Here is a 72,089-nt window from a genome sequence, read left to right on the forward strand (position 1 = left end):
TTGCAAACAAGTTTTTCGAAACGATCTACAACACAATGTATAGGTACTCAGCATGCGAAGCATAATAAAAAAAAAAGTTCTTACTAAATTCCAGTCAACGTTTGAAGAACTTATCCAGTGTGATCTGACGCGTTCTCTTGACGGACTGCACTTGAACAAAATCACCACAAACATCTAACGCAGCAATGGGACTGCCTTCATTTCCCTCCTGCATGAAAAAGCGGCGCAAAGTTTCAAAACTTTTCGGATTTCCTGACCTTTAATAAAAGCATAAATTCTCCCGGGGAGCCCAGGAATCCTCCCATATCTCGCTGACCCGCTTTGCATCCGCTCTAAGTGGCGACTTGTGGCTTCTTTTTCTTATTCGCTCTCACGTTCTTTGGTCCGATTAAACGGAATTTTGGTCCAAATAAGCGAATAACATTACACGTATATAATAGGATTTGTTTCGGTACTTTAGGATTCGGTCCGAATAAGCGGCTGGTCCGAATAACCGGTGGTCCAATTAACCGTATTCGACTGTATTTGAAACACCATATTAAAAGGAGCTTGACAAGCACTGCTACATACACAGATAAACCTTACAGTGCAGCCTGGTGCCAAATGATGCATCTTGGAGAAAACAAGATTAAGGATTATTCAACTTAATTTTTCTTTACTTATGTCCAGTTCCAATGCCTGCATGCCTGTTGTGCTTGTGATGGTGGACAGGCATTAGCATGGGTACTTTGACTATGCAACTCCATACACAGAAGTGTATAATGCACTGTGTGTTGTGACAAATTTACCTCATCACCAGTCTTAAAATTATATGTAATTTGAGCCATAGTAGCATAGCGCCTTTTGGGGGTTCATCACTTCCACCTGCACCAACTAGGTGGACTCACCACTCTGCCTGTGAGCAACGCTTGCTGTTTCAGAGATAATGTTAATGTGCACAAAAAGGAGTATGATCATGTGTTCCATGAACATTAATACTGAGCTGCCCCATCCCCTTTTCCACTATTCCATGGAGGCTTTTCACAGCATTTTTAAGTGTGTCTGTTGGAACCTGTACTTGTTCATGCAAAACAGGATTTTATACGTCAGCCACCATTCCAGTTGACCCCACTGGTGTTCAGTAATGGTAGAAATCTTAACCAAATTTGACAAACCATGTATTATAAACCTCTCTTTCTGCCCAAGGACACAGTTATGCTACAACAGGAAAGGTAACAGTTCTCAAACTGTTGCCATTAAATTAAACCCATTTAGTTTATTTTATGTCATTGATTTTATACCTGTGTCTTCAGCAATTGGTTTGTATAAAACACATGAACTTGAATTAGGAGGGGTTTTCACATACTTTTGGCCATAAAGTGTATGTACTGGGGTTTGATGTTTTGCATTTAAGCCCCCTAATCTCCTCTTCCCCACCCCGTATGTATTCTTGCCTTGTTTTTAGCAGGAAAGGCTGAACCTAATGCTTCATGATCTGTACAGAGAAGTTACTAAAGACTAAAAATAAATGAAAAAAGTGTTTCAGTTCTCATGTAAAAGAACAATAAAAGTTACATCACCTCTTCTTTATTAGATAAAAATGGAAGCAGGACTGGGACTCAACTATTCCTTGGTGGATGATGAAAACTGGACTTTGCCCAATGTGTCTAGAGAAACCACCATAACCCGGAGCAACATCACATACGTTGGATTTTACCTGCATCAGCCTTCAGTAGCTGCTATCTTCATCATGTCTTACCTGCTTATATTTCTGGTCTGCATGGTTGGCAATGGAGTGGTGTGCTTCATCGTTTTAAGGAGCAAAAACATGCGGACCGTCACCAACTTGTTTATTTTAAACCTGGCTGTTAGCGACCTACTTGTTGGAATTTTTTGCATGCCAACAACTCTTCTTGACAACATCATTACAGGTCAGTGCAATTCACATTTGACAGGTTTTATTTATTTAAGTGTTTTCTGATCATTGCGCTAGATGTTTACACTACATGATCATAGGTATGTAAACACCCCTCTACTTATTGCCTTTAGATGTTTCAGCCACACCCATGTCACACCAATGCTTAATCTAAATAATTTAAAATGTGTTATATGCTTTTGCCAGCAATTTGGAAAAGACTCCTTTCTGTTCCAGCATTAATAAACCCTTGTACATAAAGCGAGGTCTATAAAGACATGGTTTGAGAGTTTTGGTGTGGAGGAACAAGTCCATTGCAAGCCAAGACTTCCTGTTTAACAGCAGTGACTGACTTTATAAAATTATTTTTGTCTAAATAGGAACATTCTTTTAAAAATCTTCCACAAAATTGAAAATGTTTATTTTATATAACTGAACTCAGTAATTAGAAGGAATGTCCACCTACTTTTGGCCATATACTGTGGGTGTTGTAATAAAGTAGATTTTTTATTTTTTATAGTTTTTAGCAGAGGTTGTGTTTAGCTCTTTTTAATTGAAGTTAATGAGAGGTGCAACAATTTGTTCAAATGCTGTGCTCCACTTCAAACACTAACTGAGAATGAAATATTAAACATTACCACATGCATTACCAACAAAAATTTACAAATAAAATCAATTGTACTCATGTAGGAAAAATCTACTTAAACAAGACAACCGTTATGTAAGATATTGTATGTTTGAAGTATTGGGACAGTTTGTGAATCTTATTAAAAATAGCATCATTTTATATTTTAATACCTGCAACAAGTTCAAAAGTTAATGAGAGGTGCAACAGTTTGTTCAAATGTTGAGCTCCACTTCAAACACTAACTGAGAATGAAATATTGAACATTACCAGATGCATTACCAACAAAAATTAACAAATTAAATAAATTTTACTCATGTAGGAAAAACCTACTTAAACAAGACAGGGTTCTTTTATTGAAGGGGACACATTGAATTTTAAAATAGAGGGCTATCATCTCCTCCCCCTTTAATCTGAACAAAACTTAAGATCTGCAGAAAGATTAGCAAAAACTAGGTTAAATGATCTTTTTATTAATCAGTGTGTATAATTTAATATATTTTAATTTAATATACTCACTCTCACTCACTCACTTTCTTAAACACTTATCCAATTATGGTCGCGGGGGTTGGGATGCCTATCCCAGCTTTTCAATGGGTGCAAGGCACATAGTAACACCCTGGACGGGGCTCCAGTCCATCGCAGGGCAGACACACATACACACACATACACACACCCATTCACCTGTAGGGCAATTCAGTGTCTCCAATTAACCTGACTGCATGTTTTTGGACTGTGGGAGGAAACCGGAGCTCCCGGAGGAAACCCACACAGACATGAGGAGAACATGCAAACTCCGCACAGAAAGGACCCAGACCGCCCCGCCTGGGAATCAAACCCAGGACCTTCTTGCTGTGAGGCGACAGTGCTACCCACCAAGCCATCGTGCTGCCCTTAATTTAATTAGTTATGCTATGACTTTACTTTAACCAAAATGTTTAAACTTATTAAAGTTATTTTACTTTAACAGAATATTTCCAGTGAGGTCGAAAGCTTATTGCTCTTGCTATCTGTTTTGTTTTTATAAACAGAAAAATATAACATTCAATATATCTCAAAAACTCTAAATATATCTTAAAAACAATAATCAGGATTTTAGTGCAATGCAGGTGTAGAAAGGTGAGGTTGCGATGGTTCAGTCAATGTTATGTTAAAGGCATTTTATTTATAATGCTATATGTTAAAAGATTAGGAGGCTTGGTGGTGCAGCAGGTAATGTGGCTGCCATTAGGGTTTTTGGGACCTGGCTTTAATTCCTGCCTCTTGTTGGTGTTATAGTGTATGGAGACCTTTGAACATAATATTAAGTCAAACCTTTTGTCAGTGTCTAAGATTTGGCATCTTTTGTAAGATGTTGTATGTTTGAAGTATTGGGACAGTATGTGAAATCTTTTTAAAAAATAGCATAATTATATATTTTAATACCTGCAACAAGTTCAAAACAAGTTGGGAAAGGTGCATTTTTACCATTGCAGTGACTATGAAAAGAAACCACATATGACTTTTCCATGGCAAATTCTTTTTGTTGGACGCCTAACCAGTTGGCCTTTTTGTTGGATCAACCAGAAATCATGATGTTTACTCCAACATACTTCACAGTACCACACAAAATGGAGTTTAGTTGTTAGTGTTCAAACCCCTTTTTCCTACTAATGTAACATGGGACATTTTGAGTCAATTAACTTTTGCTTTATTTGGAAAACAGAGGTTTTGCACTAAATGACAAGTTATATTTTCTAATCCATTTTTATTTGTGGTTACTTATCGGATACAGTTTTTAACTAATCAAGCAGCAGGCTGTGGTACTAACGCTGAGTATGTTGACATTTCTGAGGTTAATCAGGACTGATTATGCAGAGATCGTTTGGCTGCATTTTTACTGAAATAGACGGACATTTTTTTTTTTTTTACAGTACTTTGGGTAATTACTGTAGAAACCTGACTAAATGTGTCAATCTAACTAAAGCTGACATTTGAGGTTATTCATTCTGTTTTTAGTATTTAGTATGCCTATAACAATACATTACATTACTGTGGAGAGATTTTGTCTCTTTTTGCCGAACTTCATTAATTTAGCTATATTACAATGCTTTCAAGCACGAATTGGAGCAACTTAAGTGCATGAAGAGCAAGGGCACTGCATATTCATTAATATGAATACGACTGTAGAAGAAGAAGGTATGGGTACTGGACTGTCCTGCCTGTAGTCCTAACCTGTTTCCAATAGAGAATGTGTGGAGAATTTTGAAATGAAAGCGACAATGACAACCTAGTACTGTTGAAGGAAGTATGGGACAAAATAATAACTGAACCACCTCATCGCCTGAAGCCAAAATGTTCTTCAAGTGTAAGAAACTTTTTTTTTTTTTTTTGATTTAGGTTTGTTTTACAACTATTTTATAGCCTCCATATGTTTGTCATGCGCAAAGTGCAGATGCGTTTAATGGATGCCAGTGCATTTACAATGGATTGCAAAAGTATTTAGACCCATTGACCTTTTGCATACTTTGTTTCGTGAAATTAATTTTTATATAAATATAAATATATATATATACTGTATATATACGTATATATATATATATATATATATATATATATATATATATATATATATATATTAGAGATGGAACGATCGATCGGCTATGAATCGGTATCGGCCGATTTTTTATCAAAATATGCTATCGGCGATCGGCCGATATTTCCTAAATGTAGCCGATCCGATCGTGTGATATATATAAAAGATCACGTTAAGTTAACAGCTCAGTGGATTGATCCAGACTTTGAGCTACAAAGCACCAACCATCACATCACCATTCATCAACCATCGTACAGAAACCATCGTGAAAGCTCTTCATGACCTAAAATAACATCATTAACGTTGTGCATCATACATACGATGTAATTTTGCTGATTGTAATATTTACTTTAAAAAGATAATTCAACCCGGTCACATCTGAGTCGATTCTATCAGCACGTTATATAAACTCCTGGTTCACTTTGGTAAATCGTAAGCTGTTCTTGCTTGTGATGTAGATGAGAACAGAAAACGTTACAGAGCCAATCGGAGGCAAAAGTTTATTCATTACCAAATTCGTTAGTTGAACTTTTAGGATCATCAGAAAACTTTTGTCTGACTCGGTTACAGATCTGTGGTAATAGCAGTTTAATTGAGCTTTTTAATGTAAGAGAGTCAAACAAAATGTTCTGTATTAGTTGGTGTTTATTTAAAACCACGACATTAATTAATAACAGTAAACACGGAGAGATAACTGAGAAGAGAAACTTACGCGTCGCGAAAAATGAATCGACTCGTGAATCACTTTAAGCGATACAGTGAACAGATCTTAAAGGCACAAACACACACACACACACGCACGCACACACGCACACACACGCGCTGCTCCGGTTTATCTTCACTGTGAGGCTCTTTTTAAGTTTTTTTTAGACTGAACTGGATAACATTAAACCTGCGTGTGTGTGTGTGGTCAGTTAGACTAATGAAATATGTCTCCTGTGGGTAAAAAAAATAATAGTTTGATGTACTTAATAGTTTGATGTACTTAGTTGCCATGGTGATGGTGGACGCTGGCGCATTTGGCTGCCGCTACCGTTACCGTATTTTACCGTATTTTACCGTATTTTATTGTATTTTTATCGTTTTTCGTTTTCATCTTTTTACACACCTTGTGGATCTATTTCTTTTATGTTACTTTTGATACTTTTATTTGTGCTTTTGATACTTTTTGTTCTTTCTACTGTACATCGCGTCTGCGGCCGGTGGCGAACGGTGGATGAGTTTTCCTGGGATCGGCACGATGTTGAACTATTCCGTTGACCAGCTGAGGAAGTTCAACAACTGCACTACTCCATCGTGTATTTCAGTCATCAAACAGCTTGGACTCCTTCGCCGGCCTCGTTATATTCACAGGGGCTCCCGGAGAAAGCTTGTTTATCTTCGAAACGGTAACGCTATTCCATCCTTCTGGTCAGCCGTGCGCACTGTCGCTCCGCAAACACGTCATCAGAGCGCTGCTGCCTTGCACACCAGTAGCGGTGTAGTCTCCATGACAACGCTGTCCACGGAGTGGGATGGGAAACGCGGAGTGGACTTAGCAAATCTCCGTTCTCTTCCTCGTTCCTCACAGCCAACTACACAACAATACCACTTGAAAATGGCATTGCTTAATGTTCGTTCACTCAACACAAAAAGTACTGTACTCAGTGAATTTATATCTGACAGTGAACTAGACTTTTTCTGTCTCACTGAAACTTGGCATAAACCCTTGGATTATTTTACGTTAAATCAGACCACGCCAATGGGATACTCGTATATTGATGAACCTCGTATGGAAGGGCGAGGTGGTGGTGTTGCTGCAGTCTATAGGGATGATATTAAAATAACCACTTTGTCTTTTCCTGCTGCTCTTTCTTTTGAACACCTGGCTTTCAAGTTGTCAGGGCCTACTCCTCTGGTCACTGCTGTAGTTTATCGTCCGCCAAAGCCAAACGCTTCCTTTCTCTCTGATTTTTCAGATTTTTTAACCCAGCTTAGTGCCCTCTCATCCTCTGTACTGCTTATGGGTGATTTTAACATCCATATTGATGACAACAACTGTAAATTTGCCAGGGAATTTTTGGAATTGTTACAGTGTTTTAATTTCACACAACATATACATTTTCCAACTCATAAAAAAGGTCATACTCTTGACCTTGTCTGCTCTACTGGTGTCCTAGTTCATCAGCCGTCCAGCCATGACCTTACTGTCTCTGATCATTTGACAATCATCATGGACATTGAGGTCACTAGGCCCATCACTAGAGCTAAACGTAAAATATCCTTCAGGAATCTTCAATATATCTCTCCCTCTGCTTTCTCAGATTCTCTTGTTAAAAAGATGTCTGTCTGTCCTGTACTGTCTAGTAATTCATCTGACCTTGTCGATTACTATAATGATATACTCGCCTCATGTCTTGATGAGCTGGCTCCTTTGAGAACCAAATTTGTTTCATTTAGTCATTCCGCACCATGGTACACAATTGAGCTTCACCAAATGAAATCCCGTAAACGCCAGCTTGAAAGACTTTATAAGAAAACCGGTCTAACAGTACATTATCAGATTTATTCTGATTATCTTCAACATTACAAAGACGCTCTTACGAAATCCTAAGACTCTCTTTTCCACAATAAATAAACTTCTCAAACCAGTTGACAATACTACCAATTCCTTTACAGTTGACAAGTGTAACTCTTACCTCTCATTTTTTCAAACAAAAGTTGAGAATATCCACAATTTTCTGACAGTTTCCCCTGTCATCTCTGTTTCTCCGCCTATCTCATCTCAATTTATTACCCAGCCTCTGTCTCAGTTCTCACCTGTGTCTCTTTTGGACCTATCTGAGATCTTAACAGGGATGCGAAGCTCCACTTGTGTTTTGGATCCTGCTCCATCAAAACTTGTTAAGGGTTGTTTTCCAGTTATCTCATCACTTATCACAGAGATAATCAATTCCTCTCTTAGTTCTGGCTCAGTCCCTCAATCACTCAAATTGGCTGCTGTTACTCCCATACTTAAAAAACCTGGACTTGACTCTAACATTATGAGTAACTTTCGGCCCATTTCCAATCTTCCATTTCTGTCGAAAATACTGGAACGTGTTGTTGCCTCACAGCTCAAAGATCACCTAAATTCCAATAATCTATTTGAATCATTTCAGTCTGGTTTCCGCCCCCAGCACAGCACTGAGTCAGCCCTCCTCAAAGTCACAAATGACCTTCTTCTTTCCTCAGACTCTGGACAAATTAATATTCTCGTCCTCCTTGATCTTACTGCAGCTTTTGACACCATTAATCACTCCATTCTTCTGTCCCGCCTTGAATCCTCTGTCAACATCACTGGTACTGCCCTTTTGTGGTTAAGGTCATATCTCATAAACAGACAACAGTTTGTTAATATCAACAATTGTAGTTCTGCCATTGCTCCACTGTCCCAAGGCGTTCCCCAAGGCTCAGTGTTAGGTCCCCTTTTGTTTATTCTTTATATGCTCCCCCTTGGTGACATCATACGTCGGCATGGTTTACATTTCCACTGCTATGCTGATGATATTCAGCTTTACATCTCCTCCAAATCCATTAATACTGAACTTCACTCCACTCTGACAAATTGCATCACTGAAATGAAATTGTGGATGAAAGCTAATTTCCTCAAATTAAACTGTGAAAAATCAGATATGATCATCGTAGGTCCTACAACCCTGGCAAAAACCACAAAAAAATTTCAAATTACCATTGATAATGACACTTTGTCTCCGTCTTCTAACATCCGAAATCTTGGTGTAATTTTTGATAGCAACCTCTCTTTTGACCGCCATGTAAATCACATCACCAAAACTGCTTTCTTTCATCTAAAAAACATAGCACGTCTACGTCCATCACTCTCCTTTTCTGCCGCCGAAACCTTGATTCATGCTTTTATTACATCCAGAATTGATTATTGCAATAGCATCCTTTATGGTACATCTAACAAAATCCTAAAAAAACTTCAGTATATCCAGAATTCAGCTGCTCGCCTCCTTACTCATACTCGCTCCCGTGATCATATTACACCTGTTCTACAAAAACTTCATTGGCTTCCCGTTGCTCAACGCATTCAATTCAAAATTCTTCTATTCACTCACAAAGCTCTCCATAATCAGGCCCCATCCTACCTCACCGACCTGCTCCATCAGCACATTCCCTCCCGTAGCCTTCGCTCTTCTGAGGCTAACCTACTGTCCATACCCTCTAGGACCAAGCACCGGACCTGGGGTGACAGGGCCTTTTCCATAGCTGCTCCATCTTTATGGAATGCTCTCCCCAAACACCTACGAGATTGTCCTGACCTGTCCAAATTCAAGTCACTTCTCAAAACTCATCTATTCAGAGTGGCATTTAACTTGTAACAACACAAAATAAATGCTTTTATTTTTGCTATTCTTTTTAATAGTTTTTATACTTAGATCACGACAGAAATGTGAAGTCCTAGATCCTAAAACTTGTAAAGTTTTCAGTTTCCTGATTGCATGTAAATCTGTCCTGCTTCTGTCTAATTTTAAGAAATTGTTCTATATTTGTTGTTCTCTCTCATAATTTAGCTAATTTTTAATGAACTGTCTTATGCTGCTCTCTTTGTTTTTATCTTAATTATTCTTGATGTTGATGTACTATTTTGATTTTGTACTATGATTTGTATGGTGTATGTACGTATTTGTTTTGATTATTTGTCTTATGTAAAGCGTCTTTGAGTATCTTGAAAAGCGCTATATAAATAAAATGTATTATTATTATTATTACTTTATTTACTGCAATACGGCAGGATTTACTACGGCTATTGGCCGATATCCCTGAAAGGAGATCGGAGATCGGAATCTGTGGCAAAAAACCCGATCGGTACATCTCTAATATATACAGTGTATCACAAAAGTGAGTACACCCCTCACATTTCTGCAGATATTTAAGTATATCTTTTCATGGGACAACACTGACAAAATGACACTTTGACACAATGAAAAGTAGTCTGTGTGCAGCTTATATAATAGTGTAAATTTATTCTTCCCTCAAAATAACTCAATATACAGCCATTAATGTCTAAACCACCGGCAACAAAAGTGAGTACACCCCTAAGAGACTACACCCCTAAATGTCCAAATTGAGCACTGCTTGTCATTTTCCCTCCAAAATGTCATGTGACTCGTTAGTGTTACTAGGTCTCAGGTGTGCATAGGGAGCAGGTGTGTTCAATTTAGTAGTACAGCTCTCACACTCTCTCATACTGGTCACTGAAAGTTCCAACATGGCACCTCATGGCAAAGAACTCTCTGAGGATCTTAAAAGACGAATTGTTGCGCTACATGAAGATGGCCAAGGCTACAAGAAGATTGCCAACACCCTGAAACTGAGCTGCAGCACAGTGGCCAAGATCATCCAGCGTTTTAAAAGAGCAGGGTCCACTCAGAACAGACCTCGCGTTGGTCGTCCAAAGAAGCTGAGTGCACGTGCTCAGCGTCACATCCAACTGCTGTCTTTGAAAGATAGGCGCAGGAGTGCTGTCAGCATTGCTGCAGAGATTGAAAAGGTGGGGGGTCAGCCTGTCAGTGCTCAGACCATACGCCGCACACTACATCAAATTGGTCTGCATGGTTGTCACCCCAGAAGGAAGCCTCTTCTGAAGTCTCTACACAAGAAAGCCCGCAAACAGTTTGCTGAAGACATGTCATCAAAGGACATGGATTACTGGAACCATGTCCTATGGTCTGATGAGACCAAGATTAATTTGTTTGGTTCAGATGGTCTCAAGCATGTGTGGCGGCAATCAGGTGAGGAGTACAAAGATAAGTGTGTCATGCCTACAGTCAAGCATGGTGGTGGGAATGCCATGGTCTGGGGCTGCATGAGTGCAGCAGGTGTTGGGGAGTTACATTTCATTGAGGGACACATGAACTCCAATATGTACTGTGAAATACTGAAGCAGAGCATGATCCCCTCCCTCCGGAAACTGGGTCGCAGGGCAGTGTTCCAGCATGATAATGACCCCAAACACACCTCTAAGACGACCACTGCTTTATTGAAGAGGCTGAGGGTAAAGGTGATGGACTGGCCAAGCATGTCTCCAGACCTAAACCCAATAGAACATCTTTGGGGCATTCTCAAGCGGAAGGTGGAGGAGCGCAAAGTCTCGAATATCCGCCAGCTCCGTGATGTCGTCATGGAGGAGTGGAAAAGCATTCCAGTGGCAACCTGTGAAGCTCTGGTAAACTCCATGCCCAGGAGAGTTAAGGCAGTTCTGGGAAATAATGGTGGCCACACAAAATATTGACACTTCAGGAACTTTCACTAAGGGGTGTACTCACTTTTGTTGCCGGTGGTTTAGACATTAATGGCTGTATATTGAGTTATTTTGAGGGAAGAATAAATTTACACTGTTATATAAGCTGCACACAGACTACTTTTCATTGTGTCAAAGTGTCATTTTGTCAGTGTTGTCCCATGAAAAGATATACTTAAATATCTGCAGAAATGTGAGGGGTGTACTCACTTTTGTGATACACTGTATATATATATAAATTTGATTTGATATACGAGCAAACTGAGTTACGAGCTTGGTCACAGAATGAATTAAACTCAAGTCAAGGTTCCACTGTATATATACTATATGTATATATACAGTATATATTTATACACACACACACACATATATACTGTATATATATATATATATATATATATATATACTGTATATATAGTATATATACAGTGGAACCTTGATTTACGAGTTTAATTCATTCTGTGACCAAGCTCGTAACTCAGTTTGCTCGTATATCAAATCAAATTTCCCCATTAAAATAAACTGAAACGCTATTAATCCGTTCCAGCCCCCCAAAAACCACACCGATTTTTTTGTTACGTGTTTTTAAATAAGAAAAATGTACTTTATAAATAACAAATAATGTATAAAAAAATTATAATACATAATAAAAGAGAATGTAAAGAAATAAACTGGTTTTATTAAGTGTATTTACCTTGAAAATCAGACGAAGATGCTGGCGGAGCTGGAGATTGGCGGAGAAAGTTGGGGGAGTGTTTTTTTTTTTATTTCGTGCTCTATCACTTAACTTACTCGCTACACACTTAATGCTACAATATATTGCTAAATTGAACTTACACACTATGCTACACTTTATCGCTTAACTTAATTGCTACTTTAAAAAAAAAAAAATATTTTTTCACTTCACATAATCTTCTTCTTCACTGACTTTTGGCTTTTTCGCCACACTTTCCTCGCTTTCACTTGCTTGTACGGCAAGATAACCAGGTGAACTGAATGCTCGCTGGGCTACCTAGTGGCGGGTGGCGTAAGCTCGCTCGCTCATAACTCAGATCTCGGCTCCTATCACAAAGCAAAAAATCGACCAAGTGACAGCTCGTATCTCGGAAAATTCGTAAATTATACACCGATCAGCCATAACATTAAAACCACCTCTATGTTGATTACTGTCAACTGTCAATTTTATCAGCTCCACTTACCATATAGAAGCACTTGGTAGTTCTACAATTACTGACTGTAGTCCATCTTTCTCTACATACTTTTGTAGCCTGATTCACCCTGTTCTTCAATGCTCAGGACCACCACAGAGGAGGTATTATTTGGGTTGTGGATCATTCTCAGCACTGCAGTGACAATGACATGGTGGTGGTGTGTTAGTGTGTTGTGCTGGTATGAGTGGATCAGACGCAGCAGCGCGGCTGAAGTTTTTAAATACAGTGTCCACTCACTGTCCACTCTATTAGACACTTCTACCTAGTTGGTCCACCTTGTAGATGTAAAGTCAGAGATGATCGCTCATCTGTTGCTTCTATTTGAGTGCTGAGAATGATCCACCACCTAAATAATAACCACTCTGTAGTGGTCCTGACCATTGAAGAACAGCATAAAAGGGTTGCACAAAGCATGCAGAGAAACAGATGGACTACAGTCAGTAATTGTAGAACTACAACAAAGGGTTGTCAGAGGTTGTTCTGTCGATGTCCCTTTCCGGGGGGAACAGACAAATTAAATTAAAAAAAACCAAATGGGCCCCTTGAACAGTGGTGGTTATTCTGTCCCTCTGTGTGTTTGTGTTGATGAGTAATGTTGTGTGTTGTGTTTGTGGCAGATTTTGATGCGTTGATGACCGATATTGGGGGCTCCCATTTAAAGCACTGTGGTTCAGTGTCAGCCATTTTCACGGTCATGATGGATGACAGAGTTCCATCCAGTGCCAACGCGTTCCTGGTTTTGGTTTTATTAAGCCCCACCATGGAAAAAACCCTCTTTGCATCTGCATTTGAGTGTGGCAGAACTAATACCAGTTTGGCAATCGTAGACAGCCTCGGAAATCTGCTCATACCAGTCACCTTTGAAAAAAATGAACCAAGGAAGCCTAATTACACTCCTACATATTTTTGCAGTTATTAAGTTGCTCATGTCAATGGGTGTGTACTGAATATTTCTTACCCTATTCTTCAGTGAGGTCATATTCCCCCAGAAAGCCTCAATGTCAAACATGGCTGTGTCTTGTGGCATAAGGATGTCCATCAACTGGTAGTCCAGGAATTCCTCACCCAGCAACAAGAAATTCTATTTTCTGATTGGCTGGGAAATTCAATTTTTTCTGATTGGCCGATAGGTCGCTAATTCAAGACAGCTGTATGAGCGCAAAGTAGTCTGCCTTTGACTCGTTTGTAGGATAGGCTATAGTAATTTCTGTGCGGCGAAGTTAATCATTTCTCAGAGTGAGAAATGCCATGTGTGGCGTGTGAGCGTGTGAGCTCGTTGAAATGCGTGTGTCTCACGCTCAATGCGTGAGACTTGAGAGCCCTGCTTCACTCTGTGTACTGCAGCTAATGCTGGAGAGTAGAGTCATCACCTTTTAACCAGATCTTTACAGACTTTGTTGCTGGTTTCAGACACACTGGTGTAAACATGGTCAAACGTTTGTCCCAGATGCCATTTTGACAATATTTACAGATGGAAATCTTTTTGGATATGTCTTTATGAAATTTGCACATCTACATTTGTGTAAGCTCTGTTTGAATGGACAGCAAGCATTGGCGAACTGTCACCTTTAGGTTTCTCCAGAGATGTTTAAAAGAGTTTAAGTTTGGATTTTGTCTAGACCACTAAAGGTCATTCAAAAACGTACCCTGTCAATGTTGTGTTGAAAGTCATTCCAGTCCAGAGTTTCCTTTTGCTTCAAAGGAAGTTTTCTTAAAAAATGCTCCTGTACCTGGTTTCATTTATTTGTTTTTACAGTTTTCCTGTCCTTGCTGCTGACAGGTACCCCATGTTTCACTGTAGAGCCTTAGCCAGGTAATATGCAGTGCTAGTTTTTCACCAGACCTACTGCCTGACTTAGAGATCATCAAACCAGATGATATTTTTCCTTACATATCTTTTAGCAAACTTCAAATAAACTGACACGTCTTCTATTTATCAGTGGCCACTCTTGGTGCTCTAAAAAAGGCCTGATTTATGAAGCGCTGCAGACAACCAGTCCTTGCATCACTTCATGGGACATTTAAATATGGTGATTGATCAAGGCTTTTCTTGTGCCCTTCTGGCCAATTTTACAAAGTTTTAAGGTTATGTGAAGCTTCTTTCATTTCAGTTATGGGACCCACTGTGTTTCTAAGAACACTTTAAGCTTTAGATGTTTTATGTCCTTGCCCAGATCTCTGCCTTGAAACCTAGTGAGCTCTTTACATATTTTACATCATCCTATGCTTCTAAATTCGTAGATACCTTAAAATGTTACCTAATGAGGTGCCTTCATTTTAAGCACCTTTAAGTGAAGGCAATCCCAGCATTAAGTGCGGCACAACTTTTCTCACCAAAAATACAAATATGGTGAATGAATGCGGAGCAACGAAACAAGTTATTTTTAAATGTAAATCAATTCTCATTGTTTTTTGTTTTTTTTGTATAAAGGTGTACGAGTGTCATTTATTTACAAATTCAGGGTTGTCAGTGACTATGTCCTATTAATCTACATTGCATGGACACATCTAAATACAACCCCAAATCAGAAAAAGTTGGGCCAGCATGGAAAATGCAAATAATAAAAAAACACAGTTTCTTACATTTACTTTGACTTTTATTTGATTGCAGACAGGATGAACCTGAGATATTTCATGTTTTGTCTGCTCAACTTCATTTCATTTATTAATAAACATCCATTCCTGCATTTCAGGCCTGCAACACCAAAAAGTTGGGATAGTAAAGCATTTACCACTTTGTAATGTTGCCATTCCTTTTCACCACACTTAAAAGACATTTTGGCACCAAGGATACCAAGTGGTTTAGTGTTTCAGCTTTTATTTTGTCCCATTCTTCCTGCAAACACGTCTAAAGATGTGCAACAGTACAAGCTCGTCATTGTCGCATTTTTTGTTTCAAAATTCTCTATTGGGTACAGGTCAGGAGTGCAGGCAGGCCAGTCCAGTACCCATGGACGTCCCTGGAAAAGATGACGTCTTGAAGGCTTATGTTGCTCTAAGATCTCAATGTATTTTTTTACATTAATGCTGCCATCACAGAAGTGTAAATTACCTTTGCACTGACACAGCCCCACACCATGACAGACCCTGGCTTTAGAACTTGTTGCTGATAACAGTCTGGATTGGGCTTTTCGTCTTTGGTCCGGAGGACACGGCATCCATTTTTTTCAAAAAAGACCTGGAATGCTGATTCATCTGACCACAATACATGTTTCCACTGTGTTTATTTGCATTTTCCATTCTCTCCCAACTTTTTCTGATTTGGGGTTGTAGATAATTTTAAAAAAAGCTGCACGTGACCACAATTTAAAGTGCCACAGCAAAGGGTCTAAATATTTTTGTGAATAAGAAACTTTAGTTTTTAATATATATTTTTTTATTTTATTTTTCCAATCTGTTGCAATTACTGATTGTTAACTTATCTGCCACTTGGGCCACCCCTTACCATGGAGACCCACAGACTAGCATGTGCCCCCTCTGACATGTGCATTTGCTGGCTTCTTTTTTTCACCTGCCAGAGGTGAAGTCTTGTGCAGGTGCCTTGACCAACCAGCAGTAAGGGCATTTATGGCAGCAATAAGGCCAGAACATGGCCAGAACACCTGGCAAGAACACAATTGAGACTTTAACTTGAGTTAACAGAGTTACATTGAGTGACCCTGAATTAAATTCCTTTACTTGAGTGACTGTAAATTGGGTTGAGGTAAGGGTTTTATGCAAGTTACTGGAGTTTTTACAAACCAAAATCATCAAATCCTTATGGAGCTTGCCTTTTGCTTAGAGGCATAGACATGCTGGAACAGAACAGGACCTTTTCCAAGCTGTTGCTACAGGGTTTATTATTTATTTATTTTTTTTAAATAGTTTTCATATACCTAAAATGTGACAAATATTTTAAAGCATGGCACACAGTCTGGTGAAAGAGAAACAAAAAAAGTGTATTATTTCTCTCTTATATTTATGAGGCAAAAGCCAGAAAAAGTAAATTTTTCAAATATATAAAGTAAATGGAGTGTGGTTCCAGTGTTTCCAGTGAAGGTTAAACAGCTGCCGGCCACATGTGGTTGATTCGAGAGGTGAGCATCACTTGTCGCAACTGGTATCGCAGCAATGACATGCCACAGTAGAACAGTTCACCAAATACTACAACAATGGGCAACCACAACCAATTTCAGCCATGATCATGCAATGTACCCTGTGTCCGCAATGGTACAACAGTCGTAGACCAACGCCTGTGCTGCTGTTGACCACCCGTCATCACAACCAATGCCTTGCATGGGCCAAAGAAAGGTGTCAATGAACATTAGATACAGTTGTGGAGTGACCAGTCCCATTTCCTGTTGAGACATGCCGATAGACGGGTCCACATCTGGCAGAATTTTTTAATTATTGGGAACTGATGATGCAAAGTGCATTTCTCGATGCAGCGACAAACTTGGTTAAGTGACAATGGTTTTCTAAAGTACTCCAGAGTCCATGTGGTTATATTTTTTACAACAGCATGATTTTTTTTTTTCATCTGAGGGTCTAAGGGTCACACACATTAAACACTGGGTTATGACCTTGCCCTGGTCTGAGATTTTTCTGAATTCCATAAATCTTTTTACAAGATTATGTTTGGTAGATTGTGAAAGAATTATTTGCTATGTAAAACTGAGAAAGTTTGGGAAAGCGTGTTGCACTTGGAAAAAAGAACCTTACGTCCAGCCCCAATCATCAGTGTCAGAGAAGTTTGAATGAATGTCTATTTAGAGTGTGGTAAGGTTCGACTTCACATGGCGAGTTCACTTTTTACATCTACTATCAGACTGTTTGTGTGAAGAAATTTATCAGTCGTTATACCATCTCTTAGTCATTTGCCCTAAAGCTTTATTTTCCAATTATTTCCTTTATTTTCATTTCGTCATTGACTACTAGTATATATATATACTGTGGCATCGTTTCCACAAGCTTCTGCAATGTCACAACATTTATTTCTGTCCAGAGTTGCATTAATTTTTCCCCAAGATCTTGTATTGATGATGGGAGATTTGAACCACTGCGCAAAGTCTTCTCCAGCACATCCCAAAGATTCTCAATGTGGTTCAGGTCTGGACTCTGTGGTGGCCAATCCATGTGTGAAAATGATATCTCATGCTCCCTGAACCCCTCTTTCACAATTTGAGCCCGATGAATCCTGGCATTGTCATCTTGGAATATGCCCGTGCCATCAGGGAAGAAAAAATCCATTGATGGAATAACCTTGTCGTTCAGTATATTCAGGTAGTCAGCTGACCTCATTCTTTGGGCACATAACGTTGCTGAACCTAGACCTGACTGCAGCAACCGCAGATCATATCACTACCCCCACAGGCTTGTACGGTAGGCAGTAGGCATGATGGATGCATCACTTCAGCCGCCTCTCTTCTTACCCTGATGCGCCCATCACTCTGGAACAGTGTAAATCTGGACTCATCAAACCACATGACCTTCTTCCATTGCTCCAGAGTCCAATCTTTATGCTCCCTAGCAAATTGAAGCCGTTTTTGCTGGTTAGCCTCACTGACAAGTGGTTTTCACTAGGCTACACAGCTGTTTAGTCCCAATCCCTTGAGTTCCCTTCGCATTGTGCGTGTGGAAATGCTCTTACTGTCACTATTAAACATATCCCTACTTCTACTGTAGTTTTTCTACCATCTGATTTCACCAAACGTTTAAGTGATCGCCGATCACGATCATTCAAGATTTTTTTCTGACCACATTCCTTCCTCGAAGATGATGTTTCCCCACTGTCCTTCCACTTTTTAATAATGTGTTGGACAGTTCTTAACCCGATTTTAGTAGTATCAGCAATCTCCTTAGATGTTTTCTCTGCTTGATGCATGCCAATAATTTGACCCTTCTGAAACAGATTAACATCTTTTCCAAATATTTCATTATATCTTTTCATGGAACAACACTATAGATATGAGACTTGGATATAACTTAGAGTAGTCAGTGTTCAGCTTGTATAGCAGTGTAGATTTACTACTAGTCTTCTGAAAATAACTCAACACACAGCCATTAATGTTTAAATGGCTGGCAACATAAGTGAGTACACCCCACAGTGAACATGTCCAAATTGTGCCCAAAGTGTCAATATTTTGTGTGACCACCATTATTATCTAGCACTGCCTTAACCCTCCAGGGCATGGAATTCACCAGAGCTGCACAGGTTGCTACTGGAATCCTTTTCCACTCCTCCATGATGACATCACGGAGCTGGTGGATGTTAGACACCTTGAACTCCTCCACCTTCCACTTGAGGATGCCCCACAGTTGCTCAATTGGGTTTAGTCCATCACCTTTACCTTTAGTCCAGCACTCATGTGTCTATTTTTTAAAGCCAACATCTGGATATGACGCTGAACACGTGGACTCAACTTCTTTGGTCAACCCTGGCGAAGTCTGTTCCGAGTGGAACCTGTCCTGGATAACCGCTGTATGACCTTGGCCACTGTGCTGTAGCTCAGTTTCAGGGTGTTAGCAATCTTCTTATAGCCTAGGCCATCTTTGTGGAGAGCAACAATTCTATTTCTCACATCCTCCAAGAGTTCTTTGCCATGAGGTGCCATGTTGAATATCCAGTGGCCAGTATGGGAGAATTGTACCCAAAACACCAAATTTAACAGCCCTGCTCCCCATTCACACCTGGGACCTTGACACATGACACCAGGGAGGGACAACAACACATTTGGGCACAATTTGGACATGTTCACTGTGGGGTGTACTCACTTATGTTGCCAGCCATTTAGACATTAATGGCTGTGTCTTGAAGACAGTAAATCTACACTTTCATTTCTATAGTGTTGTCCCATGAAAAGATATAATAAAATATTTGCAAAAATGGCAGGGGTGTACTCACTTTTGTGAGATACTGTATATATACAGTGTATCACAAAAGTGAGTACACCCCTCACATTTCTGCAAATATTTCATTATATCTTTTCATGGGACAACACTATAGAAATAAAACTTGGATATAACTTAGAGTAGTTAGTGTACAGCTTGTATAGCAGTGTAGATTTACTGTCTTCTGAAAATAACTCAACACACAGCCATTAATGTCTAAATGGCTGGCAACATAAGTGAGTACACCCCACAGTGAACATGTCCAAATTGTGCCCAAAGTGTCAATATTTTGTGTGACCACCATTATTATCCAGCACTGCCTTAACCCTCCTAGGCATGGAATTCACCAGAGCTGCACAGGTTGCTACTGGAATCCTCTTCCACTCCTCTATGATGACATCACGGAGCTGGTGGATGTTAGACACCTTGAACTCCTCCACCTTCCACTTGAGGATGCGCCACAGGTCCTCAATTGGGTTTAGTCCATCACCTTTACTATCAGCTTCCTCAGCAAGGCAGTTGTCATCTTGGAGGTTGTGTTTGGGGTCGTTATCCTGTTGGAAAACTGCCATGAGGCCCAGTTTTCGAAGGGAGGGGATCATGCTCTGTTTCAGAATGTCACAGTACATGTTGGAATTCATGTTTCCCTCAATGAACTGCAGCTCCCCAGTGCCAGCAACACTCATGCAGCCCAAGACCATGATGCTACCACCACCATGCTAGGCAAGATACAGTTGTCTTGGTACTTCTCACCAGGGCGCCGCCACACATGCTGGACACCATCTGAGCCAAACAAGTTTATCTTGGTCTCGTCAGACCACAGGGCATTCCAGTAATCCATGTTCTTGGACTGCTTGTCTTCAGCAAACTGTTTGCGGGCTTTCTTGTGCGTCAGCTTCCTTCTGGGATGACGACCATGCAGACCGAGTTGATGCAGTGTGCGGCGTATGGTCTGAGCACTGACAGGCTGACCTCCCACGTCTTCAACCTCTGCAGCAATGCTGGCAGCACTCATGTGTCTATTTTTTAAAGCCAACCTCTGGATATGACGCCGAACACGTGGACTCAACTTCTTTGGTCGACCCTGGCGAAGCCTGTTCCGAGTGGAACCTGTCCTGGAAAACCGCTGTATGACCTTGGCCACCATGCTGTAGCTCAGTTTCAGGGTGTTAGCAATCTTCTTATAGCCCAGGCCATCTGAGAGCAACAATTCTATTTCTCACATCCTCAGAGAGTTCTTTGCCATGAGGTGCCATGTTGAATATCCAGTGGCCAGTATGAGAGAATTGTACCCAAAACACCAAATTTAACAGCCCTGCTCCCCATTTACACCTGGGACCTTGACACATGACACCAGGGAGGGACAACGACACATATGGGCACAATTTGGACATGTTCACTGTGGGGTGTACTCACTTATGTTGCCAGCTATTTAGACATTAATGGCTGTGTGTTGAGTTATTTTCAGAAGACAGTAAATCTACACTGCTATACAAGTTGTACACTGACTAATCTACTACTGACTATCCAAGTTTCATGTCTATAGTGTTGTCCCATGAAAAGATATAATAAAATACTTGCAGAAATGTGAGGGGTGTACTCACTTTTGTGATACACTGTATATATATATATATATATATATATATATATATATATATATATTCATCCTCTACCCAAAGATCATTCTTTTTGTGGCTCTTTTTAAATGTAAAAGCTGGACAATAAAAAATAGTGATGCCTTTGAACTTTGGTGCTGGAGAAGACAAATAACCAAACAGAAGATTTTGATATGACAGCACTTAATACTTTCACTATTTTAAGGTCTTATTGCTATAGTGTGGGCAAAAATCAGATTTCAGCACCACAGACTTAAGTGGCATAAATGGGAATTATTCATGTCAGATTTTGTGTAATTGATCTTAATCTCCATTTCAGCAATTAAATCCATTTGTATGTCAACTTGCCTTATTCCAACTTGCTCTAGGGCTGTTAATTAATGCGTAAAAATTTTAAGTGCGATTAAAAAAAAAAAATCGAGATTAAAATTTTTAAGGCAGATGCTAGTTGCACCCTGGTGTAAGCAGCAAAGTGTAAAATTTGCACCCTGGTGTAAACAGCAATTTATACTATTTACACCCAGGTGTAAATATCACAAGATTACAAATAATTTCACTATTTTTTATATTATTTTCAGATTGTATAATACTTTCAGATTGTATTATTTACATTATACATTATCTACACCCAGGTGTAAAATAGCAATATATACTGACATGCCCAAAGTCTTGGTACAGGAACTAGTATCATGTTAGGTACCCCTTTAGCCTGGCTAAGTGCAGCAGGCATTGGTTCCACAAGTGGACAGAAATATCTGGAGGGGTGTTGACCCGTGCCATCTGGATAGCCACCCACAGGTCAGTGGTATTTGTAGGTGCAGGATCTCTGGTCCCTCTATGACATATTCCCAGTACATGTGACACTGGATTAAGGAATGTTAAATGTTCCACCCGTCTGGTACCCACAATCTTGCCTCACTCAAACTCCATTAATTCGCATCGCCTTGCCATGAGCACACTGGCCAGTGGTCAGCCTTACTCACAAGATAATACCTCACAACTTATACAGATATGGGCATTCCCAAGTCGTCCCCAGGTAACGCCACTTCATGATCAATTTACTGCTATCCCTTGACCTTTAGCATGTCCATGTATAGTGTTTATATACTGGTGTGAAACTGAAAAATATACAACCTGAAGAAAACAGCAATTTATACATCCATGTGTGATGTATTTTTTTTGGTCCCAAATATAAAGAGAAATATATACCATTCACACCTTTGGGTAACTGTCTAATAATTAGACAAAGCTTTTTAGCTATCCTTTTGCTTGGACCCTTATTTCTGTTAAGCTGCTTTGGGACAATAAGACTTGTCACACATAAAAAAGTAAATTTAAATTAGCAGTGGTGACACTGATAACTCCAAAGAGTTGGAAGTGTTCAAACTTCGAAGTGGCGCCTTTTCTGCAACTCCGCCCTACAGCAGAGCAGTCGTTGGTAGACATGCGCAGTTGAGTTTGTTTGCTCTTTTTCTTTTTGGGGTACGAATAGCTGTACTGTGTGGGGAATGCTATGTGTACCCGGGTGCAAATAGACACTCCGAATTTTTTAATCAAACAATTTTTATTGTGCTATGTTTGTGCCACGTAAATATGTGTATCTGTGGTCATTTGCGCTGCTTTAACACAGCAACATTGTGTTTATACTGTAGTGATAAAACGGGTCTTTCTCCAGTCTGCGTCGTGAGTTACAAATTACTCGAGCTGCTGCTGCTACATATTGTTAAATATAGGGTATTTTAAATAATCATTTTCCAAAAGTGTGAGAAATCATCACTAGACAAAAACTTCTCCACGACATGAACTCAACCACTCACCTCACTGCCTCCCATTGGCTGCACTCGCCAGGTCATTATTATTATATTACATTATTTTCGTTAAGTAAAATTAAAATAACTAAAACTGTGCATTAAAAATACCAGAGCCAGAAATTTGGACTTAAAGTCTAACTTCTGAGTCAGTACTTTTCATTCATTCTGATCAGCTATCAGCATATGTAATTTGTTAAGGGGGCCCAATTTTTTTTTTTTTGCACTGGGGCCCATGAGCTCCTACCACTGGTGTTGCATCTAGAAATGGTTCATATTATGAGCGCCTGTATTCAGTGTCAGGGTTATGAACAGGAAAAGATCCTCACTTTTGTCAGATAATGTGAACAGTCATTAAATAACTGACTGAAAGATGACTGACTGAAAGACTGAAAGCCAGGGACTGGCTTGGGCGCGTCTGACTGGTAGAACCAGCGTTTTAACGTCGGACTTGCCACCGTTTGTTTTATTTGCGGTTTGTTAACATAATGTAACTGAGCGTCGTACCGATGCACTTTCTTAATAAAGAAATAAATACACGGTATATTCACAAATTGTCTGGAGCATAACACTTTATTACTTTTTCTGTTACGGTACCGTATAGCGGACAGCTAGAGTCAAGCACGCTATTCCATGAACTATGGAAGCCCCAAAGGGTCAAAACACACTCACTTCGTGTAGAAACGTCCATCAAACCATTGTCACGATACAACCACAGAAAAGTCGTTACAGTAACTATGCCTTATCCCACCTAAAGCACCGCTGATCTACAATGTTTGCTGATGGAGAAATTTTAACCTACAATCTGACATATATACGAAGTCAAGGGTCTCTGCTGGATAGTATTACTGCCTAGTATGTGAGTGAATAAAACTCCCTTACAGTTTTCTCTTGTCCCAGCAGTTTTTAACATAAGTACATTTAGCATAAAATGTGTTTACCATTTTAATAGTAACATTTCACTTAAAAATCCTTGTTGTCTATAACATTTACACAGATACATTTTTTTTTTAATGCGATTAATCACGATTAACTATATGAAATTCTGAGATTAATCGCGATTAAAATTTTTAATCCTTTGACAGCCCTAATATATATATATATATATATATATATATATATATATATATATATACAGTGTATCACAAAAGTGAGTACACCCCTCACATTTCTGCAAATATTTCATTATATCTTTTCATGGGACAACACTATAGACATGAAACTTGGATATAACTTAGAGTAGTCAGGGTACAGCTTGTATAGCAGTGTAGATTTACTGTCTTCTGAAAATAACTCAACACACAGCCATTAATGTCTAAATAGCTGGCAACATAAGTGAGTACACCCCACAGTGAACATGTCCAAATTGTGCCCAAATGTGTTGTTGTCCCTCCCTGGTGTCATGTGTCAAGGTCCCAGGTGTAAATGGGGAGCAGGGCTGTTAAATTTGGTGTTTTGGGTACAATTCTCTCATACTGGCCACTGGATATTCAACATGGCACCTCATGGCAAAGAACTCTCTGAGGATGTGAGAAATAGAATTGTTGCTCTCCACAAAGATGGCCTGGGCTATAAGAAGATTGCTAACACCCTGAAACTGAGCTACAGCATGGTGGCCAAGGTCATACAGCGGTTTTCCAGGACAGGTTCCACTCGAAACAGGCTTCGCCAGGGTCGACCAAAGAAGTTGAGTCCACGTGTTCGGCGTCATATCCAGAGGTTGGCTTTAAAAAAGAGGTTGAAGACGTGGGAGGTCAGCCTGTCAGTGCTCAGACCATACGCCGCACACTGCATCAACTCGGTCTGCATGGTCGTCATCCCAGAAGGAAGCTGACGCACAAGAAAGCCCGCAAACAGTTTGCTGAAGACAAGCAGTACAAGAACATGGATTACTGGAATGCCCTGTGGTCTGACGAGACCAAGATAAACTTGTTTGGCTCAGATGGTGTCCAGCATGTGTGGCGGCGCCCTGGTGAGAAGTACCAAGACAACTGTATCTTGCCTACAGTCAAGCATGGTGGTGGTAGCATCATGGTCTTGGGCTGCATGAGTGTTGCTGGCACTGGGGAGCTGCAGTTCATTGAGGGAAACATGAATTCCAACATGTACTGTGACATTCTGAAACAGAGCATGATCCCCTCCCTTCCAAAACTGGGCCTCATGGCAGTTTTCCAACAGGATAACGACCCCAAACACAACCTCCAAGATGACAACTGCCTTGCTGAGGAAGCTGAAGGTAAAGGTGATGGACTAAACCCAATTGAGCACCTGTGGCGCATCCTCAAGTGGAAGGTGGAGGAGTTCAAGGTGTCTAACATCCACCAGCTCCGTGATGTCATCATGGAGGAGTGGAAGAGGATTCCAGTAGCTACCTGTGCAGCTCTGGTGAATTCCATGCCCTGGAGGGTTAAGGCAGTGCTGGATAATAATGGTGGTCACACAAAACATTGACACTTTGGGCACAATTTGGACATGTTCACTGTGGGGTGTACTCACTTATGTTGCCAGCCATTTAGACATTAATGGCTGTGTGTTGAGTTATTTTCAGAAGACAGTAAATCTACACTGCTATACAAGTTGTACACTGACTACTCTATATCCAAGTTTTATTTCTATAGTATTGTCCCATGAAAAGATATAATGAAATATTTGCAGAAATGTGAGGGGTGTACTCACTTTTGTGATACACTGTATATATATATATATAAATATATATATATATATATATATATAAATATATACAGTATATATATATATATATATATATATATATATACAGTATATACTGTATATATATATATATATATATATATATATATATAGTGTGTGTGTGTGTGTGTGTGTGTGTGTGTGTGTGTGTGTGTGTGTGTGTGTGTGCGTGTGTGTATGTGTGTGTTAATTGCTTGACCTGCCAAACTCACAGAATGCCGGAAAAAAAAAGTATGCTACCACCAGCAGGTAAGTATCCCACCAGGATTTTTGTTACATCCCTGATAACAATTTTGGCTCACTGTTCTATGAAGATTTGCTTTAATTCTTGACAGTGAACATTTTATCATATTGTTCCTCTTTGCTGCTGCCTTTTATCCATGTATTAGTCAGTGCTATGACTTTTCTTCTTATTATTCCCCTTGATACATTAAAACTAGGGCTGTTGTTAAACTGCATTAATTAACGTGATTAACGCGTAAAAAATTTTAATCACGATAAAAAAAATCGAGAATACAATTTTTAATCAAACAATTTTTATTGGGCTATGTTTGTGCCACTTTAAACATACGTCACTGTGGTAATTTGTGCTGCTTTAACTCAGCAACATTGTGTTTATACTGTATAGCGATAACACGGCTCTTTTTCCAGTTTGCGGTCGTGAGTTACAAATTACTCGAGCTGCTGGTACTTATTGCGAAATGTAGGGTGTTTAGAATAATAATTTTTGTTTTTAGAAAGTGTGAGATCATCACTAGACAAAATTACAGTTATTAATTGATGCTTCAATATCATCATTGGTCAGAGCACGCCTTTGTCTCCTCAGGCATCTGCGCGCACGGATACGCATTACAGGCAAAATGAGTTCAGTCAACTTTATTTGGGAGGAATTTGGATGGAAAGCCCATGGAAAGTACACGTCATGGGAACATTACAAACACTGGTGTTTGATCGCAATGGACTGCAGATGCTTTAACATAGTTAACGATGTGGGTCTACATGACGTTATACGTGTTGCGTCTAGAAATGATTAATTGTAGTACCCTGAGCACCTGTTTTCAGTGGCAGGGTTATGAACAGGAAAAGATCCTCACTTTTGCCAGATAAAGTGAACAGACTTGTCATTTTAAATAACTGGCTGAAAGATGGGTAGCTGTTACAACTCTAGGCGTTGGCTGGCTTTCTAAAGATAATTTGGATTTAATAATTTTATCATAATTTTATTTTTTTTATTGGTAAACATTTTCTTGCAATAAAAATGTGCATAACTATTCAAACTTTGCTTAGTTATTTTTGCAGGCGATTAATCGCGATTTAAAATTTTAATCGTGTGACAGCCCTAATTAAAACATTTTCCAGGTGTAACAATTAATTAAACAAGTATTTGTGAAACCCACTATCTCTCTGGAACTCAGCAAATGCCTTATATTGCTGTAATCTCAGATAAATAAAAGCTCTTTTATAATATTTTTATTGTTGTTGTTATGTCCACATTTTTCAATCAGAAATAACAATTAATATTTACTGTGTTTATGGTAGTTTAAGTAATTTAGTAAGGGTGTATAAATTTGTATATAGACTTAATTTTCTTTTTTCACATGGTGCCTCACAAACCTGGCTTACTTACTTACTTACTGGTATGGACCGACTCTGTCAGGAGCTGACAAAGAAATGTGGGTTTCCACTTATACAAATGTTTGCTGATGCAAGCTTTTACTGATACTAAAAATGTTTACTTATCTATGTACAATATAATCACTACACTAGTATATACTGTAGTTAATTAACTTTCAAAGCAGATGTACGTATGAATCCATGTATGCCATAAGAGGGCAAATTTAAAAAATTGTCAATATTTTAAAATAAAAAGAAAAATATTTAATATAGGGTAGCTTTAAGTGTTGCGTGGGTTTCCTCCGGGTGCTCCTCCCACAATAAGATTAATTGGAAATACTAAAATTGCCCTAATATTAAACGGCAAGATGAGTAAAAGGCATACGAGAGCCTGTTTAAAGTTTGCTAAAATGCTATGTAAAGGATTCTGTCAACAAAGGAAAAAAGATTCTCTGGTTTGATTAGATGAAAACTGCAGTCTTGAGACAGAACGGCAAGCCTTTTGTCTGGCAAAAATCAAGCATTGCACATTGCCTGTCTAATAATATCCCTGTGATGAAATGGCAGTATCACCCTATAGTGTTCTTCTCAGTGGAAGAGACAGGGAGACTGGTAGGAGTTTAGGAATGAATAAATGCAACCACATACATTGTCATTATCAGTGATTAATTGATTAATTGTAGATTGATACATGACAATTATTTATTTATTGTCTTTTTTACCACTGCTTTATCCTATTTAGCGTCACGGTAGATCTAATTCACTGGGTGAAAGGTAGGAAGCACCCTGGACAGGTCACCACTCCATGACAGGGCAAACACACACACCAGGCACGTGCACAGACATTTTTGGGGGCAGGTGCTCAAGCCAAAATAAAGGGCACCCATCACCAAAATTATTAATAAAATTAAAAAAAACACACAGTAGGATATTTAACTTATATATTTATTTTTGTTAACACAATCAATGCACATCTAATTAAATAACTCAAATTATCAAATTGCATAAATAAATGAAAAACAGGCAAAAATAAGGCCATATTGTGCACGCTTTTTAATAACCAAACAACTGATACTGATACATCTCCCTCATTTGCTTTACTGGTAGATGGCCTAATCCAGGATAAAAGAGAGCTGCTACCCTGAGCTGCTTGCAGTAGTTCCTTTTCTTTTTGCTTTTGTAACCTTTTCTTTCTGTTATGATTCGGGGAGGAAGGACCCAAGGATGCAGAGGAAGTTGGATTAACGGGTTTATTTACAAAATAATAAACATAATATACAATAAAATAAAAGGAATAACACCAACAAAAAACACTTCGGGGAATCCCGAAGGCAGCCGGACGTCGGGGCTGAAAATAAACAGAAAAACACAAATAACAAAAAGGGGAAGCGCGAGGCGCGAACCCTGGTCGCTCACCTCCTGGCTGGGAGCTTACGCAGCCTGCCACAGCAGCGCTGAAAGAAAAACCGCTCCCAGCACTAAAGAGGTGAAGCGACCGGGTTCGCGAGGTGGAAAACCTCGCGCTGTTGGCCGAAGAAGGGGGAAAAAACACGGGCTTTTTACAAGCCCGGGTGTTACGGTCGGCAGCAAGGATTGCTGGAACGCAACCGCGTCATTACGCTAAAGAACACAGCGGCGCTGTCACCAGCCAAGTTGGCTGGGAAGTGGCCGTTGTAATAGCGCTCCAGACAGCGGAACGCGACGCTGTCACCAGCGGTTTACGCTGGGAGGGGGTCGCGTTCCTCTGGGCGCGATAACAGGATCTCATGGTGGCGGCGGCACGGCGGCTCGACGGCTCGGCGGCAGCGGCCCGACGGCGACCTGAAGGCAGCGACCAGGCGGCGGCGGCGGCACGACAGCGGCGGCCCAAATGGCGGCAGCTTGGCGGCGGCGGCGGCCTGGTGGCGCCCCAATACCGGTGGCCCGGCGGCAGCGGCACAGCGGCGGCGGCACAGTGCGGCGGCACAATCTAGAGATAAAACAAATAAACAAACATAAAAGGGCACCGCAGTGCCAAACAAACTGAAAGAAAGAAAAAGGCCAACAAACGCAGAAGATGCGACGGCTGCAGCTCTGCGCCTATCCCTTAAATAGGGGAAGGCACAGGACACAGCTGCAGCGCATTCGCCCTAACGAGCTGGCCAGGTATTTCAGCCAGCTCGTTCACTGCTCTGTAAGGCCTGTGGCGTCAGGGAGAGATGGCACATTCCCCTGACGCCACAGAACCTAACACTTTCTTGGCATTATGCTGCAAATTTTGTAAATAAGATAAATCAATGTTGTGCATAATAATCAAGAGTGACTTACTGAATCTCCATAAAGGGGAGAACACAGTATACATCATTTTACTGTTTTCTGACAGAGTTGAAGCATTACACTAGTAATATACCATTACTAGTATCAATTTACCTCACCAGACTGTCATGTAGCTCAACTTAAGACCTACCTTTGATTTCAAATCAGAAACCAACTTTGGGTAGTTAATGTTAACAATGGGCCTATTATTATGCCAATAAAATCAAATAGACAGCTAAATAACATTTTCCTATTTATTCATCATTTTTTGTATCATAGAGCATTATATTTAGCCTTCTACATATATTAGTTTGTAATGTTAATTAACTAGCAAAATTATTCCTCATTTGTAAACCTCAACTGTTGAAGTATGAATGCTTGCATGAAAATAACTCCTTGACTAAAGGTGACTTTTCCTACACAGCGTTTTGGCCAGGATGCTGTAATTATAAAATATTGTATGTTTGTATCTATTTTCAACACTTCACTGTGAGAGCTACTTGACATTCTTCTGCAAAATGTTTGTGCTCATGCGTTTTTCTTTTCAGGCTTTACATCAAAATAAGTAAAATTTTAAATGAAACAAAACTAGTGAACTTGTCTAATTTGTAAAACAGTAAAACTGTCTTTAAATTCTCTGTCTGTCTGTCTGCTGCAGTTTGTCCCCCTTCCCCTTCATTAAACATGACAAACGTCAGTAAACAGCTGGACAAGGCTTTGAAATCATGTATTTCATGACTCATGAGGACAAAACGTGTAGGCTATGCGTTATGCATGGATGCTCTTTGTATGAAACACTGTCGTTACCTGTCTGTCTGATGCTGCAGGTCAGAGGAGAAGTGTGTAGCAGCGGTTTGGCCTGGCGCTCAGCACTGCATGAGTGCTAACCGGAGGAGGAGGAGGGAGGGGCAAGGTGGGAGCTTGTGCGAGCCGCGGATCAGATCGGGGCAGAATTCTCACAAGAACTCATATAAATGCCCGTCAGATATCAAAACACTTTTGGGGGGATTTGATGACAGAGAGGGTAATTTTTATTTTTAAATATTGATGAAAAAAATTGGGCTCCAGCAGAAAGGGCACTTTTCTCATCCAGGGCAAAAGGGCAGGTGCTTGAGCATCACTAGGGGTCTATCTGTGCACGTGCCTGACACACACACACACACACACACACACACAGACAGACACATATCTGGGGGGACTTTAATATCTCCAATTAGCCTGCCTGCTTGTGTTTGGACTGTGGAAGGAAACTGGAGCACCCCGAGGAAATCCACACAGGTACAGGGAGTTTGCTTTGTGCAAACTCCACAAAGAAAGGACCCGGATGACTTCACCTAAGAATTAAACCCTCGACCTTCTTGGTGTGAGGCGACGATGGTATACACTGCGCCACTGTGCTGCTACATGGCAATTATATATACAGTGTTTCACAAAAGTGAGTACACGCCTCACATTTCTGCAGATATTTAAGTATATCTTTTCATGGGACAACACTGACAAAATGACACTTTGACACAATGAAAAGTAGTCTGTGTGCAGCTTATATAACAGTGTAAATTTATTCTTCCCTCAAAATAACTCAATATACAGCCATTAATGTCTAAACCACCGGCAACAAAAGTGAGTACACCCCTAAGAGACTACAACCCTAAATGTCCAAATTGAGCACTGCTTGTCATTTTCCCTCCAAAATGTCATGTGACTCATTAGTGTTACTAGGTCTCAGGTGTGCATAGGGAGCAGGTGTGTTTAATTTAGTAGTACAGCTCTCACACTCTCTCATACTGGTCACTGAAAGTTCCAACATGGCACCTCATGGCAAAGAACTCTCTGAGGATCTTAAAAGACGAATTGTTGCGCTACATGAAGATGGCCAAGGCTACAAGAAGATTGCCAACACCCTGAAACTGAGCTGCAGCACAGTGGCCAAGATCATCCAGCGTTTTAAAAGAGCAGGGTCCACTCAGAACAGACCTCACGTTGGTCGTCCAAAGAAGCTGAGTGCACGTGCTCAGCGTCACATCCAACTGCTGTCTTTAAAAGATAGGCGCAGGAGTGCTGTCAGCATTGCTGCAGAGATTGAAAAGGTGGGGGGTCAGCCTGTCAGTGCTCAGACCATACGCCGCACACTACATCAAATTGGTCTGCATGGCTGTCACCCCAGAAGGAAGCCTCTTCTGAAGTCTCTACACAAGAAAGCCCGCAAACAGTTTGCTGAAGACATTTCAACAAAGGACATGGATTACTGGAACCAGACCATAGTCTGATGAGACCAAGATTAATTTGTTTGGTTCAGATGGTCTCAAGCATGTGTGGCGGCAATCAGGTGAGGAGTAGTGATTGGCCCTCACCAATCAGGTGAGGGCCAGTGATAGCTCAGTGGTTAAGGTACTGGACTAGTAAACAGAAGGTTGCCGGTTCAAGCCCCGCCACCACCAAGTTGCCACTGTTGGGTCCCTGAGCAAGGCCCTTAACCCTCAATTGCTCATTGTGTAAGTCGCTTTGGATAAAAGCGTCTGCAAAATGCTGAAAATGTAAATGTAAATGAGTACAAAGATAAGTGTGTCATGCCTACAGTCAAGCATGGTGGTGGGAATGCCATGGTCTGGGGCTGCATGAGTGCAGCAGGTGTTGGGGAGTTACATTTCATTGAGGGACACATGAACTCCAATATGTACTGTGAAATACTGAAGCAGAGCATGATCCCCTCCCTCCGGAAACTGGGTCGCAGGGCAGTGTTCCAGCATGATAATGACCCCAAACACACCTCTAAGACGACCACTGCTTTATTGAAGAGGCTGAGGGTAAAGGTGATGGACTGGCCAAGCATGTCTCCAGACCTAAACCCAATAGAACATCTTTGGGACATCCTCAAGCGGAAGGTGGAGGAGCGCAAAGTCTCGAATATCCGCCAGCTCCGTGATGTCGTCACGGAGGAGTGGAAAAGCATTCCAGTGGCAACCTTTGAAGCTCTGGTAAACTCCATGCCCAGGAGAGTTAAGGCAGTTCTGGGAAATAATGGTGGCCACACAAAATATTGACACTTCAGGAACTTTCACTAAGGGGTGTACTCACTTTTGTTGCCGGTGGTTTAGACATTAATGGCTGTATATTGAGTTATTTTGAGGGAAGAATAAATTTACACTGTTATATAAGCTGCACACAGACTACTTTTCATTGTGTCAAAGTGTCATTTTGTCAGTGTTGTCCCATGAAAAGATATACTTAAATATCTGCAGAAATGTGAGGGGTGTACTCACTTTTGTGATACACTGTATATTTAACAGCACAATTAAATGTGCAAAAAATCATGATCTGAATAAAGCAGTGTAATATAATTTTTTAGGTATAAAGTAAATGTGGACTGCACCATGTTTAAGAAACTTACACTTAAAAAATGCAATAGTAATGAAAGAGTTTTCCTTCTTAATTTGAATTATTTTTATTTATTTATAAATTTTTTGAATATATATTTCCGCTGCTCTGGAACTCAAACAAACCACAGCGAGAGCTAAATAAATAAAAAATAAAAAATGAATTTCAGTAAGAAATTGGAACCTTTTGAAAGATGTGGGTCCCATTGCATCTTGCGTGCATTACACAATTAGAACAGCATACCAGTAGTCAAATGTGGGGGTGATGGTGTGATACTATGCTGCTTTTAACGTTGCAGCTGTGACAGATTTTACTGTTCTGGAAAGCCTTGCCACAAGGTTTTGCAGAGTGTATATGTGTATTACCCATTATGTCATGCTCTAATGTTGGACAAAAAGACCTGGTTTGCAGTCAATAATCCAAATTATTATAAAGTGCTCCTCTAAGTTAAGGTCAAATTTAAAGTAAATTTGTGCACTGTAAGTACACAGTATTATATGACAAAAACACAAGTGTTTGAATACTTATTTTTCCTCACTGTATCTTAAATCAAAACTATTTCTTAGAAAATTTACATTTACATACATATTGGAGTCCATCTACATTGTACGTGTAACAATTAGGGCTAGGACGAGACAAGAGGGGGGCAGACACACACGCAGAGATATTATCACAATAGTTTATTAATAACAAAAGACACGACAAGGTTACACAAGACAGGTTTAAACAAGACACACACAACCTATGCTACATCCTAAGCTCACAATGCTAAAGCTAATCTTAACACACATTAACATGACCCTAAATCCTATGCTAAGGATTTAGGGTCACATACACATACAACCAGACTAAACTACACTAGACCCAAAGCTAAGAATGCTAAAGCTAACTAGAAACTTAAACTAACACAAACAGGAACAAGACTAAACAAGACTTCTAATGGACAGAAGCAAACAAACAAAAGCAAACAAACCGGAGCAAACGGACAGGAGCATACAGACAAGGGCAAATGGACAAGGGCAAACAGAACAAACACAGCCAAGTCAAAATCAAACCAAAATACCATGTTCTAGGAAGCAAACACATGGCAAAGGCAAAGTTAATCAAAATAGTCCACACTGCCGAACCCACAGCTGCCCTCTTATATACCTGTGGGTGAATAGCAGGGGACCAATCACAACGAGGGGCGTTGGCTTCGGCTTTTATCGGTGAGAGAGAAATGCTGCAGATTAGATTGAGACAGGGCGATGTGTATGTAACAGAAGAAAGCGTTTGGTTATTATTTTAAGTAGTATTCACTTGTAGTGTTAGTAACGCCGTGTGTGCACAGGTATATCAGCATAACAACCTGCTTATTACCGTGTTGTTTGAGTAGTGCAGTGGGCAGAGCACATCTCGCATATTTTTCCGCCCTAGGTTCGAATCCGGCATAGGGCAAAACTAAAGTAACACAAGCAGGGCCAGGGGGTGGGCATTGCCCCCCCAGATTTTCTCACTGACCACCTAAGCAACGCAGTGCGGAACCAGGGCTGCATGTCAGTGTGAAGATGGATTATGTTAAAATGTAAACCCCCGCCAACCCACCCCCCACCTATGCCTTCCGCCAACCCAGGGTGTTCCTTATTTCCAGCTCTGAAAGTTGGCAACCCTAGTTAGGGTGCCTGCGGCGTCTGGTGAACGCACCACCAGTTCCCAGCATCGCAGGCGTTACAGAACACCAAACAGCAAGGCCTCAAATAGGAGGCTGTCTAATTAGTGCAAACGACCTGCAGCTGCGCTCGCCTTATTTAAGCGAGCGTTGCATGGCTGCAGGCGTCGCACCTTCTCCTTTTGTTTCCATGCATGGCTGTGCAGTCGCATCCCTTAGCAGGGTCAGTAAGGTATCCCCGGGCATCGTTAGGATGGTCGGGTGTGTAAGGTGAAAGGCTGAGGTAGATAGGGTTTTTCTTTACCTGTTAGGGAAAGATCGGTGCGACTTCGCGCAGCCCTCGCGCTGCTGTTTATTTTGGCGTCTTCAGCTAGACCTTCCCTGTAAACGTTAGCAAGAGGCTAGCATTAGCTCAGCCGCCGATACAGCGGACGCTGTACATCAGATGGGTTTGCCACCATTGGCTTAGCCTACTGGGTTAAGCGCCCGCTTGTTTCGCTTCCCACGCCAGTTCGAGTCCACGCAAAATAATATTATATTTTTCTTCCACAGATAGGCTCCCTCCCAGCTCATCGGTGCGAGGCTGGTGACATCGCTGATCCGGGGTTTCCGAAACTGCGGCCAGTTTTGGTTTCTTTATCCCGGCTCCGTTTCCCGGGACATTGATCCTCTGAGCCTTTTCAGCGTGAGGCTCCTCTTCTCCTTTCGCTACTAAATAGCGCAGCGAGTAACGCGAACTCCTCGCACACAGGCGATCCAGGTCCGCCCCTCGTGGTTTTTGTGTTTTTCTTTTTTTTTTTTTCTTTTTCCTATTTTACCCGATTTATTTTTTGTTCTTCCATTTACCTTTTGTGTTTAATTATTATATATGGTTTATAAATAAAATCATTATTATTCTCTGCATCCTTGGGTCCTATGCCTCTCTTTATAACAAGTTGAAAGGGTTTAATAATAAAACATAGGAGCACCTGCCAGGAGGGAGTTGCAGTAGTCCAGCCATGAGATTACAAGTGACTGGACAAGAATCTGATAGCGCTTTTCCTCCAAAAGAACTCTGGTTCTTGAACCGGTTCTGTTCGGGTTTCTTCGAACCTTGGTGTTTTGTAGAGAACTGACCCGCGTTTCCACCAGTTTTTGGGAACCAAGCATGCGTCATCAATGGTGGGCGTTACACAACAAAAGTTAAGAGTAGTACCATGATGGCACAGCGTGTAGGTTACCTGAGCGCATTTGTGCTGTTACAGATGTTTGTTTTTATTCAAAAAGCATCGCTCAACTATTGGTGATAAGAAGACGTAGACTTGTTTGTCGCAGTTGTTTTCTTTAGTTCACTGACGTGAGAAGCGATTTGCACTTCGCTTTCTCTGCGACCCTCGGTGCAAATAGCCGATTTGCTCAGCGCATGATGTCACGGTTCACGCTGAAAAACCAAGTATTCTGTGGTGCCAGAATAGAATGCTAGTTCGCTATCTGGAACCTCTTTTTTTCAGTGGAAACACGCGGAACCGGTTCAAAATCAAGTTTGCTTCCATGGAGAGAAATGGCCGGATCTTCCTGAGGAGGAACTGGCACGCTCTCGTCATGTTACATGAGGAGAGAAGGTCAGCTGGTTATCCAGGACGACACCAAGGCTCCTTGCATTATCAGACGGTCTGATTTGGGAGTCATCAAGAGAGATGACTAGGTCCTGGGTTGGAGATTGATCTCCAGGAATAAGTAACAGCTCGGTCTTACTGGAAATAAGTTTTAGATAATGAGCTGACATCCATTGTGAGATATCTCACAGGCATGCTGAGATGCGAGCTGAGACTTGTGTGTCTGAAGGAGGAAATGACAGAATGAGTTGAGTGTCATCTGCATAGGAGTGGTAAGTAAAGCCATTGGTCACTATGACCTTACCAAGAGAGCGGGTTTAGATAGAGAATAGAGGTGGGCCAAGTACAGATCCCTCAGGAACACCGGTTGAGAGAGTGCATGGAAGGGATATAGATCCCCTCCATGACACCTAATAGGAATGCCCTTCCAGGTAGGAAGCCATCCATTGCCATGCTGAACCAGTTACTCCAAGGTTGGAGAGAGTAGACAAGAGAATGCTGTGATTCACTGTGTCAGAGACTGCAGAAAGGTCAAGAAGAATGAGGTTTGGATGCTTTGGCCACATGAAGCTTCTCAGTAACAGCCACAAGAGTTGTTTCTGTAGAGCGTGCTGCCTTAAAGCCAGACTGGTACGGATCCTGGAGGTCATTCTGAGTGAGAAAGAAAGTAGTAGACTTTGTAGACAGGTGAGGTTGTATACAGCGTGTTCAAGAATTTTGGATAAAAAAGAGGGGAGTGAGATTGGTCTGTAGTTGTTAATGTTTGTGGTGTCTAGTGTAGGTTTCTTAAGAAGGGGAATGACCTGAGGCATTATGAAAGCTGTAAGGACAACACCTGATCTCAGGGAGTTGTTCATCATGGGTGTGATGAAGGGGATTATTAGGTCCTGTGAGATGTTTTTGAGGATAGTAGATGGTATAGAGTCTAGTGTGCATGTAGTGGGATTGCTGGATGAGAGAAGCTGTGCAACCTCATCCGTGGTGAGTGGAGTGAAGGTGGTGAGTGTGTTAGTGGGTTGAGGCTCAATTGAAAGTGTGTCAGTTGAAAGTGTGTCAGTCAGAGAAAAGGATTGATTGATTTTGTCAATCTTTTCCTGAAAGAAAGTTGCAAAGTTGGTAGCAGTGAGGGAAGCAGATGGGGGAGGAGGAGGGGGGTTTAGAAGTGAGGAAAAGATAGCATGAAGTTTGCATGGATCAGCAGCAGATTGTTCGAGCTTGGCTTTGTAAAAAGATGTTTTTGCAGCAGTCACATCAGATGGGAACCTGGACAATAATGAGTGGTAGGAGAGGAGATCAGCATTAAGCTTGGATTTCCTCCACTTTCTCTCAGCTGCCCTTAATTCTCTTCTATTGTTGTGCAATGCATCTGAAAGCCAAGGAGCAGGGTGGGATGGTTTTCCTTGTTTGAGGGAGAGAGGACAGACCTGATCAAGAGATGTTAAAAGAGAGGAGAGTAAAGTGTTAGTAGCAGAGTTGAGAGAAAGGGCATCAAGCACATCAGGGTTTGGTAAAGATGTTAGAGATTAGTGAGGGACAGAGAGTGAAGGTTTGGGCAAGTTGGAAGAGTGTAAGTGGGGTTGAAGGTAAAAAGCGTAGGCAGATAGAGAGAGAAGGACACAAAGTGATGGTCAGAGAGGTGAAGTGGGGTGACAGTGAGGTCAAGAGCAGACGATGGATGGCTGAAGACCAGGTCCAAAAGATTGCCTCCGTTGTGTCGAAGGGCTGTGATTAAAGAGGAGGTCGAAAGATGAAAGGAGAGGAAGAAGACAAGAGGATTGAAGTTTGTCAGTAAAGAGGTTAAAGTCTCCAGGAAGAGTAAAAAAAGTCCCATCTGAAGGGAAGAAACTTAGAAGAATGTCCAGCTCTTCTATGAAGTCACCCAGTGAGCCAGGTGGCCTATAGACAATAATAATATGAAGGGTTATTGGGAAGGTCACAGTAACAGCATGAAATTCAAAGAATAAAATGTTAATATGAGAAAGGTTAACAGGAGTAAAGTGCCATTTCTTGGTCAAGAGCAAGCCTGTACTGCCACCCCTACAAGATTATTTTGGTGTATGAGAGAAGGTGTAGGTAGAGGATAAGGCTGCTGGTGTAGCCGAGTTTTTAGTGATGATCCATGTCTGTGCCAGGAAGTCGATGCTGTGAGATAATGCAAAAGCTGAGATGAAGTCAGCTTTTTGGACTGCTGATTGACATTTCCAGAGCCTACCTACCACCACTGTTTGAGATTGCTGCTGCAGCTGGGGGTAGATGAGGCTACTGGCATGACTGTGCCTATGATGTGACTTGTGATGTCTGTAAGGCCTGTGAGATATGAGCACAGGAATAAGTGAGTAGCACATGCTGAGGTGCGTAAGACAAGCGAAACAGATGTGAGAGAAAACTGCTAAAGAACTTGCCCAAAAGTACTTTCCCAAAACCTAACAGATGTTAGAAACTGCTGAAGTTTGTTTGTTTGTTGTTTATTAGGATTTTAACGTCATGTTTTACGCTTTTGTTTACATTCATGACAGACGGTAGTTACTTATTGCACAAGGTTCATCAGTTCATGCAAACTCCACACAGAAAGGACCCAACCGCCCACCTGGGGATCGAACCCAGGACCTTTTTTCTGTGAGGCAACAGTGCTACCCACCTAACTGCTGAATTACTTACCCAAAAGTTACAGAGAGTTGTGTTGTAAGAAAATAACAAATTAATCAAAAGTGACATTAAAATACCTAGCAATGGTAAAGTCAGCCTGTAGTGAATAATCAATTTATACTGAGCTTAGCCCCGTCCCCAACTGACACCTTGGGATCAGAAACTAGTTCTAACAATAGACACCTGAAACTACTAATCAGCAAACCACACAAATTACTACAGCAAGAGGTCTAACTTGAGCTAGCTTTAGTTTCTTACGTCTTCTTAAGTTCTAGCACAAGTCAAAACAGAGTTATATATGATTGATATGATAACATTATATTATGTATTATCTCATCTTGGAGCTTCTCTGTATGTCTTGCTGTAAACATGTTATAATAACGCAATTAACTATTAGAGCTCTTTTTGAATGTGATCTTTCTAAAACATGATACATTTATTTTTAATGTATTTATTTTTACTTTCCAAATAACCTGTATGGCTCTTTACACTGTGGATCAAACATTCATGAGAGCCATAAAATAATTAAAACAGCATCAATGTAAAAACTTTTGTAGAGAACATTCCTGACCTTGGGAAGAGAGTATCGCTCCATGTAATTTTAAAAGGGTGCTATCAAATTGGCCCTAATTATATTTGAGAATTTGCCAACAAGAAATTAGGGGGCCATAACAAGTTGAACAACATTGTAGGGCTTTATGCACCACCACCTTAATGATTTTAATTTGCTGTATTTACATTTTTGACCCAGAGGAGTTAAAACTCACCTTAATCTTATTAAAGAATTTTTGATGTGTTGTAATTACATAGTCACAAAAGTATAATTAAATCATCACGAAATACAAAGACACATTTATCTAAAAACTTTTTACTTTAACTGTAGATTCGAATCTAGCCTTTTTTTAAACAGTAGCCTTATAAGGAGACAAGCCCACTGTGATATATTACTTTAAATAATGCAAAACACTAAATCATTTAATTTCCTAACTTCTTGGTAATCAAATGTAAATGGTATCTTCCCACCTACCAACCAAGAATAGAACGAGGTATTCAAGTTATGTGCCCATGCTTATACAGAACTTAGATTTGTCACATTATTACTCATTTAGAATTCTCAACTCTCTCAGCTACAAGCCTTTCCAGATACGGAGGCGAGTTCTGTGTTGTTATTGTTCGATTGTGTTGGACATTTGCCTGAAACCCTTAAAACTGTTTTTACTGATGTTAATGTTTTCACAAAAAAAGTGTTAATATTCTAGTCTAAAAATGTTTCACAGTTATTAAACATGATGTGAGCTGTCTGAAGTGACATGATCAGGGATTTAAGCACATGCTGCATTACATTAAACTGGATTAATATTTACAATATATACAGTATATACAGTACAGTGTATACAACCCCAAATCAGAAAAAGTTGGGACAACATGGAAAATGCAAATACTAAAAAAACACAGAGTTTCTTACATTTACTTTGACTTTTATTTAATTTATTAATAAACATCCATTCCTGCATTTCAGGCCTGCAAGACAGTCCAAAAAATTGGGACAGTTAAGCATTTACCACTTGTAATGTTGCCATTCCTTTTCACCACACTTAAAAGACATTTTGGCACAGAGGATACCAAGTGATTTAGTGTTTCAGGTTTTATTTTGTCCCATTCTTCCTGCAAACACGTCTTAAGATGTGCAATAGTACGGGGTCGTCGTGGTTGCATTTTTTTGTTTCAAAATTCTCCACACATTCTCTATTTGGGACAGGTCAGGACTGCAGGCAGGCCAGGCCAGTACCTGTACCCTCTTCTTCCACAGCCATGCTTTTGTAATGTGTGCAGCATGTGGTTTTGCATTGTCTTATTAAAAAATGGATGTACCTGGTAAAGATGACGTCTTGAAGGCAGCATATGTTGCTCTAAGATCTCAATGAACTTTTCTGCATTAATGCTGCCATCACAGAAGTGTAAATTACCTTTGTCAAGGGCACTGACACAGCCCCATCACTGACACAAGTTTGCACCCTTAGCCTTTACGGACTGAAATTCCTCTGATTCTTTGAACCATTTAATGCTATTATGCACTGTAGAGGGTTTCTTTGAGGTACATTGTTGAGGTACATTGTTTTTAAACATTTCAATAATTTTCTTACACATTTGTTGACAAACTGGAAATCCTCTCGCCATCTTTGCTCATCAAAGAATCAGCTTTTCCTGGATGCTGCTTTTGTACCAAACCATGATTACAATCACGTGTTGACATCACCTGTTTGGAATCACATCATTATTTAGTTTTTTCACCTCTTTACTAGCCCTGAATTGCCCCCGTCCCAACTTTTAAAAAAATGTTTTGCCAGCCTGAAATGCTGGAATGGAGGTATATTAACAAATAAAATGAAGTTGAGCAGACAAAACGTAAAAAAGTAAATGTAATGCCTAGTTCACCGACTGGTCGCAGCTGGATTTGCCGGCTCGGAGGCAACTCTGTGTTCGCTCTGCGCTCAAAAGTCGTCTCTCAACTTGAAAGTCGTGTAGTGTGAACTTGGCATAAGGAACGCTGCATTTTTATTTTATTTGCATTTTCCATACTGTCCCAACTTTTTCTGATTTGGGGTTGTACAATATATACAATACTAATATGTACATTAAACAAAACATATTACACAGAGTGTAATGCAACATGTAAAATCTAATTTCATTAATTTAATGAGTTATCTATCATCTGTCTGAAATAAAGCTTAGGAAAAAATTATGCAGCAGGACATGCTATGACCTTGTTCTACCTATTTATACCTATATTGATTTATTGATTTTTTTTTTTAACCAAAAGCCAGCTTTTATGTATCTAACTCCTAACATGGCAAACTACTAAGAATATTCCAGTGATTACTCTTATAAACCCTGACTACTTTCTGTTACTGTTTATTTGAATCTGTGAACCTGACCAGAAAAAAGTGGTGGTATAGTTCGAAAATGAAGATGATTTGCTGAATTTAAAAAATAGAAAGATAAGTACTTCTGGCACGTACAAATGTTTAAACACCTTCACCCATTTAAATTTTAAAACCAAATTAATTTATTAGGCTTTAATTGGCCTCATTAGGACTCTTTTAAAATGTCAAGAATTGCCAATGAAAATTGTCAGCTAAAATCTCTTTAAACCTTCTGCTAACCCTTCACAACCACAGACTCCTTCAAGCAGCTAACCAAGGTGGCTTTTAAATGATGAACGCATTGTGCTTCATTCACTTGCTGCAGTGTTTTTTTTTTTTTTTACCTTTTTCTCCCCCTTTAGCGCATCCAATTGTTCAATTTGCATCGTGCTTCCTCTCTGTCTATGCCGAACCCTGCCCTGACAGAGGAGATCGAAGCTAACCCATATCCCCTCCGAAACATGAGCAGCAGCCGGATGCATTTTTGCCACCCACACATTGATGAGTTTGGCGCCATTTAGCGTTGCATGCGGAGAGACACACCCTAAGGGCACTCTTCCTCATCTCGTGTAGGTGCCTCTAATCAGCCGGCAGAGGTCGTAATCGCATTCTGACAGAGAGAGACCCACATCCGGTTCTTTGTCCCACCCCCCAACTGAGCAACCGGCCAATCGTTGCTCATACAGGGGAGGCAGAGCTGGAGGCAGAGCTGGAGGCAGAGCTGGATTCAAAACGATGTACTCAGAATCCAGTTCTGGTTGCAGCGTGTCTTTTTACCGCTGCGCCACCTGAGCGGCCACTTGCTGCAGTGTTTAAGCCTTTTACATAATAGGCAGCAAATTTGCTTTCTGCTGGCTGTGCCGATGAGCATGAAACAGCATTAGAGAAGATAATGTAAAAAAAATATGCAAAACATCCGGGTAAGCAAAAGGCATTTTAAAACCTACTGTGGACTGATTTATAATGAAATTACTACAATTCTTGGCCACAAAAGTATCTTGCCAGCTGGTAAGCATAAGGGTATATTTTTTATGCATTGGGGTTGTGTGGCAACCATTTGCATGGGAAACTGTAGCAGATTGAGGAATGGACTGAATAAAATATAAGCAAATATTTGAAAGCAAATGTCAGAGGACTCAACATAAAAAGAGGCTGTTATGATAGTTATGCTCATTTATTGTTTTAGAAATACCAGTAGTTTTGTGAGATCTTAATGCACTGCAGAATACACTTTAATACCGTACATCAGTGAAACATTATTCATTCACTGGTTTATTGTCTGGTTTACCACCAATTTATCCTGTTTAGGGTTGTGGTTGGTCTATTTCATTCTATTTAAAAAAATTAAAATGACAGCAGTTTGTTACATTGTATTTAAAGGTAATTATCTGTATTCTTTACAGGTTGGCCATTTGGAAGCATGGTGTGCAAAATGAGCGGTATGGTCCAGGGCATATCTGTCTCTGCCTCTGTTTTCACCCTGGTTGCTATTGCAGTTGACAGGTAATATTAAAAAACAATAAAAAAATAAAAATGTAAAGTTTTAGTTTGTTATTCTCTTTTTAGTAGTCAGAAAGTATTATTGCTTCTTTTAAAATTGAGTAGTTTGTAAGTAGTTCAACTGTTTTATTGCTCAGTGGGTGGGTAGGTGGGATTATTTACAGCAAGTGAATTGTATTGATTGTTCTCCACCAGCAATAGCAATGGGTGTACACACACACACACACACACACACACACACACACACACACACACACACAAATATAATTTATAATATAAATTTAGTAACAGAAAGATGGAGCAGTTTATCATGCAAGCAGGAAATATAACAGGACTACAGACAGGAGCATCTTGAGGCATCAACAGTCCACCTTGCTCTACCATCAAAAAACGCCTGTTTATGTGGCAGAATGAAAGACACACAATAATGCAGTTTACCAAAACTCTGTCAATTAACCCACAAAACTCAATCAATTAACCAAATGTTAAATCTGTGTTGAATCTCTGTTGAATCAGATTTTTTAGCAACAAGGCACAGTATGCCACAGGAAAAAATAATCCAGAGAAGTTTAAGAAAGCTATTAATAGTCTAAAGAGGGTTACAAAGTGTAACGTCACAGACTGAAACTAGACGCTTGCGGTGAAGGCTTTAATATATAGGCCTGAACCAAAAACCGTAGTCAAAGTACGAGTGACGGTCAAAGCCAGATGAGAACCGAACCAGAGCATCAGATCAAAAACACAGTCCAAAAGGGAAAAACGGTAAACAGAAACAGGATCGAAAACCAGAGACAATCACTCGGAAAATACTGTACAGTACAAAAAGGTCAAGCCAAAAATCAAAGTAGATATACAAAAACGGGTCAATGCACGAGATAATCAAACAGAGAAAGACCGCTCGGTATGCAGCTGAGTAACAGTGGCAATACTTCGCAATGGGCTTCACAAACAAACAGGTATATATACTGGAAGTGAGTTAGAACTCAGGTGAGGCTGATCTTGCAATCAATTAGTTAAGTCACATGACTGACTGGTGCATCCTAGGAGTTTGAGTTCGTTACAGCGGATAAGTCTGAGGAACTGGGATGCGTGACACAAAGCCTCTTCTAAAGCTTTGGGACTTCACTGAACCATAATTAGAGCGATTCAAACAGAGAAAACCTAAAACAAAAGTAAATCAAACTGAAACAAAAGGGGCCAGTACACTGTAAAAAATATTACCCTATATCTACTCAATAAAATTGAGGCAACAGATTACACGCAATACTATTAAGTAAAAACTACTAGGCTATATTTTGATTCAAATGTAATCAATTATAACACTTTAAAAAATCCATTTAATTTGAGTAGAGGTAATACAATATATTAAATATTTAATTTCAATCTACACAAAATAATTAAGTAGATTCAAAGCGCAAACTACAATTAGTACTGATAAAATTAAGTTGACTATAGAAAACATAATTAGTGATATTTACTCAATAAAATTAAGCCAACAGAATAATAATATTAATGACATGAATAACTGTAAATGGAAAACATGAAAAAAGAACCACTTCAGAGGTTAATACTTTATTTGAATACTCTTGCAGTGACTTAAAAATAAAGTTGTCCCAGCTGAAATTTTAATTCTTTGTTTCAACTGCTTAAACAAAAATTTATTTAAATTTTTAAACAGAAAATAGTAAAACAGTTTTGATAATTTAATATACAACTCTAAATAAGAAAAATCTGGGACAGACCGGAAAATGCAAATACAAAATGCAGTGTTTCTTACATTTCCTTTGACTTTCATTAAATTGCAGACAGAATGAACCCAAGATTTTTCAGTTTTTGCCTGGTCAGCTTAATTTCATGTGTTAGTAAACATCCATTCCTGCATTTCAGGGCTGCAACACCTTCCAAAAAAGTTGGGATGGTAAAGCATTTACCACTTTGTAATGTTGCCATTCTGTCTGAAGTGTTCCAGTGTATTTTGTACCATTCTTCCTGAAAACTTGTCTTAAGATGTGCAAAAGTACAGAGTTGTCATAGTCACGTATTTCTTACAAAATTCTCCACACATTCTCTCTGGTAGGCCGGTCCAATACTTGACCCTTTTCTTCCACAGCCATGCCTTTGTAATGTCTGCCGGCTGGGATAACTGAGGTTTAGCACATGGGTCAAGCCAAGGAAGGCAGCATGAGCCATAGAATTATCTTTTAGTCCTGTGATGACATGTACTTTCTCAATAATAATCATGATGTCCTTTGGTGTGTCACCTGCAGAAGCTCCCATGTTCCTCAACATAACTACTGACAATTCTCATTGGTCTCGCTGGTCCACTTCTAAACCTTCAGGGTCCTGCAACATCAATTATTATAGTATGAAAAGTGTCAAAAGTAATTTGTTAATACTTTAATTTGTCTTGTCAAAACATGCAGTTAATAAACATTACATTTTTGGAAATGCAACACACAGACATCAAACTAATTGTCACTAACACATTTCATTTTAATTACATTTTTATAGTTTAATCTTTATTAGGATAAAATGTACCAAATTGGAATAGTTTAAATATGTCTTATAAATGACTTTGAATATTAAGATAATTGAGTTTTGCAAAAAAATTACTCGGTATGTTGTGGTTAACCAAGTTAACTACCCTGACATGAGGTTTAAATGAAGTTAACTATGTTTTGTCTAACAAGCTTAGCATGTTTACAGATGAATGCTAAACTTTTTTCCAGATTTCAGATAAAACTTCATACAGCATACCATCTGTATGTTATCATGTTTTAACTTCGCTCTCAACGCTGGGTTAAAGTTGTTTCCTCTAAGCATTCAAATGAGAAAAGTTTTTATTAGCTAGCTAACTTACCTCAGCCAACAGAGATATTTGCTAAGTTACAAAAAAAGGCCAAAATGAACCACCTAAATAGCTCAGTTCACAAAATGACAAGCCTAAAGGACAGTTCAACCTATTTTCAGATGAGAAAAGTCAGACGTTGTAATTAATAAAACTACAAGAATACTTCAGCATCTCTAACATGTAATGTTGTTATTTGAAGCAAATGTAACTACACACAGTTTCACGTTCAACTTAAAACTAATACCAAGTTTACAGTAATAAACTGTGGTAACTATACAGATTAATAGAACAGAATTATTTACCTTAGTTCATTTGCTCACAAACTGTGCAGTCTGGATTCCGTTGTGGAGGCTCTTCACAACCGTTGAGGATTAGATGAGAAAAAGAGAAAAAAAAAAAAATGCGCGCGCACAGACCGGAAGTGCTTGTAAATTGAAATCAACGTATTTATATAACTTATTATTTTTATATTCACACGAATAAAATAAGTAGATTTTATAGCATTTTATAATAAGTAAAATTAACTCAAGTAATAGCCATAAACTCAAGAACTCAATTCCATTAAATACATTTAACACAAAACATTTGTATAAAATCTACTGGACCACTGATTCATTTCTTACAGTGTAGAGCAAAATTTCATGAACACATTGTTGACTCAACCAAGAAGTCACAAAAGAAATCTGACAAACATCTAAGGTACTGCAGACCATGCCTGTCCCAGATAGGATCAGTGTTCATGATTTACATTCATGGTGCAACATGTAAGAATGCATCTCACCAAGAGGAACAAAAAGGCTTACAAATATCAAAAATATTCTGATCCCCACACCTGTGTGAGCTGATAAGTCAAAAATTAGCCTTTTTGAAGCTTATAAGGCTACTGATGTATTTTATCATAAAATTGGGGTAAAATCTTCAGTGTTTTATACATTCCTTAATGCATTCTTAATTCTATATCTCATTTATTTTTCTTATTTCACAACACCATGCCGTCATTGCTTTGTGATGGTTTGCTGCTCAGATGGGTTAGTTTTCTCTAGTTCCCTCTTGTCTTGTGTTGCTTGTAGCAGGCTAGCCCCTGGAAGCAATCCATTTTGTGATGTTGTAAATCCAGATTATTTTTAGTCATCCTTCCACAAATCCTGTTATAACGTTGCTTTCAATGTTGTCATGTGGGTGCTTCATCACATGCCCAAAGTAATACACATCTACAGGTCCAACATATTTTACTTGGTCTGATCTTAGGCCAGACCAAGTCTCCTGCAGTGATTTGGTGTTTGTGCCAAGCATTGAAAGCTGCTCGTATTCAAATCTAGGCAGCTCCACACAAAAAAATAATAGTAAAGATAGTAAAAATAGTAAGCTGAAACTTGAGCAATTTGATATGAGTAATTCATATCAGAAACAGTACATAAATGTATAGTATAGTATAGATGTATAGTTTTAGATGTAGAGTCTCAACCAATAACTGCATTTCCCACCAATGCCTTTTCCCTTGCTGTATAGAATGTTTTAAATCTTTTCTGAAGGGTCAGTAAAGGATAAGCGTTCACACTGTTGCAACTTTCACTGCTGATGCCTTTTTTATTTTCATGTGATTTTGCATTTTTAGAAAAGTTTGCCATGCACATGTGTTTTGCTTTTTCATAACATCTTATGTTAACTATTAACAATATAAGGTATAAAAGTAAATAAATCAACTTGCACAGCAAAGTCATGATTGTCATGGAAGTCTTAAAATTTAAATGATTTATGCAACTCTCTTTGTTTGCTGAATGATAAAAAGACATTTTTCTTTGTCCAAAAACTTTGTCAACATTTAAGTTCTTTCATATGTTTCCGCATTAGCTTTATAAACATTCTACAAAATCGATTGCAATATAGTTAATTCATTATTGTTCTTTGTGTAACTGTTGCTTCTTCTGCTTTTGGGTCATTCTTTAGTTCTTTTCAGATGGCTGCTCTTACAGTGGGGTCAAAAAGTATTTAGTCAGCCACTGATTGTGCAAGTTCTCCTACTTAGAAAGATGAGAGAGGTCTGTAATTTTCATCATAGGTACACTTCAACTATGAGAGACAAAATGAGAAAAAAAAATCCAGGAAATCACATTGTAGGATTTTTAAAGAATTTATTCGTAAATTATGGTGGAAAATAAGTATTTGGTCAATAACAAACAAGCAAGATTTCTGGCTCTCACAGACCTATAACTTCTTCTTTAAGAAGCTTTTCTGTCCTCCACTCGTTACCTGTATTAATGGCACCTGTTTGACCTTGTTATCTGTATAAAAGACACCTGTCCACAGCCTCAAACAGTCAGACTCCAAACTCAACCATGGCCAAGACCAAAGAGCTGTCAAAGGACACCAGGAAGAAAATTGTAGACCTGCACCAGGCTGGGAAGAGTGAATCTACAATAGGCAAGCAGGTTGGTGTGAATAAATCAACTGTGGGAACAACTGTAAGAAAATGGAAGACATACAAGACCATTGATAATCTCCCTTGGGGTCAAGATCTCATCCCGTGGGGTAAAAATGATCATGAGAACGGTGAGCAAAAATCCCAGAACTACACAGAGGGACCTGATGAATGACCTGCAGAGAGCTGGGACCAAAGTAACAAAGGCTACCATCAGTATACACACTACGTCGAGAGGGACTCAAATCCTGCAGTGCCAGGCGTGTCCCCCTGCCAGTACATGTCCAGGCCCGTCTGAAGTTTGCCAAAGAGCATATGGATGATCCAGAAGAGGATTGGGAGAATATCATGTGGTCAGATGAAACCAAAATGGAACTCGTCGTGTTTGGAGGAAGAAGAAAAACCCAAGAACACCATACCTTCTGTGAAGCATGGGGGTGGAAACATCATGCTTTGGGGCTGTTTTTCTGCAAAGGGGAGATTTTAAGCCAAACCTCCTTCCATCAGTGAGAGCATTGAAGATGGAACGTGGCTGGGTCTTCCAGCATGACAATAATCCCAAACACACCGCTCGGGCAACGAAGGAGTGGCTCCGTAAAAAGCATTTCAAGGTCCTGGAGTGGCCTAGCCAGTCTCCAGACCTCAACCCCATAGAAAATTTGTGGAGTCCGTGTTGCCCAGCGACAGCCCCAAAGCATCACTGCTCTAGAGGAGATCTGCATGGAGGAATGGGCCAAAATACCAGCTACAGTGTGTGAAAACCTGGTGAAGACTTACAGGAAACGTTTGACCTCTGTCATTGCCAACAAAGGTTATGTTACCAAGTATTGAGTTGAACTTTTGTTATTGACCAAATACTTATTTTCCACCATAATTTACAAATAAATTCTTTAAAAATCCTACAATGTGATTTCCTGGATTTTTTTTCCCTCATTTTGTCTCTCATAGTTGAAGTGTACCTATGATGAAAATTACAGACCTCTCTCATCTTTCTAAGTAGGAGAACTTGCACAATCAGTGGCTGACTAAATACTTTTTGGCCCCACTGTATGTACTTTTTAATTTGAATTATTTTTAAATGATGGGTTTCCAAACATTAAACTGGCTTATTAAAAAAATTTGAAAACAACACATTAGAGGTAAAAAGTAAAAAGTGATTTATTTCTTGTGTGATTTAGACAAAGCTAAACTGGTAATAACAAGAAATCTATTAGTCAACGTAACATTGACTGGAATTTTATTAGCAAAATAATTTATATTTTTAAGTTTTAATTACTAATAATAATATAAGTAAAATGTTCATCTAAGCAACTAACATAACAAGGACATAAACATAATAAGCAAAGTACTATTATGATGTTAGTAAAAGCCTTTATTCCTTCACTGCATCCTCTTGCATCATTTTTCTAAGCATTTTATTGCTTTTCTAAGCAATAATGAGTGGCCGATTGATATGATAACACTAGCCTCCGGTAAGCTAGTGATACTTATTTCACTGATATCAAGGATGAAAATAAAACATCTTCTGGTGTGTGTGTGTGTGTGCGTGTGTGTGCGCATGTGAGTGTGTATAGAATATAAGATATTGCTTTTGTGCTGGCTGGTTTCACCAGACCGTGAATCAAGATTATGAACATTCATTGCTATTTAACCTTCTTAAAGAAAGGAAATTGCATTTTGTATAAAAAAAAAACTGCTTGATCACTTCTCAGGAGTCATTTGCATTTATGTTTTTGATCAGATTTCATGTTTTCTCTAGATGGAATTTTAAGTTTAGATAAAAAATAAACTTGGGACCTCAGTGTCTTTGCTATTTCTGTAATCTGGAGGGATCTAGTTTAACTATTAGTGCTGGCACCTTTTTTACAATAACATGATTGCTAGGGAAGAATCAAGCTTCTGTGGGTTGTTTTTACTCCAGACTGTTAATGCAACAAGGTAACGAGCCTGGAGCTGGCATAATTATAAATGAAATATATAATTGAAATATAAGTGAAATAATGCTTATTTAACAATAATTTATTTTGTTCTTGTAATGTTCTTCCAAAGTAAAAATATTTAGGTCCAAATATGCATGGTAGGAAATTACCTGAGTGAGTAACAGCTGTTAAAAATGTTTATGTTATTATTAATATTATAATTTTTACAGTTGCAAGAAACCCAAAAAACTCTTTTGGGTATGTGATGCTGGTCGTTAAAAGTGGTTAAAAAACTGTACTTTACATTTGTTTTGTTAGTACTATATTTACTGATACATTCTTACCCTAATGGAAGAGCTTAAAACTGTGACTATAAGTATATCTTGAAGCCCTCTGTATTTAACTTACAGGGTGTTAATAGAAACAGAAACAGAGCATGGGTTTGACTAGGCTTGTCTAGGTTTTGTTTGGTATCTTTGGCACTGGCCCAAAATGGCTTTTTTTTTTCAGGCAACTACACTATGCAGCCTATTTTTGTTCAAGGATTTTCTTATTGTGCATCTCCAAACAGCCTCTGTTTCAGCTGCAGTTGCCTGTGGGCTTTACTTTTCAAACTTTTTTTGTCAGCTGTACCTCAAAGCTTTGTGGGTCTACCTGACTGTCTATTTGTATCAACAGAATCCATATTTTTTCATCTATCAGACAATGAGTACTGATCAAATCTGTGCATATCTTTTTATATCCTTTTCCTGATTATAAAATGATACTATTTTTTTTATTGCAGATCCTTAGACAGAACTTTTGCTTTCCCTATGGCTAAGTATCCAGCAAAGTCAATTCAGTCCTGAATGAAATGAACTGCCTTCATCTCAATCTGATTGAATCTGAAGTCATTGCTAAAGCACTGGGACTTCAGCAAACCACAGTAAGAGCCATTATCTAAAAATAGAGAATACGTGGAAGTGTTGAACCTTCCCAGTGTTACAGCCTTTTTTAGTTTCAGTTTCTTTCACATTTCTTTCCATATTTGCTGATATCTAGTGTAATCTGTTCTTCCATCTATTTGTCTGATGTTTTCAGTGCAACTGCAAAATATTTTGCAGAGGTTGTGTTTATTACTTTTTACCTCACAAAAGTAACAAACTGTTCAGCTTAGCCAGGGATACTTGAAATTTTTTAAAAGACTGTGTATTTTATTTATTTAAAGCTAAGTAAAATTACCAGATGTTTTATCAAACCATCAGTGGTGGAATGACAAATTCAGTAGCTGGCCGAACTGCTGAAGACTATTTCTTTAGCTTCTTTAAAACTATTTCTTTAAACAGAAATAAAAATTTCTTCTATTTCTTTACATTATGCATGAAGACATTTTCATTACTTCTGAATTGTGTATTTTATATATATATATATATATATATATATATATATATATACAGTGTATCACAAAAGTGAGTACACCCCTCACATTTCTGCAAATATTTCATTATATCTTTTCATGGGACAACACTATAGACATGAAACTTGGATATAACTTAGAGTAGTCAGTGTACAGCTTGTATAGCAGTGTAGATTTACTGTCTTCTGAAAATAACTCAACACACAGCCATTAATGTCTAAATAGCTGGCAACATAAGTGAGTACACCCCACAGTGAACATGTCCAAATTGTGCCCAAATGTGTCGTTGTCCCTCCCTGGTGTCATGTGTCAAGGTCCCAGGTGTAAATGGTGAGCAGGGCTGTTAAATCTGGTGTTTTGGGTACAATTCTCTCATACTGGCCACTGGATATTCAACATGGCACCTCATGGCAAAGAACTCTCTGAGGATGTGAGAAATAGAATTGTTGCTCTCCACAAAGATGGCCTGGGCTATAAGAAGATTGCTAACACCCTGAAACTGAGCTACAGCATGGTGGCCAAGGTCATACAGCAGTTTTCCAGGACAGGTTCCACTCGGAACAGGCTTCGCCAGGGTCGACCAAAGAAGTTGAGTCCACGTGTTCGGCGTCATATCCAGAGGTTGGCTTTAAAAAATAGACACATGAGTGCTGCCAGCATTGCTGCAGAGGTTGAAGACGTGGGAGGTCAGCCTGTCAGTGCTCAGACCATACGCCGCACACTGCATCAACTCGGTCTGCATGGTCGTCATCCCAGAAGGAAGCTGACGCACAAGAAAGCCCGCAAACAGTTTGCTGAAGACAAGCAGTCCAAGAACATGGATTACTGGAATGCCTTGGTCTGACGAGACCAAGATAAACTTGTTTGGCTCAGATGGTGTCCAGCATGTGTGGCGGCGCCCTGGTGAGAAGTACCAAGACAACTGTATCTTGCCTACAGTCAAGCATGGTGGTGGTAGCATCATGGTCTTGGGCTGCATGAGTGTTGCTGGCACTGGGGAGCTGCAGTTCATTGAGGGAAACATGAATTCCAACATGTACTGTAACATTCTGAAACAGAGCATGATCCCCTCCCTTCGAAAACTGGGCCTCATGGCAGTTTTCCAACAGGATAACGACCCCAAACACAACCTCCAAGATGACAACTGCCTTGCTGAGGAAGCTGAAGGTAAAGGTGATGGACTAAACCCAATTGAGCACCTGTGGCGCATCCTCAAGTGGAAGGTGGAGGAGTTCAAGGTGTCTAACATCCACCAGCTCCGTGATGTCTTCATGGAGGAGTGGAAGAGGATTCCAGTAGCAACCTGTGCAGCTCTGGTGAATTCCATGCCCAGGAGGGTTAAGGCAGTGCTGGATAATAATGGTGGTCACACAAAATATTGACACTTTGGGCACAATTTGGACATGTTCACTGTGGGGTGTACTCACTTATGTTGCCAGCCATTTAGGCATTAATGGCTGCATGTTGAGTTATTTTCAGAAGACAGTAAATCTACACTGCTATACAAGTTGTACACTGACTACTCTAAGTTATATCCAAGTTTTATTTCTATAGTGTTGTCCCATGAAAAGATATAATAAAATATTTGCAGAAATGTGAGGGGGGTAGTCACTTTTGTGATACACTGTATATATATATATATATATACGTATATTTAATGCCATTATCATCCATGATTAATGTGAATTAGGAGCTACTAAAATTGCCTTAGATGTACTGGCGGTCTGTCCTGGGTGTTTGCTGCTTTTTGCCCAATTAATCACACCCACTGCAACCCTAAAAAAGATAAAGTAGTAGTAAAACAGACAATGCATGAATGAATGATTTTCAGTGGGATTTTTGTGTGGATTGCACACGTTTTTTGTGTGTCTTAGTATCAAGGCACTAGTACTGCCCACATACAGTGGCCCCGTCTATATTTTGGCGGTGGTACCAACTACTAATGATGACACCTTTCTTTTTTCCTCATGTAAACTAATTTCACCTGTCAGTGATTCCCAGTGTGCCTCATAAAAAATGCACACTGTAGTAGCTAGTGGCAGGCCTATTGAATAAAACAGCCAACAAGAGAGCAAGAATTCCTAGAAATAGGCTTACAAATAAAATAAAGCTTTGATGAGTTTATCTTAAAGTGTGTGTTCATTTTTTACTACTAAACCTTTGAAACTGGCTGTGTCAGGCTGTGTGGGGATGTATCTCTAAAAGTAAACACTATATTGGCTTAGTCCTGCTGGGGTTAGACCTTAAATGATATGCTGATATTTTTTCTGTAAAGATCATGTACTAGACAGATTTAGTTTTAGACAACCTTCCAATCTTTTCTGCTTCCAGATCTATTTTTTGTTTATGTTATTTGATTTTAGTTTTTGTTTCATTTATTTATTTTGTGTAGCTTTCTTTTTACTTTGTGTCTTGCACAGCTGGTTTGCTCTTTATTTGTGTTTCTCATAGTGTAGCACTGACATAGTCTGGGAAAACAGATGCATATCAGCATCCACTCAGCAAGAAGAAAAAGAAGAAAAAATGTGCACTTATAGAGTCTGGACTGTCTGAGTTAACTTTACTGAGTTGTATTACTGCATCCCTAGTTATTGCATACTGTGTACTGTGTTTTACCAGCTTGTGTTTTCCCAGCTTGTGTTTTCCCAATTGTGTGCTGTTTTAATTTCTTTGGTTTTGTGTGGATGTGCTGCTGTTTTTCACAGCCCATTGCTCCTTATTGCAAATCCAGAGCCATGGAATGCCTGAGCCCCATTGTGGAGAGTTGGTGCAGGAAGTTACATCTCATGTTTTGAGATTTATGTTATTTAAATGCTTCAAGTTTTAAAACCTTTTGTACTTTTACAGCTTTTAATAAGACCTGCTACAGCGCAGTACCAGTTTCTCTTTTCCAGACCTACTTCTCAGAGGTGGAAAAGGCCTAATCAGTCCTGTCAGTTAAAACTTGAACTCAGTTTAGGCTCTACATTTACTGATAAAACTTGATCTTTCAAGCATGCCCCATACTCAGGTTTTATAACAGTTTTGCACTTGTAAGAGATTTGTTTCTGTAACAGTTTTTTATGACAATGTTTGGAACATACAGCAATTAAATTTACTAATTTGATGTTGTTTAATGTTTTATAATGTCATTTAACATTGTGGAATGAGCCCTTGATTTTAGTTAGTAATTATGATAAAGCTAGTATCTTGTCTGTGCTCAATTAAAATGACTTCACCTATTACAACAAAAATTTCTAGGGAGCCTTTTATGCTAGTTTAGGACACAGGATCACCTAGACAAACAGTTGTCTATATGTATAAGATTGGGATTGAGAAGAAAACCCAAAACCCAAATTCTCACGGTCAGCTTTCTACTGCAATAGGTTTAGATGTTGCCCTGCAAGAAGAAATTCCCAGCTTTCTTCAAGCATATGATCAGCAACAAAGATGATTCTTTTTTTCTTTTTTTTTTGCAAGACAGCCTCTAAACCATGAGCGATGTAAAGCTGAAAAAATACACAATTTTCATATGCACTCACTATGCAGCCTCATACACAGAGGGTTTGATCCACGGCATGTTGTGACAAATTGCTTCTTACCAGTATTGGTGGCTTCATCTGATGAATGTTGGTGGGTACTTATCACAGCTGCCTATGAGCATTCATTACTGTTTTAGAGATATTTCAACCCAGCTCTTTGGCTACAATGATTTGGCCCTCAAGTCCTTTTTGCTGCATATATCTGCTGCATGCACGTGTAGTGACATTAGTCCATCATCTAAATGTGAGGTGTTTTTTTTTTTTTTTCAAAATAAGCATCGTAATGCACATTTTTGGGGAGTGGTCCCAATGTTTTGCCAGTTCAGTGTATATACTCACAGAGCATACCTGTCTGATATGAACATGTATTTTTTTTTTTTTTTTTTTTTTTTTTTTTTTTGAATTTTCTCCCCAATTTTTCTCCCAATTTTTTAGCGCTTCCAATCTGTCTTCCGCTGCTAACAGGCACACCAGACCTGCATCCAAGGAGAGCACGCCGCTGCCCCACGCCTTCTTTACACGTGTACAGCCCTCCTCTTCTCGTCCGTGCATTCTGCACGGGCGTCTCTTCTGCAAATCAGGGTCCTTACACAGCGCATGAAGACCCACCCACCCACACATATAGTCCGGTCCCCCACCCTGCAGGCACTGCCAATTATGCCCGCCAGATGGCGCCCAGCCGACCGGTGGCAACACCGAGCCTCGAACCGGGAGGTTCAGAAACTCGGTGCTGGTGCGTCAGCGGAATATCCCGCTGCGCCACCTGGGCGCCAACATGTTTGTTTTAAAAAAAAAAAGCTACACCCACCAAACAGATAAACTACAATTCATATACTGTATACTGGGTATATTGGGTATACAATTACTGACCGTAGCACATCTGTTGCACACCCTCTCACCCCCCTGTACTTTATCATTCAAAAGGGATCCATTTTCCAGATAATGTTTAGTTAATGGACCATTTTTAGCACTGCTATGACACTTACTGTACATGGTAATTGACAGAGCAGTACTTGTTTAAGTGTAAATGCTCTTTAAATTCACTGTCCCCTTTATTAGTGACTCATACCCTGTTGGCTTGCAGTTAAGAGACTAGAGCATTTTTCCATGCACAGTGTTTGTTAATCTTCCATAATCTGCTGACACTTTTCAATCAAAACAGAACAGTTTGTTGATTTTAAGGTGTAATGGGTACACATTCTTAATCCTAATAAAGGAGCTGGTTCATTTGATGTACAATATTTCTACACTTAGCAAAAAATGACAATTTTTTCAGTCATAAAAGCTAATTTAATGATATGTTAATTCTAAAATACCATAAAACGAAGACAAGTGACCTGTGGCTACTTTGGAATGTAAGAAATATATTTGTTGCCACCGTTGGTGGCTACTTGGATTTTAAAAGCTTATTTTTTTCTTCTTTTATCTTTGTTTTTTTTTTTAAACTACCAAAATTAAACTGACATTTTGTCTTTTGCAGATTCAGATGCATTGTTTACCCCTTCAAGCAAAAACTGACAATATCAACTGCCACACTCATCATTGTAATTATCTGGGTACTGGCCATATCAATTATGTGCCCTTCTGGAGTCATGCTTCAAGTAACCAAAGAGCAAACCGTTCGTGTGTTTCTTGGGGATGGCAATAGGACAAGTCCTTTCTACTGGTGTCGAGAAAACTGGCCCAATCAAGATATGAGAAAGATCTACACCACTGTTCTTTTTGCCAACATTTATTTGGCTCCTCTTTCCCTCATAGTAATCATGTATGCGAGAATTGGGATAACACTGTTCAAAACTGCTATGCCAGTGGGTGGTAAACCTGGCCCAGACAACCGTCACACTGTCTCTAAAAAGAAACAGAGAGTCATCAAAATGCTACTAATTGTGGCCTTGCTCTTCATTTTGTCCTGGTTGCCTTTGTGGACTCTGATGATGCTTACTGATTATGCCAGACTTACTGAGCACCAGTATAGGCTGATCAACATCTACATCTATCCTTTCGCCCACTGGTTAGCATTCTTCAACAGTAGTGTCAACCCCATAATTTACGGTTTCTTTAATGAGAATTTTCGCCGTGGTTTTCAAGCAGTTTTCAAGTTCAGATTGTGCTCAGTGGGTGGCAATCAGCGAAAGACCTACTCACATAGGATGCAGAGTAATTCTGTGTTGCCTGCTAACCTTCAGCCCTCTACTGAGCCAATCTCCTTGAACAGTGTAGACAACCCCAGCTTTCGTAGTAGGCTAAACCATGTGAATGAGCAAGACTTGGTCATGGAGGACCTAGAAAAGGTATCTGAAAGCAGTATGGATGGGGCTTCTCTCTAAAGACTCTGACTAGGATATAAGCAACAACATGTTTTTATAATGTTTTATGATATTACATAAAGTTAAATATTTAGTGTTTTTGATGTATATTGTGTTGTATACACTTAAAGTCCTAAATATGTTTACAAGTACAAAATGTACTGCTGTCAAAAGGTTATATTAGTAAAAAAAATTATCTTTGTAAAAGTGGAGTAGCATGACAATTCTATTTTATTCTTTAGCATTGTTTTCTATGTTTTAGTTAAAATTTTTGTTTAGAAATGTCTGTTAGTGATACAATATGGGTTCAGACAAAGTGGCATTTAGAGTGAAAAAAAAAAAATTGTCATTAAAACAAAATACAATATACAGACCCGATTTCCAGAAAAGTTGGGACATTTTGTAAAATAAGTAAAATCAAGAATCTATGAGTAAGGGTCAAAATAGAAGTTAAAATTTTATAATACATTTAAGTTAGAACATTTACTAATAATATTAGACTTGTAAACATAATATTGTGATTAGATTCAGGAAATCTGGAAAAAAAATTAGTCCATGTAGGGCAAGGCCAGAAACCAATATTGAAGGTGTGTGACCTTAAAGCCTTTAGACAGGTCTTAGATAGGACAGTGGAAACTTGTTCTGTTGTCAGATGAGTCAGTGTTTGAGCTTTTTTTCCAAGGAAGTCCATTATTATTACAGCAAGACAATGCCAGCCCGCGTGCTACAACATTGTGGCGTTGTTATGTTTGTGTGATTGGCCTGCCTGCAGTCCAGATCTGTTTCTCTATTAAAAATGTATGCCTCATCAGGAATAGAGAATAAGACAACAGTTACCACAGACAGCTGAAGTCTTGTATCAAGCAAGAATGAGCACAATTTCCCCTTGCTAAACTGCACCAATTAGTATTACGATTAAAAAGTGTAATTAATGGTGGGTGATGCAGCACAGTGGTAAACATGCCTCTGTCCATACTTTTTAAGTGTTTTGCAGGCATAAAATACTTGTATGTAGTTACTAAATACAATTCAGTTTCTCATACTATGAAAACAAGGTACATTATTTCTATGTACTTTTGCCAGTTAAATAAATGTTTAATTCAGTTAACTAACCACAGATTCTTTATTTGACTGCATTTTACATCCCATTTTATGTCCCAACTTTTCTGAAAATTGGTTTTGTACACTATATAAGGGAAGAATGTATGTGGGCACCCATACTAATTACTTAATTAATTAACCACTTTTGGGAAGATTTGGATCACTAACTATAAGCCAGGCCTTGCATCCAACAGTACCTGGCCCTACAAATGCTGTTTTGACTGAATTGTCACAGATTCAACAGATACCCCCAAGATCTTGTGGAGAGAAAGGTGGAAGATGCTGTGGCTACAAGAGGAAAATTAATGCCCATGGTTTAAGAATGACTTATGTAACAAGCTCATGGTCTACATACTGTTTACATACTGTTGGTCATGCAGTGTATTTTTGGACATTTTTTTTTACATTTTGTCAAAGGTATTTGTACATTTTTTATTTATTTATTTATTTACTTTTTATAAATATGTCAAATTACAATAGTACAAAATCTATTTTTTTTATTGTTTTGTTTTAAATAACACATTTAAATAATGCTTTAACTGAAAACCTAAAGTCTTTGTGCTGCATATGTTCCATAAAATGTTTAAAATCATTGCAGGGTGAAAATAAATAAATAAATAATAATGACAATAACAATAATAATAATAATTATTATTATTATTTAAGTAGCTCACTTTAAAAGGAGAAAAATGCTCGAAAATTACAACTATAACACTAGTGACACTCCTATCATCATTAACAGCTCAACATTAAACAGCAAACCGCTCAAATTACTAGTGCACACTTTGGATGTATGAACCTAAGGAGTCAAAATGTGAATTAATGTAGGCTGTGATTATAAAAAATGCTCACTAATTGTGCTGTTTGAAGTTAAAAACTGCTGTAAAGTGGTGAAAATGGTCATGCTGGGCTTTAAAGACTTTATGGTTGATAAATAATTTTAAATTAAAACACAGGTGCCATAATAATTCAATTTGATGTACAGTAACTGGTTTCATTTTGATCAAAGCGTTACTGTATAAAAAATAAAGTGTCATTAAAACTGTGAAATAAACTGTTTCTTATTTTGTGTTTAACTGCTGCTCTTGTTTATAAAAATATATAATAAGTATGTCTTTCTCTCATGGTTTTTGTTTATACCTGATGCCCTTCCAAACGTTATTTTATACAGAATTGGGACCAGCACCTTAAGCTCACTGACAAGTGCACCTCTCAATGACTAGGCTTTTGGGCCATCTTCCTTCAGACATAGCCAATCATGTCTGTGCAGATGCCCGACCGACCTATAGCACCACTGAGATTCAAGCCCTGAATGTCAGTGGTAGTGGGCTAGTGTGATTTAACACTGTGCCACCCAAGCATTTCAAGCTAGTATACAGTGGGGGAAATAAGTATTTGATCCCCTGCTGATTTTGTAAGTTTACCCCCTTACAAAGACTTGAACAGTCTATAATTTTTATGGAAGGTTTATTTTAACAGAGAGAGACAGAATATCAACAAAAAATCCAGAAAAAAAACATTAAATAAAAGTTATAAATTAATTTGTATTTAATTAAGGGAAATAAGTATTTGATCCCCTACCAACCAGCAAGAATTCTGACCCCCACAGACCGGTTATGTGCCCATGAGGCACACAAATTAGTCCTGTCCCTGTATAAAAGACTCCTGTCACAGAATCAGTTTCTTCCGTTCAAATCTCTCGACCACCATGGGCAAGACCAAAGAGCTATCAAAGGACGTCAGGGACAAGATTGTAGACCTGCACAAGGCTGGAATGGGCTACAAGACCATCAGCAAGAAGCTTGGTGAGAAAGAGACCACTGTTGGTGCGATAATTCGAAAATGGAAGAAATACAAGATCACAGTCAATCACCCTCACTCTGGAGCTCCATGCAAGATCTCACCTGGTGGGGTAAGAATGATTCTGAGAAAGGTGAGGTCAGTCCAGAATTACACGGGAGGAGCTTGTCAATGATCTCAAGGGAGCTGGGAGCAGAGAAATGCTGGATATGACCCCAAGAACACCATCCCCACCGGGCATTTCTTTGCCTCCAAACACGGCGAGTGGAGTTGATGCCAAAGAGCTCAATTTTGTTCTCATCTGACCATATCACATTCTCCCAAGCTTTCTCTGAATCATTCAGGTGTTCATTGGCAAACTTCAGACGGGCCTGTACATGAGCCTTCTTGAGCAAAGGGACTTTGCGGGCACTGCAGGATCTCAATCCATTACGGCGAAGTGTGTTACTAATGGTTTTCTTGGTGACTGTGCTCCCAGCTCCCTTGAGATCATTGACAAGCTCCTCCCATGTAATTCTGGACTGACCTCACCTTTCTCAGAATCATTCTTACCCCACCAGGTGAGATCTTGCATGGAGCTCCAGAGTGAGGGTGATTGACTGTGATCTTGTATTTCTTCCATTTTCGAATTATCGCACCAACAGTGTTCTCTTTCTCACCAAGCTTTTTGCTGATGGTCTTGTAGCCCATTCCAGCCTTGTGCAGGTCTACAATCTTGTCCCTGACGTCCTTTGATAGCTCTTTGGTCTTGCCCATGGTGGTCGAGAGATTTGAACGGAAGAAACTGATTCTGTGACAGGAGTTTGTGTGCCTCATGGGCACATAACCGGTCTGTGGGGGTCAGAATTCTTGCTGGTTGGTAGGGGATCAAATACTTATTTCCCTTAATTAAATACAAATTAATTTATAACTTTTATTTAATGTTTTTTTTCTGGATTTTTTGTTGATATTCTGTCTCTCTCTATTAAAATAAACCTTCCATAAAAATTATAGACTGTTCAAGTCTTTGTAGGGGGGTAAACTTACAAAATCAGCAGGGGATCAAATACTTATTTCCCCCACTGTATATAAAAATATATCAATTAATCAATCATATTAATCATCACAGTATATCACCATTTTAAACTTCACTGAAATTATTCTGTACAGTTAGGAAGCATAAGTGATTGTGAATTAAATTCACCTGCTTTGGTGCAAATGAAAGTGACAACAGGTGTACTAGACAGGCAACAGCAAAAAAAACCTTCAAATGGTTTTGAAGGTGGTGTGCACAGACAGTTACTCTCTCCTTATCAATTAAGACTGTTTCCTTTCTAGTACAGTTTTTCTAGTGTTTCTAGTGTCTCTGTAGCACTGTCAGCCCGTTTAGGTTGCACAGCTAGTCCAGCTCCTCCACTGAAGGGCATCAGCCCAGTAGCATGACAGGTATCTGCTTCTTTGTCTGAAGAGGAACAGGAGAAGCACTGGCAGAGCCCTACAAATTGCCCTCCAGCAGGCTACTAATTTACATTTTCGGCATTTAGCAGATGCTCTTATCAAAAGCGACTTACAGAAGTGCTTCCATAGTAAACATTAGCTTGCTCTAGTTTAAGTAGACAACAGTTCATCTACTGAAACCCTGATATAACCAAAGTTTTTTTTTTTCTTTTGCAGTAAATGCAAAGTACATGTCAGCTTAAGTGCTTAGTAAAAAGGTGGGTTTTTAATCGTCTTTTAAAGACAGCAAGAGACTCAGATGTTCGGACAGACAGAGGAAGTTCATTCCACCACTTGGGTGCAGGTACAGAGAAAAGCCTTGATGCTTGTCTTCCTCGAGTCCTGGGTGGAGGATCAAGTCGAGTGAGACTAGTGGCTCGGAGGTTGCGTGGTACAGAGCCGGCTTTGATAAGACCTTGAAGATAACTTGAGGCTGGTCCATTTTTGGCTTTGTAGGTGAGCATCAGTGTTTTAAACTGAATGTGTGCGGCTACAGGCAGCAAGTGAAGAGAACGCAGTAGTGGGGTGATGTGGCAGTGTTTAGGTTGGTTAAAAAACAGGCGAGCAGCTGCATTTTGAATGAGTTGTAAGGGTTTAATAGTGGACATAGGAACACCTGCCAGGAGGAAGTTGCAGTAGTCCAGCAGTGAGATTACAAGTGACTGCACAGGAATCTGAGTGACTTCCATAGAGAGAAATGGCTGAATCTTTCTAATGTTGTAGAGGAGGAACCGGCACGCTCTCGCCATGTTAGCTACATGAGGAGAGAAGGTCAGTTGGTTATATAGGATGACACCAAGGCTCCTTACATTACCAGACGGTCTGATTTGGGAGTCGTCAAGAGAGATGACTAGGTCCTGAGTTAGAGATTGATCCCCAGGAATAAGTAACGGCTCTGTCTTGCTGGGATTAAGTTTTAGATTATGAGCTGACATCCATTGTGAGATATCGCGCAGGCATGCTGAGATGCGAGCTGAGACTTGTGTGTCTGAAGGAGGAAATGACAGAATGAGTTGAGTATCATCTGCATAGGAGTGGTAAGTAAAGCCATTGGATGTACAGTACATGTTTCTGAACAAACTGTCAGAAACAGACTCCATGAAAGTGGTATGAGGGCTCTAGTGCGACCTGTGCTCACAGCTCAGCACCATGCAGCTCGATTGACATTCACCCAAGAACAACAGATGTGGCAAATTTTTTGGAGTGTTGCACAAATCTCCAAGTGATAGACCCTGATTGCTTACACTGTTGCAATAAGCCCTGAGTTTTTTCTGGTGCAGGACATGCCTAGCCTCATGTGGCCAGAATGTGTAGGCCTTGATTGGCCCTCATGGCCCACATGATCTCCGATCCCATACAGTAGACAGCACTGCATCAAGAACCATCATTCATCAAAAGCTGATACAACCACTTGGACAAGGGATTACTTTGGCAAACCTTTGTCAAGCACTCCAATAAAGAAGCCTTATGTTAACCATGTCCAAAAGCAGCATCAAGTTTTCTTGGCTTGGAGGCATCTGGGATAGATTATTACACAGTTGAAACATGTATTGTGTTCAGACAATTAGTATCTCGGATCTTTCGGAAGAAATGGTTGCCGTGTGCTCTGGACCAAAGACAAAAATCTAAATCAAATTTGAAGTGTTGTGTATGTTAAACAGCATGTGATTGGTCTTACATGTGTAGTGTGACACCAGTAATTTTTTAGTAATTTTAAATTCCCTCTTTTTGGAATCATGCTGCTAGCACCATCCACCAAGTACCAGCCTCTGCACTGAACTAGGAAGGATGAGACTATCACATGCCCCTTTCCAATCAAGGCTGTAGTGATTTAGATCATAGGACTGAGATGGCCATGACTGAAGCTTGACTGCAAATTTACTTTAATTAAAGGTTGGATTTTCCTCATTTAAAGATTAACTAAAAGATTAACTCTTGTACATTTCACCTCTGTGTTTATTTTTCTGTCTGTTCTTTCGTGGCTTTTAGCAACAGTCCTGTATAATGCAGTTTTAGAAATGGTTTTCAGTAAAATATCTCATCTTTGAGAACTTACAAAAACCACAGTTACTGTCTAGGCTGTGTACAAAAATGCATGCTAGAGGTGAATTACATGAAAATATGCATCTCTGTCCATACTCCCTTGATCTAAAAGCTTTATAAACTATAATCGTTCCATCAATTTCAGCTTTCTGAACCTTTCAATGTACATTTTTGTGCTCACTCACCTCTTATTTGTGTGGCTGTTCTTTTGTCCGCCTCTCAGTAATCTTTACTTTGCACTCATTTCTTTTTGCTGATGCTGTTTGTCTAACTTAAACATCAATATTTGATCTTCTGTTGACTGAATTATTATAATAAAATAATAATTAAAATAAATAAATAAATAAATGTGTCAGAGTGATTGGTAGAGCAAGTAATGCCATCAAAATCTGTAAAAGAAAGATTAATAATTTCATATTTTCTACATTTTATAAGTTTCTTTGTTCTTTGGTTAAAAAAAAAATTCTAAATGGCAGTCCTGCCATTCATTTTAGCTTTTTAAATGTCACAATACACAGTTTGTGTTGGGTTATGAAAGTGTTTTTTTGTGGTTGGATTATGCAATCATCTTTTCTGGTGCTTTTTATCTGTTAGTGGTCTTTTATTTGCACCAATTAAGTTTTTACGCTAATATCGTTTGTAAATGTTAAATAAAGTGCTGTGAGAGAGTATTTGCTCCTTCTCAGTTTCTTCTGTTTTTTTTTCTTATGTCAAGCTTACACGTTTCAGATCATCAAACTACTTTTAATAATAGACAAAAATAACCCACAAAATAATGCCCAACCTAGCATTATGTGAAGAATCAAACTAAATTCAATTGACATTTGGATTCAGTTTTACTAGTCACACCAAGGCATTATTATTGCCAAGACCTGTTGAATTTAAACATGAAAAATTACCAGTCTGGAAAGGGTCACAAAGCCATTGCTATTGCTCTGGTACTTCAACAAACCACAGTAAGAGCCATTAACCATACAATGAGAAACTTGGGACACTGGTAAACCTTCCCAGGAATGGCCAGACCATGTCTATATGCTGCCTTTGGGACAAATTCTAAAGAACAATGTGGTTGATTACCCTAGTTATGCAAATGACACACAAATATATCTGGCTCTCTCACTAGGTGATTTACAGCCCAATAGACTCACTGTGCCAATGTCTGGAGCACATAAATAAGTGAATTGGGCAAAAATTCCATAAACTTGTCGGACATTTCATTCCAAAACCATGGCTATTAATATGGAATTGCCTTTGAACAAAATGAAGCAATTATTTAAAATAACTTCCTTAAGCACCCTAGTCTGTCCACATCTTTCATGATTACAATCATCTGTTGACATCACCTGTTTGGAATCACATTATTATTATTTTTTTTTTTACCTCATTACAAGCCCTAAATTGCCCCTGTCCCAACTTTTTTGGAATGTTTTGCAGGCCTGAAATGGAGATATATTAACACGTGGAATGAAGATGACCAAACAAAACATGAAACTGTCTGCAATGGAACAAAAGTCAAAGTAAATGTAACGAACACTGCATTTTTCTTTTATTTGCATTTTCCATACTGTCCCAAGTTTTTCTGATTTGGCATTGTATGTTTAGAGTGCTAATGGACTTCAGTGAGCAGATATTCTGTTTTTTTATGTCACAGTCAGTTAGCAGTTGGTGTGGCTGACACATTTAAAATCAATAATCAGAAAATGTCCCCATAGTTTTGGCCAAAAAAGTCTTAATAACTAAGTGAAACAATTTATCCAATTTAGCTAACTGAACCCAACAGACCTGTAGAATGTAAATATTCTTTATCTTTAACCTTATGTAGCAGGAGGGGTTTTGGATTGATTTCATCTTAATTGCTCTCCAGCTGAGGATGATTTGTAGGTACTTTAAATTGCTCTGCGGTCCTTTCCTATGCTATAAGTATGGGCAGTGGCTGGTTACCTGCCGCTGCACTTCCTGTTGTTTCCTCTTCCGGGGCATCTGAGGTCTGTGCCGGCGGCGTTCAGCATGGACAAATTCGGCTTTGTCGGTACTTCCCCTACTGTCTGACCAGAGAGGCATTGCCTATGAGATTTTGTGCCTGCTTTTAAACAGCTGGACAGTGCTGCCCTAGTGTAGTTCTATTGTATAGTATATATCTATTGATCTTTTTTTGGTCTATTACTATTTAAGATGTTTTTAACATGTGCCAATTATTCTACCTTGTAAACTCTTTGCATGTTTTAATATTTTTCTAAGCAAAGAGCTAAGATATCCTCAATTTGTCACAGGTCTCACAGGTTTTTTGCAGTCGACAAGACACAAAACTGGTACTTGTAGCACAATTTTGGAAACCACTAACTCATGTAGCCTATCTATTGACCTGGTATACTATAAATACATTCTCTGCCTTACACTCATTTAGCAATTATAAAACACACTTTTTGCAAAACACTTTACATAGTTCCCTGCATTAGACCCATCATTTAAAACTGAAAACACTGCCATAAAAATACCACACCCACCTACCAATTACCAAAACCCATTTTTCACTGGTGAAAACATTTCTGGCTAATTACTACAAACCTTCGGAAATCAGAGTTTAAGCCCTATAAATAAGCCACAAGTTATATATGTTGGTTTGCTTAACAACGGAGGCCAGTACTGGACAGAGAGGACTAGGAGGAGGACAAGAAAGAGGAGGAGAAAAAGAAAGACGATGAGCAAACATCACAGATAAGATACAGGCCACTACAGCCACGGGTTACGTTTTCTGGTGGCTGGGCAGAGGGTTTAGCATAATCTGAGCCGCTACACTGTATCAAGCATCATACAGACATTTTGAAATAAGAATAGGTAAGTAGACCCTAAATAGACGTCCTCAATATTGTAACTACTGAACTGAAAGAGCTTAATTGTGTTAACCTGAAAAAACATTGTTTGCATGAAGCAGCTTATACAGCTCAACTCTGACGGTGTGAAACAACTGCGCTATGAATATGTACAGGTATGCTATGCTAGCCTCTCTTTGGTACTGTACTCCAGCGCCCTGTGCAACACAATATTGACTAGGCTTAATTCACACTGTCATACCATACTGTATTTTTTGATTTCAGAGTGTGATGGAGCTAGATGCACAAGTTCATCAAGCTGGCTTCAACCTTCCCAAAACAAGGTGCAGGAGAAGGAACATCATAGGACGTGGTGTGATCGTAAGTGTCCCTGGGCATCGTTGTGGTAACATGACATGTGTGCAACCATTAGCCAAAATGGTGTTTTTCATCATGATGCTACTCTTGGTCTCTGCAACACTACCCACATCACCTTCCTCAACACACCGCACAACATTCACCACACACCCTCAACACCCCCCCCCCCCCCCCCCCCCCCACACTCCATAATGACGAGCAGTGCAACACCTACAAAAAAAGGTTAGAGAACAACAAATAGCAAATCAATTAAATTATTTCAGGATACATTTTGAAGAAATTTTATTACCTTGCATATGGGATGAAATTAATAAAACTAAAGACTAAGTACAGCATGAAGAAATAACTACAGTGTAACCTATTGTTATGGGTTATTATCTTTTTTTTAAAGGAATATTGTGCCAGGTTAACCCTGTGCCTGTGATACTGAAGGCAATAAACCCAATTTTAGAATACTTTACCAGGGCATAATAATGCTGTAGCTAAAAAAACCCACAAAAACAATGACGGAAAAATAATAACTGAATAATTAAACAAAATAACAAAACTCGAAAAATACACAAAACAAAAGCCACAGCTTAGAGCAGGATTTAAGAGTAGACAGATAACCACACTGCTGCAACCCTGTAAGCCTTAAATGTAAGCCTGGATTGATACTATTTTTCCATAGACAATTAGTCAATAATATATTAGAAACTGTTAATAAACAAATTTTGTCGAGACTTCACAATGGAACCTTAAATCAGGGTTGTGCCAGAAATGTATTGAAGTCTATTAAAAATGGCTGATCAAGAGAAAAAAAAAGGTTGAAGGCACATATACAAATATGATGTTTACTGTATGTATAGTTTGATTTAGCAAATGTCATTTTCGTTAAAAACTCAAAAAATCATAAATGTACCCATTTACTTAAAAAAAAAAAAGAATGATTGTAAAAATCAGTAAAACCCAAACTGCCACTTAAAAAGTGTATGTAAAGTTTTTGCCCATCACTAGCAACTTAGCATGCCTGCTATTGTTAAAATTTGGTGATTTTAAGATCTGATTCTGTAATATCAGTAAATTGCTAACGATTTGTTTAGTAGCAGCAAAATGTCAAAACATTTCATAATAATCAACATAAATTTTACATTTACAGATTTTTTCAGTTCTCTTGCACTTGCCAGGTAAATCAGCTTACACCAGCAAATTTAATTTGTTATTTATAAATTATTATGCAGATTATATTTTTTCTTAGATGTTCAGTAACTTATAAATTGGCTTGACATGAATTGTTAGCCTGCATGACAAATTCTAGTGTGATGTGAATTACCTGCTAGGTAAGCTATTTATCAGGGGTGCGTTTCGCAACACGTTCGTAACGCTAAGTACTTCGTAACCTCGTACTAACGAACATTCTTTCCCGAACTCGTTCTTTCCCTAACGAGTGTTTCCCGAAATCCTTCGTAACTTAAAATCGACCGTAAATTACGAGTAGTCTAAGTACTTTCTACACTAAGAAACTTTTTTTTTAAATCTGCTTTTTTTTTTTTTACTTGCCCCACCCTTACATCTATGCCCAATCTCCCAAAATTCATTCACTAAATGCACAAAAGATTCCTCTAAAATAAAAATAAATAAATAAATAAATAAAAAATATATATATATGTCTCAGAAGCAAAGTCTCAGAATTTCTATTCCCACATATAAGTTTTAGGTAATGGAAATAGCCTTTATACCTGTATTTTTTGAATTCCAATTGGTTGATCAAGACAATCCAGACTGGCTCAAGAGTACGAGATACAGAACACAAAATTGCTTTAAAATAGATTGAGACAGGCTGGTTTTTGGCTTTGTTATAATTTTTTTAAAGCATTATTGTTTTAAACTGAATGCAGGCAACAGATATTGGAAGAGAAGAGACCGCAGCAGTGGGGTGAGATGTGGCAAAGCTTAGATTGAAAACCAGGCATGCTGCATTCTGAATTAGTTCCAAAGGTTCAATGGTGGACGTGGGAGTTGCAGTAGTTCAGCAACAAAATCTAGACAGTAATTTAACTGTCTTCCATAAAAATAAATGGCTAAAATATGCTGATATTGTAAAGGAAATACCAGCACGTTCAGATCAGGTTAGCAACATAAGCTTAGAAGCTGGATATAAAAAATGACACCAAAGGTTTGTACATTCTCATGGTGTGATCCGAGCACTGATGTCAGTAACGCGTTACTTAGTAACGTGTTACTCTAATCTGACCACATTTTTCAGTAACAAGTAATCTAACGCGTTACTATTTCCAATCCAGTAATCAGATTAAACGTACTTATCCAAGTTACTGTGCGTTACTGTTTTGGCGTCTCGGAGAGTGACGTCTGGCCTATGCGACAACTAAGTCACGAGCTGCGTCCGAAATCGCATACTTACAGAGTATGCACTAGATTGGAGGAAGTATGCACTACTCGGCCGGTAAAGAAGTACATACTTTCAGTACAGAAGTATGCAGTATGCACACAACACCGCTACATACTACACGTGGGGACGTGATGACGTAATACAGTAATCCCTCCTCGATCGCGGGGGTTGCGTTCCAGAACCCTCTGCGAATGGTGAAAATCCGCGAAGTAAAAACCATGTGTTTATATGGTTATTTTTATAACCCGATTCCATCGGCTTTAGCATTTAGCATCTCATCATTAAAACCAATGGCGACTGCACAGCATGCTAACGTTAATATTGCCGAACTTGCAAATAAAAACACTCGGTACAAGTTTATACAAGTAAAAAATCAGTAATATTTTATTTACGTTTGATAATAACTCCATTCGTTTGTCCGCACGAGAGAATGCTACCCAATGTTACCCAACGCGCAATGAATTCTGGGATTGCCTTGATCACCAAGGCAGCGTCGGATGCTGAGTGAAAATAATGTTGAAACGTTAAGAAGTGAGGATATTAAGGCATCTAGTATTTGGAACAGTCTCCTAATCGGGAGCGCGCACATGATGACGTAAAATGCGTCTATGTAGAGAGCTCCCTAGCTTTTCGAACACACCCATGTCTGCAGAAATCCGCGAACCAGCGAAAAATCCGCGATTTATATTTAGACATGCTTGCAAATAAAATCCGCGATAGAGTGAAGCCGCAAAAGTCGAAGCGCGATATAGCGAGGGATTACTGTATCACCATAGTTACAGACTCATTACAAACCCCACTCGCCAAAATTTTTGATATTTATCGTCTTTTTGTTATTTATTTGTCTCTAAAAAAATTTTTTTATTTATCTTACTTACACTTGTGAACAGAGGTCTTCGTTTTCCGCTATCTTTCTTGTTTCTTATTCCGCTTCAATCGCCTACGCAGCTCCAGTTGCATTACGGCAGCTGCTGAATGTAACTAATAAAGTAACTTGTAATCTAACTTAGTTACTTTTAAAATCAAGTAATCAATAAAGTAACTAAGTTACTTTTAAAATCAAGTAATCAATAAATTAACTAAGTTACTTTTTAAAGGTAACTATGCCATCACTGGATCCGAGTGTCATTAGGTGAGGTAACGAGATCCTGACATGGAGATAAATCCTTAGAATAAGTGTCAGTTCAGAGCATTGACCAGTACAACTTTCACTGGAGCATTCACTAAAACGACTGAGCTGTTGGTTTTTTGAAATTGCTTTTCTCTTTGTTTTAGTGATTTATATTTTTGAATGGTTATATTGTTCATGGCTAGATCCTGACAAACAAGCTGATGAGGAAGCTGTGTAAAAAATAATTGGAGCACTCTTCTGTAGTATCAAACAGAAAAAAGCCACCGCTTGCACCTGAATGCATCGCAGTTATTCCCTTGTTAGAACACCATCCTGCCCAAGCAATAATACACCAATTATATGTTCCCTGAGACTGGCATTGTCTCAAATAGGCAGCAACAAGAGAGGCCACAATTTAAAGTAAAAGTTGTATTCTCTGCAGTTACCAATTTTACTTGTCAAAGGTTAACAGACTGATAGTCCTTTTTATATGGCCATGGATTTGGTGTTAGTGTTAGGAGTAATTCTTAAGGGACATGTGGATATAATAAAAAAAATATTTTAATTTGCATTTATTCATTATAGGCTTTGTTAATATCTGGAATATTTTCTCTGAACACCGCATGAAGGACCGCCTGAAGTCGAAGATCTACCGTGCAGTCGTCCGCCCAGTCGCTCTATACAGTTCCGAGGAGATCGAGCACCACCTCGGCGTCATGGAGTCGAAGATGCGTGAAGCACGCCTCCGATGGTATAGCCAGCGCTGCACAGACACGCTGCACACTGACCTCGCCGCTGCACGACTCCACCCAGACCAAGCTCGTGACCGAGAGAAATGGCGACTGCGATCCAGACGAGCCGACCCCACAACCAAACGTGACAAAGGCTGAGGAAGAAGAAGAAGATTTTCTTTTTCACAGTGCAAAAATCATCTCTTTACTAAATAGGGGTTTATTATTTATTATTATTTCTAAAGTAACTGCACATATGTTAACAAAATAGTTTGGCAAAAGATATATATATATATATATATTTTGTATATTATAAGAAAGTTGCAGACATGTTTTCTAAAAATGCAGCAAAAACTCAGAACGCAATTCTCCTGTGTATAACAATAGCACCTGCTCTTATTCGGCTATTAAATAAATTATGAAAAAGATCAAATTTGATATTTCCTATGCAATTTATGGTGGGATAGGGTATGTGCTTCTAATAAATGCAGTTCTGGTGTGCAAAAAAGACATTTAGATCTTAAGCTCTGATGGTTGGAACAACAACATTCAAGCTTGTTAAGTAAATAGTTGTTCTCAAGGCTTTGTGATTATTTGGAAAATCTCATGACCACACATATGCGCAGCTTTAAAACAAATCTAATAAA

General features: G+C 39.1%; 1 protein-coding gene across 1 annotated transcript; it reads left to right on the forward strand.

Annotated features, from left to right (window-relative positions):
* Positions 1-1,579: 1,579 nt before the first annotated feature.
* Positions 1,580-57,624, forward strand: npffr2a (neuropeptide FF receptor 2a). The gene is made up of 3 exons (XM_063017931.1): positions 1,580-1,910; positions 43,095-43,194; positions 56,778-57,624. The coding sequence occupies exons 1-3, from the start codon at positions 1,580-1,582 to the stop codon at positions 57,622-57,624; spliced, it is 1,278 nt and encodes a 425-aa protein (XP_062874001.1).
* The last annotated feature ends 14,465 nt before the right edge of the window (positions 57,625-72,089 follow it).

Source organism: Trichomycterus rosablanca, chromosome 21 (genome assembly GCF_030014385.1).
Source record: "Trichomycterus rosablanca isolate fTriRos1 chromosome 21, fTriRos1.hap1, whole genome shotgun sequence".
In the NCBI taxonomy this organism is placed as follows: domain Eukaryota; kingdom Metazoa; phylum Chordata; class Actinopteri; order Siluriformes; family Trichomycteridae; genus Trichomycterus; species Trichomycterus rosablanca.

What these genes read in the sequence shown, in the direction of transcription:
- npffr2a (XM_063017931.1), top strand. Translation starts at nt 1,580, where the DNA reads ATGGAAGCAGGACTGGGACTCAACTATTCCTTGGTGGATGATGAAAAC. An exon ending in TCTTGACAACATCATTACAG is followed by an intron (nt 1,911 to 43,094) that starts GTCAGTGCAATT and finishes TATTCTTTACAG; the next exon opens with GTTGGCCATTTGGAAGCATG. An exon ending in GTTGCTATTGCAGTTGACAG is followed by an intron (nt 43,195 to 56,777) that starts GTAATATTAAAA and finishes TGTCTTTTGCAG; the next exon opens with ATTCAGATGCATTGTTTACC.